Genomic DNA, 72,089 nt, shown 5'->3' with positions numbered 1-72,089 from the left:
TGACCATTTACCATTATAATTAAATACAATGTAATTTTCATTGAGAATAAGAAAACGAAAGAAATATTGCATAAATTCAGAAGAAGAAAATAATTTATAATAATGCTTTTGAGTTTACACCACTATGGTTTCTTTAAATAGATTCTAATGCTCCTTTTACAATATTACCTGTATATTTAGTTACTGATAATAACAAAGTGACCTGCATGCCAGTCTGCATCTTTGGTAAACAACTTAAGGTACAAAACCAATGTGTTTGCATTCCATTGATACACTTACAGCAGTTGAAATATCTTGAATGATAGGGCCTAGAGCATGTTTTTCTCTTAATATTGTTAATAAGCAACTTAAGAAGCTTTTACCTCAAACTCATTTAGTCTTCTCTTTTCTATTAGTGGCTTCACAGGATGAGTATCTACTATCTACTATCTACTAGACTACTAGATGCCACAATGCCGATCCACTTAAGTAGAAAATAAGTACAAAAATATTAATACATAAATAATAAAGTAAGCAGTAACATGGCTTTTCTTTTAAATGATGATGATATTGAGTTCATATATATCCAAAATAAAGAATGGAAATTACCGGTTCACCAAGGGAGTTGCTTAGAAACTGATGAATAGGTGGACTCATTCGAGCACCACCTAAAAGGCTCAAAAACTCCTCCTGAGGACATGAATCCAGCCCTATAGATAGAAAATGAAATAATTGAGTAACTAAATAATCACAAAGACAGTATGTTAAAGGAAAATACGATGTTTGTGGTATAAGAATTTTACCATGGTCGACAATCAAAGGAGATAGTGGGTCAAATTTCTCATGAAAAGTGTGCATGGCATCAGACCATTGTTTACACATAATGGAGAGTGAAGACCTGACAACCTCAATTAAATCTTCAATATTTGAAGCTTGTTGGGCCACCTGATGAAGCTCATTTTTCCTACACCAAGAATAAGATAGAAGAATGACCAAACTGCTAAATATTCTCCAATTAAAATGAAGAAAATCACTGGTTCTGTACATCTCCAAAATAAAAAATAACTTCAACTATTGCAAAAACGTTAGTCTTTAAAAAGAATGGAAGCATGATCAATTGAACACCAATACCTGAAAATCGTGGGCAGAGATAACTTTTTATTTTCATCTTTTAGTGAAGGTCATATTTTCTATTTTAGTACCCCAACATTTCAATTTACTATAATCTTGAATAATAGTTTAAATTTTACTGCTGAATAAACCCAAGATGGATCAAGCTGAAGAAAACTGAAACAAAAAGATGTCCATAAATGCCCTCACATCTAAGAAGTCCAAAAAAAGGAGAGGGGGGGATACGAACACAAGAAAAATCATAAATAAAATAATAAACTGACACAACGAAGAATATCAAGAGTGACAAGTGGCAACTGCCTATTATACAATCCACACAGAAGCAGGGTGAAAATTGAGCAGGTAGACTACATCATCTTCCAACATGTGAGATGGGAGCCACCTATCCTCCTTTGGCAAAGACGACGAGGAGTGACTTATTACAGAACTCACGGGCGATTGGGTAGTCTTTTAACTGCTAAAGAGGCCATGGGTGCAGATGGAGGTGAAATTGAAGTTGGAGAAACTTTTACGAACCAGATAGCTGGAGCTCCAAATGAAGCGGGACACATAGTAGGTCTAATTATTGAAGAAGAAAACACGAGCCCTTCCAGCATGGATGCTGATTTTCAGTCAAGTTGCTGAAGAACCCAAGCATAGTTCATGACTACGCAAGATATACGAGCGCTCAGCGCCCCAAAACAGATGGTCATACTCCAAAATGCCAAAACCAATATGGATTTCACTTTTGTCTAGGCTTGACATGATAAGCATGAGTACTGATTCCTATCAAGGGTATGAATAAACACAGTAGTTATAACCAGCTAGCAAACATGCACATGCATGTGTGACTGTGATTTCTTTTTTCCTTATGATCTGTAAAATGCTAAAATCAAAATATTTATTTTTAACTACCTACACGATATAAATATTGATTTCACACTCCCTAAAAGGTTTTAGCTAACTATTGTGCCACGCCTAGACTCTAACCGAGTTTTACTCCTGCCCACATATTTCTTTTTGTGTGCCTATTGAAACAAAATACTATGAAAATGCCATAAGTACCCATATCATATTATTATAATCCAAAACAAAAGTACTACAATTATTTATGTTTCATAAATGGTGAAAACAGAAACTAAAAAGCAAGCACCAAATTAAGTTTGTTTGTTGTTTATATATAAAGAAAGGGAAGAGATCAATAACGGTATCAGAGCAACCAAGGTTCAAGTCAAGATATTTGAACATAATGCTAAAAGTTCCAAATGCATATGCCAGTAGACCAGGTAAGAAAAAGATTGTGGGATATCCTACTATGGAAAGTGATATAACCAGTGTCAAGGTGGAGACAACTCATCCCTTCTACATATGCACCTGGACGTTAAAACGGTCCTAGGAAACCTCGTGCTGCTACGTCTTCTAGATAACCTCCTAAATTTCAAATAATATCTTAGATAATTATGTGCGCTTAGCACAAATCACCTGCTTTGTCATTTTCATAACTAAAAACCACTTTGTCTTTGTTCGCCCATGACTATATATTATGAGTATCTAGCAACTTCAAAGGCGTACAATCATTAACCAAAACAAGCAAAATCACAAATCATTCACCTCTTCTGGAAAATGGAAGTATCAAGACGCAAACCGTGCAATCCAGCTATGGAATGATGTTCAGACATTTGTTTGTCTTCCACCACTTGTCCAATGCTCATCACAATCAAATGACAAAGATCATTTGACAAAGCCACCTGTAACACCCATAGATCCAACTCAGCTGTTTACACGATATATTAGCTCATTGTATGTAAACATAAGTATTGAAGATAGATAAACATAATAAAAAATAGAATAATGCTTTCTTCAACAGATAACGGCTCAGCTTTTGTATGGAAACCATGTTGCCTTTTGAAGAGCAAAATTTGATTCATCAAACAATTCAACCGTTATATATAAACCTAACACTATATATTGGATCTTTAAACTTCTTGACATGAATGCTTTCTTCCACAGAATCCTTTTCTATGTTACAGAATGGAGCCCTAATATTCTCGAGCCTTTCGGAGTCACTAAGTTCTCTTTTTTCTAACTGTAGTAGAACATTTCCTTCGTCGTTTGGTATCAACGACAACAGAGGATAGTGTAATTAAAGGTTCCTAGAAGGGTACAATTGACTACCAAAATCCCTTGTGTTTAAATGATCTACTTTTCATAATAGGTGCATTTTCTTGCCCATCTTGTTGTTTCTTTGATCGGGACATAGTACGCGGACAATCCATACTTGTTCTTTAGGCTCAATTCAACTGCATCTCTGTCTATACGTTCAAACATCCCATCGGATTATTGCTTGTTCCTTGGGCTAATGCTGGGTTGACGGAGATCCTTACACTCCAAGACAATTCAACATAGACAATCCAAACATCTGAAAGACAAGATAATCGAACCCCAATTAGGTAGTGTTCCCAAATTTTGTGCTCACGTAGCTCCCTCTCATTTGTTAACAGAGTTTTCTTCACCCTAGTTAATGGCTCAATTCTAAACCAACTGCATCTCTGTCTATGCGTTCAAACATCCCATCAAATTATTGCTTGTTCCTTAGGCTAATGCTGGGTTGACGACTTGACGGAGATCCTGACACTCCAAGACAATTCAACACAGACGATCCGAACATTTGAAAGACAAGATAATCGAACCCCAATTAGTTAGTGTTCCCAAATTTTGTACTCATGTAGCTCCCTCTCATTTGTTAACAGAGTAGAGTTTTCTTCACTTCCACCGTAGCTAAAGGCTCAATTATGAACCAACTGCATCTCTATCTAATATCTATATATTCATCGTACCCCATCGGACGGACACTTTCGGACACATTAATTCTCAGATCTTGTTTTCACCCGTGGGCTAATATATTTCGATTATTACTTGTTTCTCAGGCTAATGTTGGGTTGACAGAGATCCTCACACTCCAAGACAATTCAACATAGACAATCCGAACATCTGAAAGACAGGATAATCGAACCCCAATTAGTTAGTGTTCACTAATTCTGTACTCATGTAAGCTCCCTCTCATTTGTTAACAGAGTTTCCTTCACTTCCACCCTAGCTAAAGGCTAAATTCTAAACCAACTGCATCTCTATCTATATATTCAAATGTCCCATCAGATTATTACGTGTTCCTTAGGCTAAAGCTGAGTTGACAGATGTAGTGACCCTAGATCTCTCTCTCTCACGCAATCTCTCTTTTTCTTCTTTCTCTCTCTCCTTCTCACTATTCTCTCCTCTTTTCTTACCCTAGCGGCCCCCTTCTTTCTCATCCCACCTCTTCTTTATATATACCTTTCCTCCCCTTCTAGGCCGTCCATCTATCGCATTATCGCATAGCTCTCCTTCATACCGTACGTATGCCACGTCGCGGTCTAGGGTTCCGCGGTACTGATCTCGTACTTTCTCTCTTTTCCCTCTTATGTTGTGTCCTATCCGCTGCACCGCTAACCTAGTCCAACTTCCAACACTATGCCACTACAAATGCCCCTTCTCGACTCCGCAGTCCTGTTAACGGATCCGGAGTCGAAAACTTTCCTGGATACTCTCTTTTCACTATGCACGTTTCCCTTTCCTCGATTTGTGTGTGTGATGGGATTGCACTCATCACGCGCGTTTTCAGCCTCCCCTTCCGTACCTCGCTTGGTGTCTCAATGTCTCGATTTGGTGGCGGTCTACCCGACTCCTCGAATTCCCCAATGTCCATAATTACCTCTTTGCCCTCCCTTTGTTTAAACTTCCTTCTTCTCCCTCTTTTTCATTTTATTCCGCCCCTTCATCTTCTCCTTTTCCACTACTCCATTTTTCCTCTCTTTCTATCTGTTTCCGGCTTGCGTGCGCTCCTTCAATCTTCCGGCGGTTCCTTCCCCTCACTGGCTCTCTACTCAAGCATAAACACTCTCTTCTTGGTTCTCTTAGGTATGTTTTCTAGGCCTTACTTATTTTTGTTCAAGCTAAATAGTAAATTCTTTCCATTCTCTGCATCTGTCTCTCTGTTTTCGTTTTTTTCCGGCTCTCTAATTCGGCGATTCTTCCACTTCCCGTTCACCCCAGTAAGCGTCTCTCGCCTCCGGGCCTCCCTCTACAGGCCCCTACCTCCGGCCGCCCTCCCGGTCGTTGTTTCCTCCACCCACGTTTCGCCGCCCCTAATTTAGGCGCCATTAGGGATGCTTATGGCATCCCACCCAACATAACTCTAGAGCCGCGTGCCATCCATCACACACTACCCGCGACCTAGTTCCCCGTCGCCTTGGCCACCTTGTGGTCCGCGATTGGTCAAATTGTTGCCGGTCTACGGCTACCCCTCACTCTCTTGGATGTCGAGGTGTGCAATCACTTCAACATCCCCCCCTACCAAGGCATAGGAAACTTTTGGAGGACTATGTATGCCGCGAATGCATACAATAGAACTGGCGAGCCCAAAATCACCAGCCGAGACATCTTCTCCCACTACTTCCTTAAGAAAAGCACTAAAGACGTCGGCGTGGGATACCGGTCTTTTTGTGTACGCCCCTCTTGCTCCGCATTACATCCTCAGACAAAGTGTGACACCATTACCCTTTATATGTATCAGGACAATTTCTGTCCGCGGACCTTCCTTATGATTTACATCTTAACCACCTTGCCTTCATCCCCCGTTGTAAGAAACCTTGTTTTTCTCTTCTTCCTTATTGCATTGTTACCATTATGCTCTAACTCACTGCTTTTCCCTAGGTTGTAGGTTGGCGGTCGGACTCCAAATCCTAATTCTACTCCGGCATATCTTGTCCCATTTTCCAAAGACTCCATAACCTCGGTCCCGCTCAAGCCAGTCACCTCAGCATTCACCCTACCACCGCCACCCCGCTGTTGCAAATTCCCTATCTACAAACCTTCCGTGGCTTCTTAGCTCCCTTTTACCGCCCTCCCCCTCCAAAAGAGCGAAAACCCAGAGCCTCCCCACCTACCCGAAAAAGATCTCACCTTTCGTCATCCCATCGCCGTCGTCCTTGCACCTACTCTCAATCCATAAGATCTCAGGACTCTCCCACCACCTCCGCGCCCGAAGACATCCCCTCATACCACTCCATTTCCAACTGGGACGACCAGTATACTTCTCCTCATTCCCCCACCGACGACATGGACGTCCATAAACAAAAACTTTTTGACAGTGACTCTGAGGACGATGAGGTGACTGAGATTTCCCCAACCGAGGCGGTGGCTTCTACCGAAATGCCCCCGTCCAAGCGACAACAGACCTTAGCCTCTGACGGGTCAGTCCCTGTAGTTCCGCGGACCTCCGAATCTGAAGCACCTGCCCCCCTCCCGTCGTCACTTCCACCCGAAGTCTCTTCTCCATGCGCCTGCCGACCTGGCAAAGAACCGATTCCACCGGCAGCTTCGGCTTCTAAATCGGCCCTGCGGAAGACTTCGCCTATCTTCACGCGGCGCGAACCGCCCAGTATCCACGGTGACGCGCTTTACACAATGCGGAAGTAGCCTCCTCCCTGTTTTACAACGCCCATCTGCTTAGGGACTTCGCCTACGCCGATGGGGTTTGTACACCCTTGACATGCTAACCACCACACCTCTTTCTATCTCTAACCGAACAAGTTGGCTGCCTTCTCTCTCTCTCTCTTCGGTCGAAGATCGCTCTCTGTTTTAGCCGCTACTAACTTAGCCTCAAGTCCTCTCTCGCATGAAATCTTCACACCAAAGACTACTATATGGATCATCGGCGACCGTCGAGGAGCCGCTTGAAATGCTCCTTGAACAACATCACTCACCTTTCTCGCTTTAGCCCAAAGAACACCAAGCTGCCCTCGACACCCTCTCAAGAACGTAAAGATGTTACCGCCGCCCTACTTCAAAGAACATCAAGATGACATGGCTATTCTTCGCGAACGGCTTCAAGCTTCGACAAAAAGGTAACCAAGAAAATCCGGGGAAGAGCTTGCCCGCTTCACCCGAAGGGCGGCTCTCGCCGGATAAGCCCCCAGACCCGGTACCGCGCCCCCCTCGGAGATGCCGAAGAAGTGGTTGCCACTGATAACTTTCCCCGCTCTCTAGTGTATGAAGAGATTTCCAACCCTACCGCGGCTACCGATGAGACCCTTGCCGAGAGACTGGAGAACGTTGCTGCCACACACACCACTGCACCTTATGAAGAAGCCTCTGATGTCCTACCTGCCGTCGACTCTCCCCCAGAAGCGCTAAAAATACTCTATGTTTTCCATACCTTTTGTAATAAGTCATTTTATCCCATCTAGGTCACTGATGGCAGTACAATTGTTGTGTTTATGTTTGAATATTAATCTCTTTCATGTGTGATGTTTGATTTTGCTTGGCATATCTATCATCTCTTCCCCTGTGGTTTGGTCTTTTTACCTTACTCCGATGTAACTCTTGCCCTGTCTTTTTCTCGATGTTTGGCTATTCCACCAACTTTAAGCCAGCCTCCATGCTCCTCGACTAGTTCCTTGCATTAGTGATGGGCTCATTCCTCTCGTTGTTTTTATGAAGGTTGAGTATATCTGCAAATGACTCCAACTCCCCTCTAACTCTCTCCATGTTTGGGCCTCATGCCCCCACGTGGTGCTAGTATCCCTACTCCGCGAAGGGCTCGCCCTGCTCCGCAGACTCTATCCTTGTATTAGCGAAGGGCTCCTCCACTCCGCTGTCTCTCTCCATACTGGGACTTCGTGTCTCCTATGCGATTTGCACCGCTCCCCCGCAGAGGGCCCATCCCACTCTGCGGTTCTGCAATCTTAGTAAGTCCCTTGAGGCAACTCATCTTGCCCCGGGTTCATCTCTAGCCTTGTATCAGCGAAAGGCTCATCCCCTCCGCTGTCTCTCTCCCTCCTTGGGCTCCATGCCCCACGTGCTATTTGCACCTTTATCCCGCTCTGCAGGTTTCATAGTTTTTGAAAAACCATTGGGGACCTTCTGCGGTCTCGTTGGTATTTCACGTCTCGTAGTTATTTTGGACTCCTACCTCTATAAATGATGATTTCTTCTCAAAAGTGTTGTTGCATTATATATTTACATACCGCCAAATTCAGGCAATAGATTTCCATTACATTCAATTGTGAATTTTTTTTAATATTCTCACATTCCACGGCTTCTCTATCAGTTTGCCTTCCTGTGTTTGCAACCTGTAAGTGCCCGCCCTTCCAATATCCACCACCATGTAAGGTCCCTCCCAGTTCGGACCTAACTTTTCATCTTTCTCTTTCCTAGTGCTAGGTGTCACTCGGCAGAGCACCAGGTCGCCTATGTGGAACTGCCTTGGCTTGACCCTCCTGTTGTACTATTTTTGCAACCTCCGGTGGTACTCCTCCAGCCTTATACGGGCAATGTCTCTTCTTTCCTCTGCTAGATTCAAATCTGCTGTTAAGATTCTCCAGTTTGAACCCTCCTCCACGACCTTTGTTCGCGTTGTAGCTGCCACCATCTCCGACGGGATCACGGCCTCCACCCCATAAGCCAATGAAAATAGGATCTCTTGGGTGGATGACCGAGGTGTGGTCCGGTAGGCCCATAATACATGACTAAGCTCGTTGGCCCACGCCCCCTTCTTATCCTCCAACTTCCTCTTTAGGTTGTTCATGATAGTCTTGTTGGAGGACTCTGCTTGTCCGTTGCCCTCGGAATTGTAAGGGGCCGAGAACCCCTGTGTCTTACTTTGTAGGTTTGCAAGACCTGGCCACCTTTGCTCTCGTAAACTGAGTTCCATTGTCTGCTATGATGGCGCACGACAACAAACCTGCGCAGATAATATTCTCCCATAAAACTTGATAACTTGGCGGCTTCCTTCACTTTCTTTGCAGGTGCGGCTTTAATCCATTTTGTGAAATAATCCGTAGCTGCGAGCATGAACCTCCTTTTAATACTGGCCATGGGCAGCGGTCCCACTATATCCATTGCCCACATAGCAAAAGACTACGGACTTGAGACATTGTGAAGGCGGGTCAGCCGGGGAGAATATCAACTATGCAAATCTCTGACATTTGTCACATATCTTAGCAAATTCCACATCATCCTTGTTCATGTGGGGCCAGAAATACCCCTGTGTCAATAGCCGATGTGTCGTCGTTCTCCCCATTTGAATGGCTCCATAATCCCCTCCGTGTAGTTACGCGCTTAACACTTTTGGGATAGCCGCGGACCTAAATATTTTAGAAGTGGTCCACTGAAGTTTTTCCGATATAACTCTCCTTCCAGTAGAACGTATCTCCGAGAAGTCTGCTCCCATCTCCTTCTTTCCTTTTTATCCGTGACTTCCTTTCCTGCCAAAACGTTTTTAATAGGCTCCATCTAACCCTCATTCTCTTCCGCGACCTGACAAATCTCCATCTCATCCTCAGTGCTCGGTTTCTCCAACCTTTCCACGTGTATTGTTTCTATCTTGGGACCGGGAATTGCGGTGCTATATATATAGGGCATCATCGGTAATCCGTTTTCTCCCGCCCCAAATGAAGGAAACAGAGTTTTGTGAATTTCTCTGCTCGTTTACGCACCACATCGAGCGGCGAACCCCCCATTAACTTGACACACCACTAAGTTTGAGTCAGAATAAACTGTCAGCTCCTTCACTCCCAAATCCTCGGCCATTTTCAAACCTGCAATTACCGCTTCGTACTCTACCTCATTGCTGGATGCCGCGAACCCGAGTTTCACGGTTTACTCTATTATGCTATTATCAGGTGTAACCAACACGACTCCTATGCCGCTACATGCGTCGGTAGCCGATCCATCCGCGAATACCCTCCACCCATTCCTCTTATCCCCGGGGTGCAGAAGGTCCGCTCACTCTCGTTCGGTTCCATAATCATTTCCCTCCCCCGTGGGATCCTCTGCAGAAACTCGCCGAAACTTCGGCCGCGCTGCGCCTTTTCCATGGTTCTTATCGATCATCAGATCTCATAGGAACTTCAACATCACCGCCCACTTCAACATTCTACCAGATTTTTACGTTTCCTCGCTTGTCTCGAGGCAAATTCGTTACCACCACCACCACATATGCTTCAAAGTAGGGTTTGCCTTTCAAGATTGAAAAACTAATGCCAAAGCATACCTCTCGATCCTACTATATCGGCGTCTCTGCAGATCTAACGAGTCTTGCTTTGAAAAATACACCGCTTCTCCGCTTTGTCGACCCACCGAACTAGAACCGGTATTTGCGATACTCGCGGGCCCCAAGTACAAATCAACTTCTCCCTGCCCGGCCGCTGAAAAAGAAAGACGCTTTGCCCAAATATTTTTTCAATTCCTGGAATGCCTCATCACACTCCGCAGTCCATACAAAATCCGGTGTGCTCCTCAACAGTCGGTACAATGGTCTGCACTTATCAGACGACTTGGAAATGAATCTATTTAGAGCCGCGACCCTTCCTGTTAACCACTGTACTTCCTTCACGCTCCGCGGAGATGGCATCTCTACCAGGGACCTTATCTGCTCGGGGTTAGCCTCGATTCCCCTATAAGTAACTATGTACCCCAAAAACTTTTCTGTAGTCACCCCGAAAATACACTTCTCAGGGTTCAGTTTCAAGTTGTACTTACGTAGTATCCCAAAGGTTTCTCACAACCCCTCGATATGTTCCTCTTCTGACATACTTTTCTCCACCATGTCGTCTATATAAATCTCAATTTCCTTCCGAATCTTGCTTTCAAACATTTTTCACCCAACCGTTGGAAGGTTGCCCTTGCATTTTTCAAACCAAACGACATCCTCGTATAGCAGTAAGTTCCGCCCTCCACCACAAACGAGGTTTTCTCCTGATCGGGCCCATACATCGCGACCTGATTATATCCCATTGACGCGTCCATGAAGGAAAAAATCTTGAACCCGGCCATCCTGTTCACCAACTCATCTACTCGCGGCATGGGATAGCTGTCCTTTGGACACTCTTGATTTACATCAGTAAAGTCTACGCATATACACACTTTCCCATTCTTTTTTGGTACCGCGACAATATTAGATAACCAGTCTGTGAACTTTACCTCTTGGATTATTCCCGCGACTCTACCGCGATTATATTAGATAACCTTTCAATCTTGCGACCTCTTCCCGGATCCCTTCAGCATATTTTGGTCTAATACTGCGCATCTTTTGCCTCACGGGTTTGATGTTCTCTTTCATATGCAAGTGATGACATGCGAACTCGGGATCCAACCCAGTAACATCCTCTATTGTCCAAGCAAAGACGTCTCTATTGTCTGACAAGAACTGTATCAACTTACCCCTCCACTCCTCGGGCAAACTAGATCCTATCGATGTGAACTTCTCTTCTTCCCCTATCCCAATATTCACCATCTCTATCTCGTCGAGCGTCTTTGGATCCACCATTTGTCTCATCATCCTCCCTCGCCGAGGTGCATCTGTAATTGCTAATGCCGGCCTCTTCCTAGGATTGGAAGCCTCTCCTTCCGATCCGTCGATCAACCGCTTCCACGGTTCCCGATGGTTTTTTGCGTAACGATCACCGTAGACACCATACATGCCCGGTAGGGGTGGGGAATCGTATTACCTGATAATACGTTGATTGGACCGCCTTCATCTTGTGAATCCACCGCCTTCCCAAGATTGTATTGTATTGCGAAGCCGAATCCACCACCATGAAACGAGCGAAAAATGTCACCGGCCCAGTTGTCACGGGCAGTAAGAGTTCCCCCATGGGCTCTGTCATACTTCCGTTAAATCCATACAAATTAGTTCGCGAAAGACGCAGCTGCTTAGGATCAACTCCCATTTCCTCCAAGGCACTTCTGAACAACAGATCTACCGCACTCCCACAATCAATCAACATTATTTTCACCATGTAATTCCCCATTGTCACTGTAATGACCAATGCGTCTTCATGTGGTGAGTCCACTGCTCATAGGTCCGCGTTGCTAAACACGATTCTATCTTTTTCGCATTTGCGCACCGCTTTGCCGCAAGGCCTATCCGTTCTCTCATTAATCTGGCGAAATGCTCGCGGTCCGCCAGTATCTTGTCTCTGATGGCGTTATGACTCATAACCTCCCATTTGTAAATCACGTTGATGGTTCCCAATATCCTTCCCTAGCGGCGGCATCGCGCTCCTCATTCGACCATCTCTCACAAATTCTCCCATCCCTCTTTTTCCACCATTCTCACGAACCAACCATTTTAGAAGTAGCGATTCGAATCGTCTCATGATTCCTTTATCGATGATATCGTAGAAGAGCTTCTCCCAGTATCTCCATTGGCGTGGTTCGCGATCCCTCATACCCCGGCAGATTCTTTATTACGGGTAAGATCTCATCGAGCGGTTTGTTCAATAGAGTCTGTTCCATCTCACGGTATGGCTTCCTCTCCCTATACTCTCTTCGATTCCTACCGGCTTCCTGCCTTCTTTCGCTCATTACCCAGCGATGATCTCCCACTTTCTTTTTCCGACGTCCCCACTTTCTGGCGTTCTCGATCCTTCTCCAAAGACAACACGGCCTTCCCCGTCCTCTTGGAATTCTTCTGCATAGAATCTTCATATCTAATATACTTCTCCACTCGTGGATACAGTTCATGTAGTGTCGCGATCTCATTTTTGGCCACGGATTGGTGCACCCCTGTCCCCGGGAGCAAGCTTCTCTCAAAAGCTATCACCGTTGTCCTCTCATCCAGATTTTCAACTTTCAATGTCTCTGCCTTGAACCGACACAGAAACTCCCTAACTGATTCCGTGGATCTTTGTCGCACATTGAATAGAGCCGCGATGTCCACCACCCGCTTTTTCTGATGTATGAAGTGATCTATGAACACCTGCTCCAACTCCTGGAAATTCTTGATACTTCCCGCTGACAGTCTGAAATACCAGTCCGACGCCCCTCCTTTAAGACTAGTCGGGAACATCATACATCGCAAACCGTCATACCGAGCCTCTTGCCAGAGTGGCATCTTGCAGAAAATGATGAATGTGGTCCGCTGGATCCCCTTTACCGTCAGACCTCTTGAACCTCGGCTGGGCAAACCGTTTTGGAACCTCTTAAGCCCATATGTCATCTGCAAGCGAGTTGCGATTCAACCCAGCCACCACTTGACTGGCCGCTCCCCTGCGCTCTTTCGTTTGTCGCCAGTTCGCCTCCCTATCATTGTCTATCATTTCTTGGACTTGCTCCATTGTCAACCCCGCTACCGGGTTTTCTACTATATTCGGTTCGGGCTCTTCCGCATCTTCAGATCCCTCATTTTCGGACCCCTCGCTTAACTTTTCTTCGACCTCCTCCTCCGTCTTCTCTCTCTCTCTTCGCAGCTCATCGTTCTCCCTCACCGATCTCAATCTCCTCTCGTGATCAAACGTGTTTCTTCATTTTTGCCGCTTAACTTCTTTTAGTTCTTCTCCTCCTCAATCACCGCTTAGGATCGACTCATGAACCCTAATCTTTTTTGGCCTACCCACTGCTCTCTTCAGTGCCATTTCTAAGTTGTTTTTCTCTAGTTCCCCACAGACGGCGCCAAATGTAGTGACCCTAGATCTCTCTCTCTCACGCAATCTCTCTTTTTCTTCTTTCTCTCTCTCCTTCTCACTCTCTCTCTCCTTCTCACTATTCTCTCCTCTTTTCTTACCCTAGCGGCCCCCTTCTTTCTTATCCCACCTCTTCTTTATATATACCTCTCCTCCCTTCTAGGCCGTCCGCCCATCTATCGTGATCATCGCGATGACTCTCCTTCATATCGTGACGTATGCCACGCCACGCGTCAGGGTTCCGCTGTAATCGATCTCAGACTTCCTTTTTTCCCTTCTTATGTTCGTCTATCCATAACGCAGACCGTGACCAAGTCCAAGTTCCAACACTATGCCACTACAACGGAGATCCTAACACTCCAAGACAATTCAACACAGACAATCCAAACATCTGAAAGACAAGATAATCGATCCCCAATTAGTTAGTGTTTCTTAATTATGTACTCATGCAGCTCCCTCTCATTTGTCAACAGAGTTTTCTTCACTTCCACCCTAGCTAAAGGCTCAATTCTTAACCAACTGCATCTCTGTCTACAAATTCGAACATCCAATCAACTTCTACCCATATTATCGTCCACAAATGCAATTTTTCTATGCTTTGATGTGGTCAGGTGTCCTATATCCATTTTCACCCCACCCCAATAATCCCCTCCTAGCTCATCAAGCTACGTAACCTCAGGTATAACAATTAGTATAGAGGAAAAGTCAAAGCAGTGGGTCAAGAATATTGATATTATTCCTAATTACGAGGGACAAACTTATACACCCAGCCACCTAGGTAATCTTAATTCAGAATCAGCATAATTGTGCAAATGCATCGGACCTATTGATATTTGATGCAGTTTTGCCAAAATTGAAAGTGAAACCAAGGAGAGGCTATGAGGGCCATGTGAAGCAGACAATGACTATTTCCATCATGTCATGTCATGAACATTACACATACCATGACGTTCTGAACTGGGTAGTAATTGGTAAGAGTACATAGGTGGTTTGTATCCTCAGGGTATGCTAGAGACGTGCATAGTCTAAATGGATGAATGTTGCACCAAGAGTTTAAGCCTACATCCTACGTCCCTAGAGCTCCATCCACGACTAGAGGTTCTTAAATGGCAATGTTACTCACTTTGCAGTCAGCACCTAAGTAACATGGGCGTGGCTTAAGTTGGCTTTTGGTAAACAGATGAAGGCAAATGTTATGATCATCTCTATACCATCAACATAAAATAGATGAGTTGCGATCACCAAGTACTTACAAAAATAATGAAAATTATTAGGGGAAAAAAAGGTCACTATGCGTGTCGGTGTTGGACACGGAAATGAAATGTCCAACACGGTGACCTATAAAGGACCTTATAAAGCGCATCCTTACAAATAAATAACTATGAAAGTGACATATCATGGAATTGTAAGTTGTAACTATGTTATAAGATTCTGTTCTTAGTTTTTTAGGGTTAGAAGAAACCCTAGTTTGAAATTGTAAGTACAACATGTTCCGTGTGTCCGACACTGATATTTTTTAAAAATACGAACTGTCCAAGTTACTTAGTAAAAAAAGAAGAACAATAAAGAGTTATAAAAAGATTAATTACTTCATTCTCTCTATTAATTTTTTTTTTCCTGCATACTTAATTGTCTACTTGAAAACATAACAATAATTATTAGTTAGCAGCAGTACCCATGTTGTTAGTTCTTGTATAGGTTGTCATGTTGGATGCCGACACAAGTATCCGCTTTGAGGCTACTTAACTTGGCACCGAGGACTTCTTAGTTCTGAGGAAAACCACACACCTCTAGTAAGGGGTGGTAAAGTGGCACAATATTGGAGCTAAGAGTATCATTACAGCAGATTAAAGTCGTGGAGTGGAACTCTATAAGCCCTACACAATTTTTTCAAAAATAAATAAGAACCACCATTTTTTCACTCATTCTTACTCATTACGTCCAGAAATCCGCTCTAAACATTTTTTCTAAAGCTTAATACTTCCATGCCTTGAAACACTTTTTCACCTGGATTTGAGGAATTCCAAGAGCCAAATCAAATTTCTAAAGTTTCTCTTTTTCTCCTCAACAACTTAATCTTCTTTCTTTTTCTCGTTTTTCCTGCTCGCTCATCAATTCTGGTTTAGTCTTTGCCTATCGAATAATAAATAAAGCGTTCCTACAAGACATTTTCTTAGCTTGGCAGGAGAAGGCTCCTTTGCCTCAGAAGTTCTTATCCCCTACCTACAGTAGTACCCTTTGACAAAAACAAAACCATTTAATTTTCTCATATCCAAGGACGAAAACTAGTTGAGAAGGTGATGAAGATTGAGATTTCACAATTTCCACCTTCCTCATCCACGTCAATAATTTATACAGTTCACTCACAAAACAATAGGGCTATGTAGTGCAAGATATAGAACCCATTAAGCCGACCCATTTCAATTGGATAAGGTTTTAATAATGATAGCAACAAAAACAATATGGTACTAGAATTAATAGTTAAGTCTGGAAAGTAATTCGGTCGTGTCACTTCATAAATCTTCTAAATAATCTAATCTCATGATGTTGCCTTCCCTTACAAGGACCCACTCACAAAAAATAAATTAATAGGAAAACTTTAGGACTACATAATGCATCTGAAAAATCTATTTATTTACTTTTATTATACTTTTATTTGGTCAATGCCTTTTTTTAGTTACTTTTTCAAACTTCACAATCAAATATGGGAGGGACAATTACACATATGGTGAGTTTATTCGAAAAATTTCCATGGCATAATTTAGGTTGGCATTAATCCTTTTAGCTCATACGAGGGTGTTGAGTTTTCCTTTTTTAAAAATATTTTTTAATTAATTTATTATTTATCTAAGTGATTAAAGCTTTTTACATATTTAACACCAACAAAAAAAGACATTGGGAAGAAGATGAGGCAAATATAGCATCAATAGAGTCGGATCTCTATCCAAGTACATTCATGTATGGGTGTACATAAAACCAGCCAAACCGACAAAACCGAACCGGTCGGTTTTGGATCGGTTATGCTTATTAGTCGGGTCAATTAGGTTAAGTATATATGAAAACCGATAGGGTCAGCTTAGTCCCAAACCCGAACCGAACCAATCCGCTATATATGATATATATTAGAATATACATATTTAATTTGATTTAATTTAAAAATATGTGAAAACCGGTCAGTTCAGATTGGTTAAACCATAACCCAGTCGGTTCGGTTTGGGTATCGGTTAGGCTGGAAATTGGCTCAGTTCAGTTACTGTAAAGTATAAACAAATAGGTTTAGTCCCAAACCCGACCTGAACTGACCCGTGCACACCCCTACATTTGTGTATCTAGATTCTAGACTTGCCTACACAATCAAACTGCAAAAGGATTTTTTTATGTTTTCACCCCCTGCTGCCCTGCATATAAGCTAAAAGAATAAACAGACCAATAAAAGTATAAAACAGATTAAGTTCTTAAGCCTCTTTGAATGTCAGGTTATAAGAAATATATCGTAGATTTGTTATAGCAAACAACAAATACCTTATATATTGAAGCATTTGCCAGTTGATAGGTAGCTTGATTGCCCAAAAGAGGAATATGAAAGAAGGATTCGTGTATACTCTGGTACAGGGCCCACAAACCAAAATTAATTAGTAACAAAAAAATAACTTGTCGAAGTTAAACACGACATCTAAAAATTACAGCAACAGCAAAAAAAGAGGGGGAGGGAAATTGTTAAAAAGAAAATTTCATAGAAGGGATTTTTTATAGGCAAGACATAATATATAATGAAAAATCCAAGTAGAACGCGACAAAACAACAGGGGGTAAACAGGCATAAGAATGGCAACTAAGACAACCAACAAGGCTGGCACCCCTTAGCCCACTCATCATCTGCATCCCATATCTTCTCCCTTAGCAAAGCACTAAGCTGAGGGATACAACCCACCCAGACAAAAAACAAATAGGAAAAGTAAAGGGTACATACATATACCAATAGGAAAACTAACCCTAGATGAGTTCTTATATCGATACACAACAAATTCTTGAATAAGTATGAAGGTCCCAAAGAGGATACTGCACAGTAAGGATAACCTACAGGAAATCTTGTAATGTCGTAAAATGAGAATATGGATTGAATTGAAAAATTAGGACAAAAAATAAACCATAAAACCTACACTCAGCGTACTCAGTGGTGACAAGTGGAAAGGTAAGGCGGCATAGTACTAGAGGAGTGATATTGATTCCTGATTTGAAGACAAGTCATTCCCAAATCACTCCCATGTGTTCCAAAGTAAAATATTTTTTTACTCACTCATGATAAAAACAGAACCCACTCAACCCAGCTATGTTGTCGGGGGCCTCAGGGGTGAGGCGAGGCGCTAGGCTTCCCAACCGGCACCTTGGGAACGCCTTTGATAAATGACAACAAGTTGCAATTTCACTAAAGTTGGCACCATGAGCGCCCGGCAGGACTGGCGCCTTTGACAGCATAAGAATCTAGAGCAACTGAGCAAGATTAATATGGTTCCTACACAAAATATCAAATATTACCCTAATAAAAGGTCATACTTTTTCAGGTCAGTAGCAGGGGAGGGGAGGGGGGAGAATTCTCAGAAAGAAATAACATAATGAAAATCTCAAGTAATCCCCCATTCTTTTAAATATCTCCTTAAATGTAAGTTGCAGAACAAATCTATACAATCCAACCCACTCCTAAACAACATGTTCCCATGAAACTACGGAAAAGGGGAAGAATCAAAACTTCCTAATGTAGTCAAAGACTTTCCCCACTTGAATTCCTTCCAAAACCCCACCCTCCCAAACTTTACTGAAGACCTGCTGAAAATTTTCAGTCCTTCAAGTATCATTTCAGAAAGGTCAACCATCTGGAGGCTGGAGCTTGGGATCACCATCAATGATTTTTCTTTTGTTTCATAGATGTAACTAAGGAAAATACATTTCAAGAAAAAACATAAACACAGTTTCAAATGTTTACATTTTCATGCATGTGGCTTCATCTTGGTCTCACTAGTGTATGACTGTTTCCTGTTGGTATCTGCAGTTCAGTCGTTCAGCCACTTTAATTCCTCATTTAGATGTGCTAGTGAGTGTTAATATTAACTTTTAGCACATGCATTGTTTGACCCATTTAAACGGAAAATAAATAAATAAAAAACTATTCTGAATTATCACTTACAACTTTTCCTATTGGAAAAATTCCAAAAATGCTAAAGCAAATGCTTCCATCTTTGTCGCCACTGCATAGGATGTTAAACCGTTGATGTGAAGAATTTGATAGTTCTTGAATGGATTCTTCATTATCATCCATGAGTCCAATATCTCCAGATACCAATCCAGGAACTCTAGGAACTCTTGGAGCTGAAGGAAAGAAACGCAAAGTCCGATCTTTGTAAGTCAATATGTTGCAATTTTCATCCTGAGAGCCAAAAACTATAAAAATAAATAGACAAATCCATTGCATTAGAAGAAACCATGGCCCAATATGGCCACGGTGAGGGTAAATTAAATAAATCCCAGGCTAACTTCATACCCCAAAAGGTTCTCCGTCCTCCTCCCAGTTTAGACACACAACTGCTGCCTCGTGGAACTTTCTGCTACTTAAAAGCTTTCCATTCTGCAATCAAAATATTTAAAAAACAAAAAACTTGAAAAATGCAAGTAATGGTTGAGTGGTAAAAGCATACCTCGACATCATGTAAAGAGATAGTGCCATCTTCAATGCCAACAGCTATTGCTTTACCATCGGGTCGCCAACATAAAGACGTTATGCATCTTCCTAAAACAAACAAATATAACTCATTAATTACAGCAAAAAACCTTAAATTACAAATGTAACCCTAAAATAATTAACCTGGAGAGATAGTCCATAATCTTTGCCAATTAAAACGATGGAGAAGAATCTTGGAATCTTCAGTAACCATTGCCAGTAAATCTTTCTCTGGGTTCCATTCCGCAATCTTTATCTATAGTAATAAATAAAACAATGAGTGGTTTATATAAAAAAAAAAAAATTAACAAATCTAACCTGGGCCGAGACTGGTTTATCGAATTGGAGTTGGAACGGAATGGTTCCATGGGGCCAATCAGTTTCCATTTGAGGTGAGGGCGGGAAACACTAGTAGTTCTAGGATTTAACCTAGTGGTCAGGACTCAGGAGTTGAAATTTCAAACTTTTAAATCTCGTTATTACGATATCTATCTGAAAGGCTTTATTATGGGCTTTCTTTGTTTGCCTATGGGCTTAAATGGACGGTTCGATATATATATATGTGATAAGTGATTGACTCGGACACCTGTTCGCTCAGTTTTGACATGAACAAATTCTTCCGTGTAGGATTGTTTAATTGAGATGTCATTATATGTTTAGAAAAATCAAACAATTGAGGAGTTTGAGAAAAAACATTATCACTGCAGATATGATTCCATGCTTTTCTAATAATAGCTAGTTAATGCAATCCAAGTACTGTATATATATACATCTTGGGAGGGTGATGTTTTATCTTATGAAAATGATTCTCGATAATTCCTGGTCGAATTAATGTAAATTAAAGAGAGAATGTCGTCATGCTTATATGATCCTAAGAACATTTCAGCAATCAGAAAGCGAAAACACACCTAATATCCTCAATCATTGCTTAGGAAAAGTAATCCGGGCTGGACCAGAATTCATATAAAAGTGCTAATCGGATTCTTATTTTGAAGGCGGTAAATGCAAACTTATTCAATTACCAACTATATATTTGACAACTACAAAATGAAGAATGGACCACAATAGTAGTTTGTGTGCATTTTGAATTATAACTTCATTTTCTTCATTTAGAAATGAATAGCGAAAGCAGAGAGGAGAATTGTACTTGCATGTATTGTTTAGGTGCGTTAGTGTGTTCACATCATTTATAGATAAACAACGCAGATTAAGATATTGTCTTAATTCATGTTACTAATGATCCAGCAGTATTGAAATGGTCATGTTGTCGCTATGTTAGTACAACTACTTCATTTTTTTTGTCATAAGTTCAAGGGGGCTACGCCCTATCTTGGCCTGCACGTACATAGCTCCGCCGTTGTGCCCACCCTATCCTAACCGAACCATTGGTTTGCGTAGAACTGTTGGAGGGGGCTTATGGATCTGATCATTAGCAGTACTGGATAGATGTCGTTCTCCCAGTCCCACCTAACAATAATTAGCATTAAGTAGACAAAATGCCTTAATATAACCAAGGACTTAAAGATTCACCCTGGTGATAATACTACACCATTTCCCCAATTTGAAACAAACTTGCGGTGTTCCTGTTTGCTGCATTCTAAAAGTAAGAGCACAATTGCTACACAAATTGGGTGTCTGTGCTCTTATTATAGGAACACTTCAAATCCGTTCCAAATTAGCAAAATGTTGAGAATTAAAGATCACACTAATCCCGACTAATAACAACAATTTATCTTCAAGATCTTGGAATCAATGACAAAACAAAAACCAATACAACTACAAACAATAATGAAACAACAAAAAATAAACAAACACAGTAATCTTATAGTTTGGCAATTGTCTACATCCACAAGCGCACCAAAATCCACTATAATCAAAGAGTTGTTTACAATGTCACGAGCCTCACACAAACACCAATCTCTCTCGATCTCACACACACACAATTTTGGCACTCACAAATTTATGTTATTGCACTATCACAATGCACTCACAAATTTGGCTATTATTGCATTACACTAATTATTGCTCCAATATATAATGTACTCGCTACGCGCCACGTACACTATGAGCTCTTTTAGTTGTGTCTTATGACTCTCATATACCATGTGGTATGTAAATACTAGATTTCGTAATTTAGTTTTACAAATATGACAATGAGAGTATATTATAGAATTGATTGAACTCAATTATGTCGAGCTGCGTACGTATCAAGTTCTCTAGCGAACTTGAATTAAGTCGGATGTAGTTCATGCTTTGAATTGTATTGTAGAATGAAGAGGATAGAGATTGGACAAGATGCCTAGAATTCTCTCTTTTGTTTTGTACCTCTTTGTGTTTTATTTATAACTTTCTTTAGTACTCCATTAATATCAATTGAATGAGATGAGATGACCTTTGGTGCTTGTGTAACCATTTAGTAACTCATTGGACAAGATGCCTAGAATTCTCTCTTTTGTTTTGTACCTCTTTGTGTTTTATTTATAACTTTCTTTAGTACTCCATTAATATCAATTGAATGAGATGAGATGACCTTTGGTGCTTGTGTAACCATTTAGTAACTCATGATTCTTGGAGATGTCCGGTTGCTATGATCTAATAGGTCAGTCATTAGTTAAGTTGATCAATGATAGAACATGTGTCATTAATATATTCAATATGAATATATGTCCCTCACATAGCCCCCTCTCATTAGATTGTGTTTTTAGAGAACGGTTTGACGAGTGTAAGTAATATGACACATGTATTGTGGGTTGCAACATATTTAATGTTAACTTGTACTGAATTGAATTGAAGTATTTGAATTGGTAGGTCAATCCTTGAATAAGGTACTCGACCTAGCAAGATATTGAATTGAATTGAATAATGGTAAACTACTATGTCTGAGTAGTACCAAATTGAAATTGGAGACTCCTCTGTAGCCCCTAGTTTGGAGTTTTATTGACTTGAATGAAATTGAATTGAATTAAAGTCTCGACAGGTCGATCCTTGGATAAGGTCTTTTACCTGGCAAGATATTGATCGAATTGAATTAAAGTCTTGGCAAGTTAACCCTTGGATAACATCCTCGACCTTGCAAGATATTGAATTGAATTGACTTGAATTGAATTGATATAGCTAGGTGGTGTCTGTTGTCACTTGAAGATCACAATTTGGAGATCGCAGTTGATAGCTAGCCTTGAATTAGCGTGACTATAGTTGATATATAGGGCGCGATACTATGTTTGTATTTGATTTGTATATGCAAAATTGGTTGGCTGATATTAAACCCCAGTTTTTGGAGTTTAATTTACCTAGTTGCAAAAATGTGAACTGGCACCAAGGAGTACGTAAGTACAAATTAATGGTAGTAACTAAATTGAGTTATGAAAAATGAATTGAACATGCTTAGATGGCAATAGCTAGCTCTAGTTCAGAGATCTAGCCTTGACCTATTCAGAGTGTAAGAGATCTGTCATGCAATAAGCGCCAATTCTTGTACACTTTAATTTGGTGTCTAATCAAACCTGCAAGGTATTTGGTATTGAAATTGTTGTATGACTATAAGAGTCAGTAATATGTGGATCATATTAATAGAGTTTGAGTTATGAAAACTGAAAGCCTAAGTAAATGGGTGAACTTATGTAAGAACTATGTAGTACTCATCCAGCATCCACGACCTGACAGGGGGCGAGCTTGTAAGAAGTCATCCTCATTTTGAAGTTTGATGATATAGTTGACAAGGGGCGAGCTTTGTGCATTGTGTGGTCAGTCTAGGATGACCTAGAATAATGATGTTCATTCAAGCTCCAGTGAACTAATGATGACCTGATAAGGAGCGCGCAAAATTTGAACAACGCTAGTTGGCGAGGTCACTGGTTCGTCAAAGTTTATAACTTCATCGAACATTTGCACGTGTGGTGGTGTGCATGCGTGACCTGCAAGGTGGTGAATGATTCATCTACAATATAATAGTGTCTCTTCGATGCGAAAACCACATGTTGCTGTTAGAAACAATTAGTTCTTGTCATCTTTTTAGAACTCAACGCCGTTAAGTTTGTGAGTTGGAACTCTGTCTATAGTATATACAAACTGATGATATGCGATTCCTCCAAAAGTAACCTGGAGTGACAGTGTTCAAGCTTCATTTGAATCCATGACTAGCATAAGATTGAATTATGTTTTTGTCCCGAAGCACATAATGAAATTGAATCGAACTGATGTAGCAAGCTCATGTTATTGCTAGGCACTAAGAATTTGGGGTAAAACACTGCAATCGCTTTATAAAATATGTGAACCAATGGACTCTGCAGGTTATTCTATCCCTGTAAATTTGCATGCTCTGAAATTGGAGGTCTTTAACGACCTGCGATAAGGAACTAGAAAGAAATTTCAAAATGAATAAATCTATCCATGTTGAAATATCAATACCCATTTCCAAGGGTAGTGATTTTAAGCCCCCAAGCTAGTGGAGGTTCCTCTTGTGATATGATTTCCTCCTAGTCCTTAAGCTTGATTCTTGTGTTTAGAAATGGAGTTTCAAACTGTGGTAAATATAATAGGCAATAATAAGGATAAAATGAAGTAATGTCCATGCCAAAGCAAGTCTAATAAATTCACTAATAAAAATTCACTAATAAAAATATGGTTGGAATAAAGTTACTTCACCATACGTCCTGTTTAAGATAGTTTGCTAGAATTAGAATGGTGCGACGTCACGACCATTCTCAGGTCGAGTACAGATTCTCCATGTACTGTTAGATGTAATGTGAGCTATGAGTAGCAACGTAACACTTTGGGTGCTCGAACCACCATTCACGTAAATGTAAACCAGTAGCAGTATAAGTACTCTTAATGATCTACTCAATAAGATCAAAAGTCAATATAAGTGGCTGCAAGCTGAGATTAATCAATGATCCCAATATTGTTTGTGATCAGGTCGCATAAAACGAGAAATGCTACAATAATTTGTTGTACTCATCCAATAGTGTGTGGAGTAAAGATGGTGACAACAACATAGGCGACTTTAGATCAGGGGGTATTATATTGATGCTACCAAATAAGTAATATAATGCATGATGGTAAGCAATTTATATTAATATGCAAATGACATTTAAATTGTTCTTCATGTGACTGAAGCAATATTGAATAGGCAGCAATTGTAACGAATCATGACTAAATTGGAGTTTATATTTGATCAGATCGAAACAAAGCCAGACAAATAAAAAAGTTGGTATAATGGAAAAACTTATATTCCATGTATTGATTAACTCCTTAGGCAAGCAAGCTTTTTGATTGATTTATTTGGAACAACCATCACCATGCTTCGTGGGCTTGGAAATTGAAAGTAATAGAAATATTGATTGTAGCAATAGAACTTTGATTGAGTAGATGAATTTCCAAGTAATTTGATCCATGGACGATGCCAATGTAAAGACTATATTTTGTAATTTAGTTTTATAAGGATGACAATGATAGTATATTATAGAATTGACTTAACTCAGTTATGTCGAGCTGCCTACGTATTGAGTTCTTTAGCGAACTCGAATCAAGTCGGACGTAATTCATATTTTGAATTATATTGTAGAATAAAAAAGATGGAGATTGGACAAGATGCCTAGAGTTCTATCCCTTGTTTTGTAACCTCTTTGTGCTTTATTTATAGCTTTCTTTAGTACTCCATTATATTAATATCAATTGAATGAGATCAGATGACCTTTGGTGCTTGTGTAACCATTTAGTAACTCATGACTCTTGCGATGTTCAGTTGCTATGATCTAATAAGTCGTTCATTAGTTAAGTTGATCAATAATAAGACACGTGTCATTAATATATTCAATATGAATATATGTCCCTCACATGGTATTTATAGAGAAACCAATTGCCCAAACCGTGAGACAATTTGGTTTCCAAAACCGACGACGTGCTATTGGAGAAGTAATTGGGTGGTGTCATGCTTCTAAATCTAATTAGAAACAAAACCCACATGTGATCAAGCTCCACATCTTAACAATCTCCCACTTAGAGACTAATAACCAATGTAGATTAACTCCATGTATTTCTAGTGAATCTCAGTGTGCTTCATCCACGATCTTCAAGCTAGAAGATCAACTGAAGCTAGGTCCTTTATACTTCCCAAGAGTATTCTCGATATTATCTCTAGTATTTGTGCCCATTTCATATGGAGTCGACCTGAATTGAAAGGGAAGATGCATCAGGCTAGTTGGAAACAAATGTGTTTAACAAAGGAAGCAAGTGGCCTGAACCTAAAGAATTTGCATAGATGGAACCAAGCATCTTATTGTGGACTTATACGTGTATAGTATTGCAGCAAAAGAACAATCTATTTGGGTACAATGGGTATATGAGCAACACCTCCATGGTAAGCATTTTTGGTCCATGCCTTGCCCTAAAGATTGCTCTTGGGTATGGAGGCAAGTTCTATCTACCAAATACATTGCAACCTAGTTCATAAGGAGCATAATTGCAAATGTCTCAAACACTCTTATATGACATAACTTATGGTGCTCGACAATACCATTGTTTCAAAATGTACATGCAAAAGCTGCTTGGGATGGGATTCTCTCACCAGATGCTAAAATAAGTGACTTTATTATGAATGGCTGATGGAATACCCAAATAGAACTTATTCAAGATGCAACCTTGAAACAACAAATTAGTAGTGTGCAAATACATTCAAATCTACATGAGGACTTAATGATTTGGACTCCATCATAATCAGGTCTATACACATCAAGTTCTGCCTATTCAACTCTTACAAGAGAATCTCTAGCAGTTCGATATGCGTCTTTGGTTTGGGGAATATGGGTGCACCCAAGACTTGCATTCTGTACTTGGCAACTTTTCTTAGGGAGTTTACAAACTCTAGATAGGTTAGTGTACCAGAAAGTTCTTCATCATTCTGAATGTTGCTTCTGCCATCAGTCAAAGGAGAACTCAAAACACTTGTTCTTTGAGTGTTCATACTCTCGGGAAGTCATGGATGGGATTAAGATGTTACTGAATTTGTAAACTTCAACTATTAATGCCAATAGAGAATGGTCCAACATATTTCGATTGTGTGAGAAAAAAAAATGACCTTGCAGATATATATCAGGCATTCATATATGCTACAGTTCATGAGATATGGACAAAAAGAAATAGGAGAAGATTTTAATCAGTTTAGCATACTCAAGCGAAGGAACTAATCGATCTCATTGTTAATCAAACTAGGATCTATCTGTAGGCCGAGATTAAAGACATTGTGGATACAAGAGACACCAGACAACTACTGCAAACTCTTAGGCTCCAAGTCAAACTCAAAGAGATTGTTGAAACCCCCTGCTTTTGGATCAAACCTGATGAAGGAATTGTGAAGTTAAATGCTGATGGAGCAGTTAATTCTCGAGGGGCTAGTTCTGGAGGTATAATCCGAGACAACAATGGAGACACTTTAATGGGCATACATGGGAAGTAGTTTAAATAACTTTGTCCTATACCAAGAGCTAACTGCCATACATCAAGGGCTAGATTTATGTATGCAACTTGAATTGGTCGGTATCCCAAAAGGTTTAGTGGTGTCTGATTCATTAAGAGCAGTTCATGTTATAACGAAGATAAAAGTTCCTCCATGGCAGATGGTAGACATGGTAGTATCCATTCAGAGAACGGGATTGTCTTTTTGAGTTTATAGAATTTAAACATGTATTTAGAGAAACTAATAGGGCAGCGAATCACTTGGCATCCTTGGATGACCCTTTGGAGCACAGTACATGCTGGATGACTCTTGTATTGTCTTCACTTCTCCACTGTCTTAAATGTTGCAGACTATTGTAAAGAAAGATATGGAGGGAAAGACGTATATGAGGATTAATTAATGCAGGTTACGGGTAGGCCAAAACCTCAGCTTATTGTTAAAAGAAAAAGCTCAGCTTCTCAATAGTCATTGTCTTTGTCCATTGTAAGTCCCAACCCACTGTAAAGACATAACCAGTAGTGCATTTCTTGTGATCAACTTTGCCTACAAAGTCTGTATCAACATACCCTTGCAAGTACACATCACCCCTCACATAACATATGCATTCATCAATAGTATGGTACCTTGCTCTTAGATACTACAGTATCCACTTCATTGCTTCCTAGTATTGTTTGCCATGATTGGATATCAACCTGCTAACAGCTCCTACTGCATGGGAAATATCTGGGGGTGTGCAAACCATGTACCACTACTTAGGGGATTATGTCAAACTATACAAGCTCTTTCTTAGCTTGCATACTATATTCTCTTTACCCAATTTAATACAACATTCATGTTGCTGCATATACATCTTTTCCTCTTGGTCATCATGGAGGAAGACAATTTGCACATCTAATTGCTCAAGGTGTGAATCTTCTGCTGCAACAATACTTGACACTAGCATCGTAGTAATCAGTTTCACAACTAGAGAGAATATCTCTATGTAATTAGAGATGAGGGACTTCATCTCATTAGTGTAACTATGTAAGCTCCCACTCGCTCGCATCATCTACCTCCAATGTTTTATCATAGTACTGGGGCACACCGCTGATAATATAAAATTTAAATGGATTAGAGAATAGTAGATATGGAGATGGAGAAATAATAATTTATCAAGATATGAAACTCTCTAAATCATGTGATATAGGGAGGAGTAGTCATGTTCGCCAAACTCTTGTCATACACTACTTGAATGCAAGTTTAGATTATCAATATGCTTCACTAGTGAGAGTCAAAACAGTATATTTGAGGGTGAAAACAGTGAATTTAAATGATAAATAAAAATATTATAAAGGGTTTAATCCACCATGCGATTCGATTGAGTATTAGTTAGTATTGAATCGCTTGTATTGATCCTTAGTGAAGACTAAGTCCTCTCGGATCGAGGTTTCACTAGCATGAGAGTGTAACTTCACCATAAATCTCTTTGGTGGTGGCTCTATACTCTAGTTCTCCGTTATAGCTTTATCTCTAGTTACTCATAACGAAGAACTTGACGTTCTTTTATGCAAAACAATAAGACTACTAGCTACTCATCCTCACATGGCTTCATAAACCTTCTCTAATGGAGGTTTAGTATTGTGTCATAGGAATCATTACACTAAAGCAATAATAAGGAGACATAATTGAAAAGATAATTGAATTGAAAATTAACTAAAGCTTTTGATTGATGGGAATTAATGGTGGCTACAAACTAAATTATTCTAACCTTAAAGAAAGTAAAACTAATTAAAACTAAACTAAACTAATTATTAACTAAGGAGGGGAAGGTAGAAGAGGATAGAATAAATTTTGCCTTAAACCTTTTTATATAGGAGAGGGTTAGGGTTACATTTTCATTCATGGGCCAAAAGGGGGCACTTTGGGCCTCTAAAGTGAGCCCTAAGTCCATTAGGTTAAGTCTAAGGAGGCCACAGCTACTGGATATTACTTCCATACCCTTTTTGTCCATTTTTACAGCTCTGATTGGGGCAAGGCTAGGTCTATTAGAAATCTTATTCCGAGCTGGTCGTTTTGACATAAAGTAAATAGCAAATCATATTCTTCTAAAAACAAACTCGTTAGAACCAGTTGTTATAACGTTACTATCTATAACTTTCTGAAGTCTCTTGAGAAGCTCAACAGATTGTTGTTCTAAGAAACCGAAAGTGTTGAAACTAAATGGAATGAAACAATATTGGTTAGCCATGCAAGCTTCCTCATGCTTCTCCATCTTCCCTGTAACTAACTATTATTTTTTTATTATTATTTTTTTCTGAAGTAACTAACTAATTTTGGTTTTTCACAGGTCTTTCTTTTTATTTTTCCTTACTCATCCTATTCTCAGACTCATTCAAAGATGGATAGGTTTATTTTTACTTTTTATTAGTTTAAAAGATGGGTAAAAGATTTGTGGTTGTGAAAAGGCTAATTGAAAGGCTCAGTGGGGCGACTAGCGGATAATTACTTATAAGTATGAATTTTTAGCTATATTGATCCAAAGAGGGCCTAAATTCTCGCTTAAGATATGGTATGGTGATCAAGCAAGTGGATGTGTGATTTCTCTACTTATATTATATGTCTCTTTTGTGTCATCACTCAGATACTCACTCATATGGAGCTTTTAGGCTAGAATCTCACAGGATATATAAAATTAAGTAGTCTAACCTAGGTCTCAAAAAAATACTGTCAAATACACTCATACATGCTTATACAAGATGTTAATGAAAAGATGCAATAACTATTATCTACATATTAGCCTAAATTTCTAAGAACTACCGCTACTTGAGATTTCTAGACTAATATCATCATGGAAAAGAAAATAATACCATTATCCTAAGTGCATAGTATAAACTATTTTTATACTTTTTCTATTTTTATACGACAATTAATAAGTAATATATAACATAATGTGTGCTGAAACATTTATAGCGTGTTTCTATACCACCCCCAAACAGAATCATACTTTGTCTCCAAAATATGAAGTGAAAATAAAGGATAGGAGTATCATAGAAATGTAATACCTCTACTTTTATTTTTGTCCAAAATTAATTATTTCGCAAAATTTAATATATTATTGACTATGTCTTAAGTTGATTATTAAATTGAAGTGAATATGTATGTACGTTTGACTTTTTGGAAAAAAAAAGAGGGAAAATAGTTTGTTTGGTTTGAAAATGATTTAATAGAAAAGTTTTTAAGTTTTAAAATAATGTGCAAAGATTTTATTAATAAGGAAATATGGAGATAATAATTTCGTAATCTATGATAGAAAATATGGAAAGACTTTGATTAGAAAGAAAATGACTATAATTTGTGGAGAGAGAAGTGTTTTTATTTGAAAGAGAAAATGGGTAGAGAATTTGTAAATATGGAAATGTCTTGAGTTGTTTTATACCTTAAAAAAAAAAAAAAACAAAAGAAGATTAAAAATAATAAGAATAAAGAATAAAGAAATTGAGTATTTCTATGCTTAAAGTTTTTCGTTACTTAGTATTTCTAAGGGTTTTCTTGGATCTATGTGGGATATTTTTATTGCTTGAATCTTACATGGAGTGGCGTTCTTTTTCTTATTGTTGAAGAAAAGGTGAGTAGACCTCACTAATTAGTCATTTTCAATTATTTGGTGTTGATTCCTATATATTACATTCAATTAATTAGAAAACAAAAAAATATATGTTGCGTATCTTGGAATGTTAAATATTAGTGTATGATTAATAGTCTTGAAATGGTTGTTGTAATCATAAGGGTTCACATTTTATTTGCATGAATTAAATTTAATATTGCAAAGTACTTATTAAGGTTTAATAACGTAAAATAAATCAAAGAAAATGATTAAAATTGTATTAGTGATTAGACCTCGCTTATAAATGATTATTCTAATTATTTTGGTTGTTGTCTTTCTATGGTATTCAATTAATTAAAATAAAATATGAATATAGCGGGTTGATATTTACGAAATGAATTGGTACTTGGAATGTAAAATATTAGTGTATGTATAGTAGTTATGAAATTATAGATATCAATATCGTTTTACATATATTTGTATGAATTTAATTAGTTCGTAGTACTTGCTAACGTTGTATAATGAAAAAGAGATAAAAAAAAAAAAATGCATGCCTAGTGATTAGTCGTTATTTTTAAGTTATATATATTAGAAGTTCTAACATTCAATTTTTTGTGGTTGTTTCGTTTGAATAGTGACATGAATAAATTAAAGATTTTCGGATGAATTATAATATATGTATTAAGTGTTGGTTTCGTATGAGTATAATTACTTATAGATTTTGTTAGCATGTAATATACGTAACAAATTGGAAATGCTGTAATGGAAAATTTATTTATTGTTAAGACGTGTTTGATGTTTAAATAATGTTTGGATGGATTAATTAGAAATCATTGTAATGTGAATCAAAGTGTACGTATGATTTTGGGGTGACATGACATTCCTAAAATGCTATAAAAATATTATGCAATATGTTTGGAGCAATTGTGACATTATGTGGTATATTGTAATTGTTGTTCTGTTAAATGATATGATATGTTAGGATATCTATTAAATGCGATATTTTTGAGAAATAAATGTAAACACTCTATTATTATATTTGTGAGATGCTACTATGAGGTATTATAGTATTTGTTGATATTTCTAAAGGGATTGTGGTTTAGTGCAATATATTTTATTTGGCACGTGAAATAATTAAAATAAGATGTATCACTACTAAAAAAATGGCTTGTAATGACGGCTAAAAGCCGTCATGAAACAGGTTTAATGACGTTTTTTAACTAAAGAAACAACCGTCATTATAGAGCCCGTCATAAAAGTTAACAAAAACTGTCATAAAGCCCATGACAGTTTTAGTAAAACTGTCAACAAAATTCCTTTCTTAATGTCAAAAAATAGGTTAGAAGCGTCATATGATGGACAATATTTATGACGGTTTCAATTAAATTATCAACATTCAATGACAAAAAGCGTCAAGATATACCTTTGCTTAATGACATTCAAACAACAAACGTCATAAATATTTTTTGATTTTTCAAAAAAAAAAATCAATAAATATATATATTTTTTTTTGTAATTTCCATTGTCTGCCTGTGGTGGATATCATTTAACATGTAAGCATTCCAATATTTCAAACCATAACAAGAAAAGTATACAACTTTGAACTTTCCATTAACTTATCAAGAGATCGAATAAGTGCATAACAATAATGAACTAGTATATACAACAGTGCTAGAACTATGAAATGACCAATGACTAACATTGTAACACTCCATTCGATTCAGCATGACTAACAAAATATTAATCAGCTAGCTAGACCTAAACAAATCGTGTCATGCTCAACTGGCTATTCATCCATCAGATGTATCTTCCAATTTACATGTTGAAGATTATCCCATTCTTGCATGCCAATTACAAGCAATGTAGCTAGGGAACTTGAACAATGCCCCCAAATAATAATTTGCAAAAACCTGCACAAGTTCCCAAGATAATCTAAGTTTTAGTTAATACTTAATAGTTCAAGAAAACCATGCATATAATTCATCAACAGACAATCAGCGAAAATTGTATTTCAAGAACACAACATAACCAGTAACAACAAAATAATAAGAATAATAACAACAAACAATGAAGTAGGGAAAAAATGAAAAGAATTTAATGTTGAATGGTTTCAATTATTACCTTGGGATATCAAGATCAGAAAAGTTCCGGTATCTATCCTCAAATACCTGAATGTGAATCAAATATGAGGCGATTTATTTGCACAAGTATGTCCTTAGGTTAACTAGGGAAAATAAGATATCAAGCCAACAATATAACATACCTCATATCGCTTTGAATCCAAAGCCCCAACAGGTTTAGAAAGATCTCAAAAGGTTGATGACTTATTAAAGTCAAGTTTCTCAGACAAATAATCGGCTAAGACCCATGGAAAGACAGGATACTGAGTCAAATCATTATAGGATCTGCCCGCAAGCGTGTTGAGTACCATCAGATACTCAAAGTTGGTCATATCCTTTCTTTTCCAGCACTCTTGTGCAGTTTCTGCTATCTCCAATGCTACACGTCCATCAACAAAAGAGGTAATTCCACTCCGATCTTTGGAACTACCTTACGGAAACAAAGAATCATTTCTTGTGGAAACTATCAACATTCCAACATCTTTGGCAACCAGTTGTGACGTGAAATTTAAAAACACAGGGGCAACTGAATCATTGAAGAAAACCTCGATTGCAGTGTACCTTAGCAAATATCGCGTCCAAAGAGCAACACTATATATTGAGGGGTTAAACCGCTGCTGCTCCAGTTGTTCTAGTTGAACCCTTTCCTCTTGCAAATACACTAACAATAATAGAGATTATAAATTTTATGATCAGTAATTCTAAATTAAAGTGGGGAAATAAATCAGAAAAATTATCAGATTTGGTAAAGTAAATTTCAGTGAAAATCTTCATGATCAAATGTTGAAGCTCTGGGATTTGGATGATCTGTTGCAAGGTTCTGGTGATGTTCCAAGGAGCCAAAAAGAAAGTTAAACGTGATAGTATGATGATGAGATGGATATGGACACTAATCCTTCAACCTCTTTTAAAGGAACCAAGGGTTCAAAGTCAAGTAAAGGTCAACAAGCTCTTGATGCTTCCAACAATTTCTTTGCCGATCTATGATACTTATGTACCTCTGTACAAGAAAATATGTCTGGTAGAAAGGTCCTATATGTTGTGATTAACCTTGAAAAAGATAATTGAGCTGTTTGTTTCCTCAATTGCCTGTTGCCCTTGGTTTTTCTTTAAGAGGTGTCTAGGAAATCTATGCAATGGTTTATTGTATTCTGATCGTCAATCTCTTTCTGAAGGCATATGAGTTGAGATTTTGAATAACTATGGAATGGTTGATTTGATCGGATTGGATAAAAAAAAAATCAAAACAGTACCTAGATTCTAAATTCAAACAAATTAGCTAATAAAGAAACACCCTCAAACCAAGCAAAAATCAATACAGTATATAGATACTAATAAATTCACAAAAAATAAGCAAATAAAAAGCGTACCTTGAAGCAACCAAAATCAAACGAAGCAGTATCAACCCAACATTGGAATCGCTATCAGCTCAATTAAGTAGTGGAAACCAAGAACAATTAATTGACAGAGACTGAGTGATGGTTGAAGAACAATTCCACAGTTGTTGCAACGAAAGGAAAATGGCAAATAACATACCTCAAATTCTAAAGATACCTCCTTTTAGCTAGGAGTCAGATACCCTAAACCCCAAATTGAAAACCCAAAAAGAAAAACAATTGATTAGGTCGTGCAAACAATTAGAGGAGATAGAAATCAACTTAAGAGGGAGTTTACCTGGTTCGTCTTCCTCCTTCAAGGTCTCTTTGACCGGCCGGTTTGTCTGCTACTGAGTTGTTGTTCATTTGCTACTGATTTGTTGTCTTTCTCCTACAATCTGGTTAGACAGAGATGGAATTGAAAGGGTTGGACTTTAACTCTGATATCGGTTGGACAGAGAGAGAGAATTGAAAGGGGAGAGACAAAAATTCATTGATTCATTTATTTCCGCTCGAGAGATCGAGAACAAATTTTGTACTTTTTCTTAACTTTGTTAATGGAAACGAACTACACAAAAGCTTCAGATAGGATTCACGAATTGAAGAAAAATGGTTATGGTGGAGTTCATAGAAAATTTGCTAGGTCTTCAGTTAGAGTTTGAGAGGAATATTGTCGAGTGTAAGAAGATGAAGATGGACTGAAACAATAAAGCTTTTCAGGAAGGAAGCCAGGGAATTAAGCCGATAAGCTGAGAGGTGTTTTTGAAATTTCACCTTAAGATTTGTTCGATATTCTGAATTAGAGAAAAACGATTTGCTCTTTTGCCCTTTAGCCTAGTGCTAGGTCTCATTAATGTTGACGGTTCACTTTTTGTACTCACAATGGTTTTTCTTTTGCCCAAATTCTTGACGGTTGAATATGGTCCGAGAACTTGCACCAAAAAAATTGGAACGGTTTAATATACAGCTAACTTGAGTGTTTTAGGAAACCCGTCTTAAAATCATAATATTTTCTTGACGCCTGTGTCATACACGACATAATATTCCAACAGCCGTCATAAAATCATTATATTTTTTTGACGCCTATATCATACACAACATAATGTTGCAACAGCCGTCATAAAATCATAATATATTCTTGACACCTATGTCATACATGACATAATGTTCCAAGAGCCGTCATAAAAATATCATTAAGACACCTATCTTGACGGTTTTCAACAAAGCCGTCAAGATAGATAAAAAACAAGCGTCATCATATATCTTTTTTTTAGTAGTGTATTGTGATATTTCCAAATGTTGTGGCTTAATGCAATAATTTATTTGGCACGTGATAGAGTGAAATGGTTATGAGATACAAATGTATGATACATGAATAAATTATGTAACGAAAATCTTAGAACCTAGCTACCACAACTCATGTGATTGGCCCTTGTGTAGGGCATATGTGCTATGATTGGCCCCTGTGTCGGGCGTATGAGATGTTGATTGACCCTTGTGTAGGGCAGTCGTAGCCGAATAGTAGCTTGATTATCTCGTTCGCAAAATTTAGAACAAGATGTATGATATTTTATGCCGAATAGTGGCAGTACTCACCTAATAGCGTTCGTGTGAGGGTTACTTGGTATGTGATTTCCCATTTAGGGTAATTATGCACATAGTGATTCATTACGTGAAGGAAGGCATGTGGATATACATGTTCGGCGTTGGGAAGCGATTGTGATAGCCAGGAAAATTAGGTAAAATATATAGATGACGTGATTCTAGAGACATTTGAAGAAACTCTAAACAATAATTGTGATGATATATCAAAGTGTACGTTAAATCTATAATAAATGATTTATTGTGCTTATGAAATTGGTCATTGAAATTGTTCTTGTTGGTTCAATGAGATTATTGGAATTATGTATATGATATGTTTGTTTTATTGTAATTTATTTTGCATTTACAATGGTTTTGCAAAAAGGTGGGTGAATTGATTATTTATGCAGGTGTGACCCACTCTGTGATTAGGCCTACACTAATATAACTATAGAGTAAGTTTTAGTTTTATTATTTTATTATTAGATGCAGTTGATCTAGTACGGTTTGGAGCTAAGGCGCCTCGATGTAGGAACTAAATGCTTTATTATTATTGAATTGAAAGCTAAGGCGCCTCAGTGGAGGAACTACCTGCCTTAATTATTGTATTTAAGAATGTTGTATTATTCGTTGGAAGTTAAGGCACCTCGGTGGAGGAACTAACTGCCTTATTGATTGTATATATATATATATATATATATATATATATATATATATATATGTATAAGTATGATTTGTATTTTATGGCTACTATACTCATACTAGCATTGTTTATAATGCTGACCTGATTTGTATGTTTGCTTATCGGGTGTGTTTATAAAATAAACATCGTCGATAAGTCTTGACAGGATTAGTGTTGAAGAAGGTTGATTGCTGCTTGTGGTTTGCGTTAGCGTCTCATTATAGAATATGTTTTGTTTTCCCTTGAGGTGCAATATATTTTCAATTGAGACAATGTTTTTGTATTTTCAGTTGTAATTATAATTGAAACGATGTTTAAGGGGAAGTTTGTAACTTAATCATATTTGAGAATTTTTGTAATGTAGAGGACTTTTGTTTTTAAATTTTTTTTATTGGTTTCAAATTATTGGAATAATTAAACGGATAATGGGTTTTTGGAAGTTGAGAGTGCATCACTCCTCGAAAATCGAAGAGTCGGAAACAAATATTGATTTTCCGATTTTGTCGAAATTCGTGGTGTGACAAGAAACGTGCTTGTAAATAGGAGCACCTGTAAAAAAAGTTAAACGATAAAAATATAAAGGAATATATTGCAGACGCAACTCCTATATGAATTCCATCAATTATGGAGATAACAGGAAATAAAAAGTTGCTTGGGACGTAAGCGGACTCTAACAAGAAAATTATATATATTACCATATATAGTTGTTTCTAATCATGCATTTTCCTCCGGTTGCTCCTCACTTGTGAAATGAGACTCCTTTAAGTCTTGCATATCTATGACTACTTTCCATGCCTTCATCTTGTTTTCATCTACCCTAGCCAACCTATTTAGTGCAATTTGGCCAGACGGGGTGTATGGGGCTACTAGGTGAGGATGTAGGTGCCAACCAGGCCAAACCATAACATGTAAAGAACGGCCTATAGCATTGATCATGCGCATTGTATCAACCTTGACCCAATCAATGAAACGTGTACAGAATTCCGGAAAAAAGAATCGCATTATGCGGCAAACCATAATAGGCATAAGAAGGTACTCATGCCTTATTGTATGGGCTCGTGCTAAACTAGACACTATGGTCTTGGGAATATCAAAGTGCATACGTCCCTCAGCTAAAGCAAGGAAAACGTTACATGTGGCGCTATTCACTGTTGAAAAACGTCATTCCCCTAATATATTGAGCATAATGAAAAACATAGTAGAGCCTATGTTAAGGGACAAGCTTTTAAGGTTATGTTATGTTGGCCTTGGTCTTATAAACGGAAGATACCTGCCCCATAAGAGCATTCCCAATGCAAGTCAAAATAATCCCCCCCTTATCACCTCCACGTAGGCACTTATTCTCCCTGTTTTCACCAAAACGGTGAAAAGCAAGGTGAAGCTGTGTAATGCAAAGGTGAAAAAAAATATAGGACGGGATGTTGGATTCCGTCTAGAGGCATTTTGATTGAGACGGAATGTAACATCCCGTCCGTATTTTGTCTGAAGTTAAAAAAAACCGAAAAAACACTCGAGACGGAATGAAAAAAACATTCCGTCTAAAAAAAAAAAAAAAAAACACACGAGATGGAATCCAACATCCCATCCGAAGTTAACAAGTCAGCCACTATCTCGGTGGAAGGTTTCACCTTGAAATCAACTGGGTAAAATAGTCACCAGTTTTTCACCTCTGCATTGAACACCCATTTTTCCAAAAACTGGTGACTATAGTCATAAACCCCTCATAATCCCCTGCATTGGGAATGCTCTAAGTCCCATGGAAGTATACATAGTTGTAATAGAAGGTATTATCCGACATGTAATCCCATGTGTCTTAGCCAGGAGGCATAGAAAGTCCTAGTGCCAATGCTAACAAAAATTTGCTTAAATCCATGATTTAATTGTTTATGTTGACAGAGAACACTTGTTCTCAATCTTGGTTATTAAAAAATTTACAATTATCATAGAAATAAGCAGTAAGTTGATGTGAATAAGTATCACATGGATATACCAATAGAGGGTGCCAACCTCATTAGTTAATCATGTTGTCGAAATAAAAGCCATAAGTGTCACTATCAAGCAAGTCATAAAGAGACTGTTTCGGTATAATTTTTGGAGTAGTCATAACAACCGAGTAATGAATTAAAGTACTACAAGTTATGAAAAGTGGAACCTAGAAGTCCGAGCCTGGATGCTTTTGGTGAGGGCGCACGCGCGCTTGGAATAACCCTTTAGAGAGTGTGGTATGGGTGCGCGAGTAGGAATGCTGATACCAAATTAATACGAGTGCGGTGCGCGCTAAGTTTGTTCGTGTGTGAAGCGCATGTGTGCTCTGAGATGCAGTGATGTGTTTAGGGTTTTCAGTTATGAAACTACATGCTTAGAGATTGTTTTTATAGTGTTTGGTTGCTAAGTATAAGACTGGATTGTTGCTAAAATAAAAAGATGTGAAAAAACATATTTTAAGAATAGTTTTCTACACATGAATTCTATTTCAATTTTTGAAATTTCTATATATAATTAGCCTCTGAAATTTCCTGAAAATTTGACATTCCACGAAATTTTAGGTTCCTAATTACATTATGGATCCCAATTGAATGAAAGAAGGCTCATGGGTTGCATATAATGGGTTTTCTCTATTAGATTAGCTTCTAAAATTCCACAAAACTTTGAAATTCCTCGAAATATCAGGTACCTAATCACATTGTGGATCCCAATTAAATTAAACAAGACCCAAGGGTTCTTATATTTTGGCCCAAAACTTATAAAAATGTGATTAAGGCATGCAATTTCATACGTTCACATATATTAAAATATACCACCCCCAAATAATTTGAGAGGGTTCATGACATTGATCAATTAAATTACCTAAACATGCTGAATATCAACTTATAAACTATATGGTAAAATTAAAATATGTGATTAATCATGTATTAAATTTAACAATACGTGCATAGATGAATAATCACATAAACAAATAAATACTAACTACTTAATTAACAATTAATTAAACTAAAGTACTGAAATTAAAACAAGTATGGAAATTAAATAGTTATTAAAAAACAGAAATAAATCTAAATCAAATTCATCACAACAAATGTAAAATAAATAAGTTATCCCTGAGAAGAATAAGGTCCTGAACCTCCTGGCTGGGGTAGACATCTCAAGACCTCAGCCTGAAAAGCTGCTTACACGTATCTCTTCTATATTCTCTATAGAATTAAGCATGTCGGCGTGGTTATCAGCTATGGTTCGAATGTTATGCTCTAAGCTGTGGTGATCACGTTAAATGGAACCCTGACACTTCTGTATCGATTCACAGAGTGTAGATAGGGTTCGTTGATGATCATAAAGCGTACGTATCCCGCTATGGAGTAATGAAAAACTTGCAAAATCAGAAGTAGCACGATCCACAACATTCTTAGCAAAACAAACAGGATATTCATCTTCATCCTCATCCTGATCCTGATCCATCAGCTCTCTCTTCAAGCAATGTCCAATGCCTTTGAACATAGTCACTATACGCTTTTGCGTTTGAGTGAAGCTTAATATGCGTCCTAGGTGACACAGGCACACAACCCCAAGATAACATAATCTTAGTAACTAAAACAGGTAGGGGTGCAGTGCTCAGGCCTACATCCATAAGTTCTTCACGCAGAAAATCAAGGAGGCAAAAACCATACCGGCCTCTTGTTTTGCAAAACCCAAAGAACGTGCAGGAATGACAAGCTGATGTCACTCGACTTCGAAGTGCTACAAAGGTTATTTCCTAGCCATTACGTCACAACCAGCTGGTTAATCCTAAGCGACTGCTGCCTGGCATAGTGTGAACGATCATTGTATCAACCCTCAAGCAGCGTCTCTAGCAACAACTGATCCACTCCATCAAACTGGGATCTCTGTAAGGTCAAGGTGACCTATTTAACGGGTATCCCAGTGATGGTAGCGAGCAAATCATGAGTCACATCCATGTGAACTCTATCCAAATCCACAAACATTCTCTATAAAGGAAGTATCCTCTTATTCTGATAAAACATTAACACCAAATCCTCATGGTAGTACTCCTCAGTAGAGTACCACATTCTATCCCATCCTCTAGCACGCATCTTCGTACCATAGAATGGCTGGAATATCTCCGCATTAAATGCGAATTTCGACATGATTTTTACTAGTCGGGACATTGGTAGGTGATCAGCTCCCAAATGTGTGTTTTATTACCCGTATATTGCTGTATTACAGTCCCTCTTACACTTAACAAAAATACAACTCATAGCTTTTACTGCATTTTTCAGGTTAAGAAGTATTTCAGACCACTTATCATAAAAGCTGCATCTTAGCACTAAAATGAGCCTTAATCACGTTTATTAGGAAGACCAGTAGCTGCTATGGAAAAGTGCTTAAAAAGTCAAAGTCAACAGGTCAAAGTCCTCAAATCAGAAGACCAATGATGGAGGCCCTTATATTAAATTATGGAGACTTTATCCCTAAACCTATCTTGGTCATGAAGAAACCAAAAAGTAAAAGCAAAAGTAAAAGCAAAAGTGAAAGGGTGAGGTGTCTAGTTTGTAATGGATGAAAGGCAAATTTGTAAATGGCAAAAGTAGGGGTATATAAACAAAAAACAAGGGAGAGAGAACTTATCCATTGTCTTAGGATCCAAACCATTTGGTTTGTTTATTTTCTTGTTTTGTTTTTATTTTCTTATTATTTCATTTCCTTTATTTCAATCAACTTGTTCTTTGTTTCAATCTTCATCTTGTTTGCTTGTTTCATTTCAATGTTTTAATCAATCTTCATTTTAATGTTTTCATCAATCTTCCTTTCATGTTTTCAAGTCATTTTAATCAACAATCAAAGCTTTCAAGTTCTTTAGCTTAGAACCATTCTAATATTCAAGAGTCTACCTTTCTTCTTCTATCTCTCTCACTCAAACTCTAAATAATTTAGGATAAACACCAACTTCTAAACTCTTTTGAAGTATACTTCCACCAATACTAAAGCTTCAGTAGGTTGGATTTTGAATACGGGTAGGGCTTTAAGTAGGAGATGATTAGGGGAAGGTGCTGTAAAAATTTGGAGAAGGCCTGTTTTGATAAAGGAGCGTGGCGCGTTTGGATTCAGTTTCTGATAGGTGCGGTGATAGGTGCGGTGCGCGCTAGGATCGATTTAGGTCAGGTTTAATTTCGTTTGAGAAGATGAAGTGAATGGGCGGTGCGCGAGTTTAAATGGGATGGTCAGTGGGGGTGTAAATATCGTGAGTTGGGTGGAAAAATGAATTTTGGCCCAAGCCCAAATCTTTTATAAAATACCCATCCTATCCTGCTGCCTCGTAAAACTTAAAACTAAGATTTCCGATTCATTAGCGGTCCGATTTTTGCGAATGAGCTATGAAAATGATCAGCATGAAAAATGCTATATAATAATCTAGAAAAAAAACTCAAATCTAACCACGGGTGATATATGAAATAGTGGAAGAACGCCTCAAAATGCGTAAATGGCATAAATTATGAGGGCGAAGGAAAATCTAGAAGACTAGATTATGTCACATGAATCTATACGACTTAAAGCCATAAACAAAGATAGGAAATTGAAAGAACAAGGTGGGGTGATTACCCACCCCCAAACAAAATTTTAGAATAGGATGAATTTTTTTTGTTGTGGTGAAAAAGAATGTCTTTTAAAGTCAGATACCTTAAACTTTCTAATCTATCTAATATTTATGGGTTTTATATTTTCTAATTTATATGAAAAGGATTTTTGAAAAATACAAGAATAAAGCAAGTAAAAATGTAAATCACTCCATAGGAAAACACTACTAAAAAAAATGAGAAAAAGTGCAAGAAAGGAATACGTGAATTACATTAACATGGACTAAGAATCCGACACTTATAACCACACACTCCGTAAGGGGGGTCCGGTTACCTTAATGGAGCACTTCCAAAATATAGATTATGGATAGGAAGCACACCAAATCCTTATAAACAAGGTCTTGTAGAAGGGTTTCTTCTACCGCAGGTGAACGTAATTCGTGGAAATGTTTTAAGTGTTGGTTATTTATTTAAAAGGTACTGTTGTCTTTGGGATTTACCAAAGTGATTACCCCTTGAGGAGTGACATCAATAACCAGAAATGGTTCGGACCAACGTGTTTTTAATTTACTAGGAAAAATATGCAAACGTGAGTTATATAGCAAAACTTTTTGACCAAGGTAAAACTTTTTATGAAAAATATGTTTATCATGAATACGTTTCATGTTAGCTTTATAATCCTTCGCTAAATCGTAAGAATTGCTACGGATTTCTTCAAGCTTATTTAATTGTAATTTGCGCTTGACACCAGCGGCGTTAATGTTGAAATTAAAACTTTTAATAGCCCACAGGGCACAATATTCCAACTCAACAGACAAGTGACAGGGTTTACCAAAAACTAAGCGGTAAGGGGACATACCAATAGGTGTTTTAAAAGCCATTCTATATGCCCATAAAGCATCTGTTAGGCGTCTAGACCAGTATTTCCTATCAGGATGAGCTATCGTTTCTAAAATCTTTTTAATTTATCTATTGGACACCTCTATTTGACCACTAGTTTGAGGATGATACGGAGTCGCCACCTTATGGGTAACTTTATATTTATTGACTAAAGCTTCAATAACTCCATTACAAAAATGTTTTCCTCAATCGCTAATGATGGCCTTAGGTACGCCAAAACGTGAGAAGATATACTCATTCATAAGCAATACTATAGTTTTATGGTCATTATTACGACAGGTTATGGCTTCAATCAATTTAGAAACGTAGTCTATAGCTACAAGAATATAAATGAAACCATGCGAAAGAGGAAACGGACTCATGAAATCAATACCCTAGACATTAAAAATCTCCACTATAAGAATGGGATTTAAGGGCATTATATTACGTTGAGTAATACGTACAAATTGTTGACATCGAATACACGTTTCGTAGTGTGCATGAGCATCTTGAAACAGGGTCGGCCAATCACTCTAGTAGAAAAAAGAGTTTTTGTGATTGTTTTAAAATGTTATTTCAGAATTCAAGTTTTCACATTTTTGAAATTGTTTTGGGTCACAAATGATATAAAATGGTTTTTGTAACTGTTTTAAAATGTTTTTTTTGTGACAATCGTTTTCGAAACAGTCACAAATGTTTTTTTTTATAAGAAAGGGCCTATAAATGTGTGGCATATTATTTGTGACTAGTTTACAAAAACAATTACATATTACCCGATTATTGACAGTCATTGAAGACCAAGTATTTCTCGGCCACTAAATAATACTACTTAGAAACACAAACCACGTTCCAACAGTTCCAGAAAAAAAAAAAACGTTCGATCTTCCACGACTCTCTCTCTTCACTTGGGCTGTTAGGGTTTCCAATAACCGTTGAACTCGATTCCTTAATCAGTGTTCATTAGCACTTCCAAAGTTAGTTCTCGTCTCTCTCTTTTGATTTTGAACTTGTTCGTACTAAAAAATATCGTTTTTTGAGTTCTAAGCAATTTTTCTTTCAAAAGCAGGGGAATTTCAATTGATTTGACAGTGGAGTTTTATGCTTTTTAGTTGAACTGGTGACTTGGGTGTCTTTCAAATTATTGGATTTGGAGACAAATTTGACAGATTAATTGATTAGTAGTGCTTACTAGCTTGTGTTTTTGTACCAAGATCTACCGTTTTGTCTAATTCATGATTATGATCATTGGTTTGTGGGAAGTAATATTGGTGAATTGAAGGAAAGAGAGGGGGATAAGTATGGCTAATACTGCTACAGCTTGTGTCGAGAAGGCAACTAGCCTAGTGATATGCTGATTGGCTCAGATTGGGGGTTAAACATTGAGGTGTGTTTCTACATTTTGCATGATTCAAGTTTTTTTTATTGATCACAACTCTAAATATGACTGTTGATGATCGTATTGTGATAATTAGTGTAAATGGTTGTTAGTGGGTGGAAAAAGATAATTAACCAGAAGAAATGAAGCCATCATCTCTTTTTCCATTAACATTAGTCTTTGCTAAACCAGCTCATCAAGTCCTTCACCATTTTTTATGAGATGAACATCATTTGAATTAGAATTACTCTTTAGCAAAAACAAAAAACCAGAATTATTGAATGAAGAAATGCGAGACTTTGAAGAATAGTCTTGCTTGCTTCCGAGTGTGTTTTTTTTTTGGCTTATGGGTTTCTTTAATTTCATGTTCTGTTGCCTGGATTTTTTATCTTTAAATGATGGAATGATTATCAGTTGCCTTAGGGATGGTTAAGCAGGGGTGTGATTGTTCAACCCCAATCCCTTTTTTATTTATTTTTCTCAACACCATTCGTAATAGTGCTTATATAAAGTAGTATCCATTATTAATTCCATGTACAAATACCTTAGTCTTAAGCTATGTCTTTTTGTACAAGTTCTTGTCAATCTGTGTTTTCTAAGAAGGTGCACCTCAACTGTTTCAGTCTACTTTTTTTTTTGTTCTTTGAAGGTATGCATTAATAAGGATTTAATATCAATGTCTTGTGATTGGCTAGTTCTTCTCTTTTAGGCAGTGTTGAAGAAACAATGCTGACAAAAATTACCTATTATAAAGGTGTTGGATTTCTCGTTGTAGGGTGTAGCATGCACAATTCATATGTATGTGTATGATGGTTGTTGTCCTCTTAGTTGTCAATTATCTGTTTGTTGGTATTGGGGGTTTTGAGGATTTCCTACAATATATTGTTTCAGCTCTTTGGAGGTATTATATATTGTCGCTTATACTTAGGAACTGTATATGTGTCATATATGTTATGGGTTCCGTATTTCGTTGTGAAAGAGTGGATTTATGTGTTGTGCATGCTTGTAGACCTTGGAATTGATGTTGCTGATCATTGATTTTATATGTTGTTTGCGGATCTTTGGTCTTATATGGCATGTCATCATGGACTAATTGTCTAAACAATAGGGCAGTATGCATAAGAACATTAGCACGTAACTGAAATTTACTGCATCCCACGTTATACTCACCCACCCATCAATGTGTGTTCACTTTTATTTTTTTCTATAAACAAACCATATTAACATTTCCTTGTTTGGTGGTATTTTGAGTGTGACCATAGTTTTGTTTTGTGATTCTATCATTTGTGTGTGTAAGATGTCTTAAGTTCATGCAAATGCAATAACGGAAGCAAGGGTGTGCTTTGTTAACTAGGTGATATCATGTGTGCTTTATTAGTTGCCATATCTTTGTGTATATGGCATAAGCTTATCGCAAGGTGGTAATGGCAGGGAATCAGTAGAGTGTTTATTTGACATGCCTTCATGCAACAATTCAAGATAGTTGGGTTTAGCTTTATATTGAAGTCAAACACCGATCTAGCTGTTTTCTAAAGGAGTGAAGCTTGCTTCAGGTAAGTAGAACTCTTATATAAACCTTAAACTATATTTTCATTAGAATTAAATGTAAGCTAGTTAGCTTTTTTTACGAACAAGTTTGAATGGATTACACTAGTAACACCGATTTTGACTATGTATGGTTTAGCTGTTCACACAAGGTTATGAAAAAAGTTTGAATGGATTATACTAGTAACTCCCAGTTCACACTTCAGATGATTCCGGACTCGTTTTAGAGTTAAAAGTATGGTTATACTGAACTTGAATATGGGAATGTTGGTTTATCTCTAGCTATGACTAGAATAAGTATTCCAGATGCATAAGAATTTCATGTTCTTTCTGTGTGTGGATATAATTTCTTCATTATTATTCTAAATATAGTTTTAGTTAACTTACATGTTGAACACGTGTGGACTGCGTTTGGCTAGTGCTGAACAGACTTAACCATTTGACCAAGGAATAGGCTTTGGTTATATAAAGGTACTTGATATTGGCCTTTACGATGAAAAGGTGGGAAGTACGTGACTAAAAGGATGCTATGTTTTTATTCATAGGTTGCTAATGAGCTTAAGTTTTGGTATTGTTATATTTAATTTTACTTGAATTTCATGAAGTGGATATACACACCCATATCATGTTAATTAGCTATTCTTCGACCATGTACTCTTTCTCTCTTCAAATCATTATACTTTCTATAGAAATTGTTAATATCAATTTATTTTAAATTTATATTTTTTGCTACCAGTTCTAGTGAATTTCAATTCTAGCTGTTTTAGAGATTCATTCTCGTTTGTCTCTCTCTAGCTCCATCATCCAATTAACAGGTAAATTTTATTTCATATCTGTTACTATGGATATTCCTATTTGTACAATTAATGTCATTTTTTCTCAGAAGTTATTGGGATCGTTATGTTTCTTTGTGATAAATCGATGGGTTTTTTTCTGCAAGAACTGAAATTATGAAACTTATTGGATGCAACGTGTTACTCTCACAGCTTATTGGATGGAGTCGAGGATCTATCAACTGCAAGAATGACACCCCTTGCTTCTGACTTGGTTGAGCTTAAGATAAAGCTAGAGGCCCCAGAGCTCAATGTAAGTGGATACATTTGATGCAAGTAGTTATCATCTTTTGGGTTCTTTAAAAGGCCAGTTCATGATCTATAACACCTCTAATCATATGTGCTAGTTTAAAGAACTAATAAGTAGAGAACAAAAGTATGTGCATACAATGAACTATTTTGCATCGAGCAACTGTTCTAGAAATACTTATATCGACTTCTAGCAACCATTATTTTTTAATTCTCTTAGCATGTGCTAGTCTATTTCTGATTTTTTCCTTATGTACATGTGTCTAGGAAAACTTTGAGCTAAATAAGACAATTACATAGGCAGGAAAGAGTAGGGTTTGAATTCCCCCAATCCTTTATTGCAACTCACAGTGTTTTTTGATATGGCATCTGAAAGTACACGTGTCTTTGGTTTCTGTACTCAAAACAGTTTTATATTTGTGCTTTGTACTCAAAACATTATAACAATCATATGGGTATTTTGATATACAGATGTATTAGGTATGATTATCCATTGTTGAATATTCTTCTATGTGTTAATAGCATGGTATAAATAAATTGCTAAGTCGTTGGTTAACTTGGTAGTTGCAACATACTGTGTTCAAAGGTAAAGTCGGCCACGAATTTGTTTTTCCTGGTCCATGTAAGCAGTCTAATCTATGCTGCACTATTGCCTGGGTCCTTTTTAACCATTCACACTAGTAGCACTATTACTTGGCTAGGCTAGTTCACACTACACCAAAACAGGATATTAGTAATGCACACTTTTCTTAGTTCCTAACGTTTTTTAGGTGTAACTACGTTCCTAACGTTTTTTGGGCGTTAAAATTGCAAATAATGTGTTATTTTAATTTTCCCGGATTTGAGAATTAATTTGTAACGTATTTTAAAAGTTTTGTTTTGACTATAAACCGTAAAGGCCAAAGTTAAGATAATAAAAAATAAAAAAAAATAAAGACAAAAATTAGACTTTTGGGCGAGTGGAAAAATGGAAAGGTTGCGCTCTTCTCTTCTCCCATCTCCCATCTAAAACTAAAACTGACTAATATCTCACTCATATTTTTCCATAGCCCTCTCTCTCGCTCAACCTAGTCAACACTTCTACTGCCACCGCGCAGCTGCCATCCGGTAGTTTTCCCTTCCTTCTTCTATGGTTTGATAATCTTCATCATCTAATTATTTCTATTTTTTTTCACACTGCTAGGTGTTTAATCAACAACTAAAAGTAATTTCGGTGCTAGTTGCTTCATTTATAACCAAATTAGGTATGATTTTTATTTTGATATCTTATATTCATCAATGTAAAAATTTGATATTTTCATATATCGCATGTTCTATATGTGTAATTCTGGTAGGTGTTGAAGTTAATGATTTAAGTGGTGATATTTTTTCTTTTCCTAGTTTTTGGATTGTTCCTCGCTTATAGATTTTTCTTAAGTCTTCACTCGTGCTCTCTCACTACTACTCGTTACTATACTAAGATGCGAAATTTTCAATATCTTCTTGTCTTGGTTCATTGTTATATTGCGATTTGCTGTAAAGGTATGATTTTTCATTTTTTTTGCATTATGTTTTTTTAATTAACTCTAGACATTGATCCTATTACAATTATTTGCTCTTTGTGTTTACCTACTGTCTTACTTGCATAATGTTTCAACCAATTCCAAAAAATGGATGACTACAGACTTGGGAGTGTGTATAGGAAGGGGGTCTCCCATTTTATTCAATTTGCTAGACACTAAGACTATCATATGATATTGATGACGAATCTATGCTGCATGTCTTGTTTTCCGTCTTGTTGTCAGGAGAGTACAAGTGTAATATCACCATTCCTTGGAAGGTGGATGGGTCATTCCATAACCAAAAGAAGTGGAGTTTATGGAATAACAATTCCATGGTGAGAATCAATTGATTCAGGGTTGATTTTGCCCTCTGTAAATATTTTGGTGCTTGTAGTCTGCCCCTTGTATCTGGAAGGGTATGGTTTAACCCCAACCTCAATGTTGGTTACTTAAAATAAGCCTGCATTTTTAAGACCTAGCCATTCCCAAGTGTGCTAGAGATCATATCTTTGGTCTGACTTAATGGTTACAATCATCCATTGAATTTTAATTAGTGTATGGATTTGGCATGTATCAATGAACTATCATTTTCTTTTGCTACGTATCTGCTTGCCATGTGAGATGCTAATTCATTTATTGTATACATTCTGTATATCATTTTTGTAGATGTCCATTGCCATTAATCATTGGTCTTAGAGCATTGAGAACCAATTGATTTCTGATTGGTACATATGTATGCACAACATTGACATGGCTTTTATCCATCATTTAAGTTAGATGAAGTGTCTAATTTGATTGTGTTCTTCACACTGGTAGGTACATGAAGGAATATGAGGACTAGTGATGCATGACAGTCATCTTATACTATTCTTCAATTGGTTAATAGCTACTTCTTGTTCTGAAAACAGATGACACAACATAAGAAGTGTAATGTTTTCCCCTTCCACCCATGGGATCCAAAGGAGGAGCAAAAACGGAGTCGTGTTATTGGTGCCACACACCACAGAATTGCTCATCAAAATGGGAGCAGAAAAGCTCAACTGCCCAGGTTTGCACTGACTTGGGTTTTCATTCTTAGTTGGTTCACGAGCTGTCCCCTTAATTTCATGGTTAAAATGTAGGGCGCCCATAGCTTGTTCACCAAGATAATTCAGTATTTACATAATATAGTGCTAAAGTTGGGTAAGTTGGAATATATATGCCCCCCCCCCCAAATATTTTTAAGACATTGAACGTATTACAATTTGTGTACGGGCAGGGGGCTTCTGATTTTATTCAATTTACTAGTGACAAAGACTATCATCTGATATTGACAAAATATTAACTATATACAAGTTGATATCTATCTATGTTGCATGTCTTGTTTTCAGGATAGTACAAGTGGGATATCCCCTTGGATGGTCGATTGGTCACTCCATAGCCAAAAGAAGCGGATTTTATGGAATAACAATTTGATGGTGAGAATCAACTAATTCAGGTTTGTAAATATTCCCAAGTTTTAGTTGTTGATGACCCTCGGGTAGTTACGTTAATTTAGACTTATATTATTTTTAAGGGTTTCAATAAAAAGGTTAAAGGCTTTCATTATTCATATCTCAAATAATATATATAATTATATACCGAGAAGTAGTTCAATGTTATTTAATATGTGAGCATCAAGCACTACACCATAAGGGTGATTTTGTAATGCACTCGTTTTTCACCCTTCGAAGATCTGGTTTCGATCTCTTAGTTTGACGGAAAAAATTATGAAAACGGGGGAATTTAGTAATTATGTTGTTAGCTTTACTGTTGATTCTCCTTAAAAAGAATTTTCTTATTGAATTTTAGGTCTGATCTCTTTTTAAGTGTAGACGTACTTGTTGTATAGTGTTAAATATTTTATTTCTTCTTTGTATTGGACATTGGGTTTTGATTGTGATTAACTTAACATCGTATCTTGATCTTTTTAGATGACAAATTTTGCCCTTAAAGGAACATATAAACAAGATGAGCTCGATGTTGTTCAACTTCATATTATCAAGACGGTTCGAGCCGGCTGAGGACGACGATGCATCTTAGCGGCTATGTTTGAATGACCAGATTATTAGCGTAACCAATTAGATTACTAGTCACTAGTCGCTAAGTATTCGATGAATATGGTCTAGTACTGTACTATTGTGTGGACGTGTGGTAGTTGCCAAAACTTTGTTTTGATCTTTTAGTTCCTTGTTTTTCGTTTTTCATTTCTTTTATTTTTAACTTTTTCAGATCAGGAAACTTTCTGACCAGCAAGAAGACTTCCACCTTGGTTGGATGTCAAGCTCGTATTGCGTTTGTTCGGTTTCTTTAAGAATGTCTTTAGAACAATGTGAATGTGACTTGGTCATAATTCTTTCGTAAGACTTTTATTTGTATATTTTGTAGTACTTATTGATTACCCAAGTCTTACGTGTATTTTTGCTGCTAGAATGTTTCAATAGAGTTGGTGAATGCTATTTTAATTTTAATGGATTTCATATCAGGTGTTGCAGGTCCATTTCAATGTGAAAAACAAATATAACATTTATCACGGTTTTCCAATAACCGCAGTGAAAAATGTCTATTATATGATGGTTCTAAATTTAATATATAACTCTTTTGCCATAACTGTCGCAAAAAAAATGTTTTTTGGTGATTTTTTTGGCATTTGTTACCATTTTTTTATGGTTTTATGACCGTTAAAAAAGATGAATGCATAACCGTTTATTTAAAATCGTCACAAATGATATGATTTGTTGTGGCGGTTTTTGAGCAGTTGTTACTGTTTTTTATGGTAAAGAGAGGCTAGTATGGAACAAAATGGAAAAAAAAAAATGACTCACTCCGTCACGGTTTTGGAAAAAAAAAAACAGTGACAAAAGACATTTTGTCATTGTTATTAACAGTGATATAAAACCTTTTTTCTTGTAGTGAATAAAAACCGTAATGAAGAACTTTGGCGGTAGTTTTCTTTCTACTAAAATAACCCCCATATGATTGTTCATGGCAGAAGGATAAGACTTCACTGTGTTCCCACTGGTAAATGCAACGACGAATTATCTGATCCGCACAATATTTAAAAAGGTAGGGTTCATCCTAGTAGTAAAACTTAACTTTGGCAAAAAATTTCTTGCATTCATTCCTAGTCTATATCTCAGGAATGATCTCAAACACTAAAAAGTTAACAATGTCTGCATACCAAGATGTAGAAAAAATTGAATAAAGATGCTCATCCGGAAAAGAGTCAGATATCGATTCGGAATCACTGTCATCCTCATTAGTTAACCTAGATAAGTTATCTGCAACTACATTTTCATCTCCTTTTTTATTCTTAATTTCTAAGGTAAATTCAGTTAGGAGAAAAATCCAATGGATCAATCTCTGCTTAGCATCTTTCTTTGCGAGAAGGTACCTAAGCGTGACATGGTCTGTATAGATGATGGTCGTGGAACCAACCAAGTAGGGACATAACTTATCTAAGGCATAGACAATGGCTAGAAATTCCTTTTCAGTAGTAGTGTAATTATGTTGAGCATTATTTAAGGTTTTGCTAGCATAAAAAATAACTGTGGATTTATTATCTAACTTTTGTCCTAGCACAGTACTAACGACATAATCACTAGCATCACACATAAGTTCAAAAGGTTTTGATCAGTCTGGTGGTTGTATGATAGGTGCAGAGGTTAAAGCGGGGTTCAAAGTTTCAAAAGGCTGTTTGCAATCATGATTAAAATAAAAAATTACATCTTTTAAAAGTAATTGTGTTAAAGGCTTAGCTATTTTTGAAAAATCTTTTATGAAATGTCTGTAGAAACCTGCATGGCCTAGAAAGACTCTTATATCACGGACAATCTGTGGTATAGGCAAAGATGCTATTTTATATATTTTAGCTTCATCCACTTCTATTCTATTTTTAGAAATAATATGACCTAAAACTATGCCTTTAGTGACCATAAAATGACATTTTTCCCAGTTTAAGACTAAGTTCTTTTCCTGACACCGTTTCAAAACTTTAAAAAGATTTGAAAGAAAAACTTCAAAGAAATGACCATGAATGGAAAATCATCCATAAACACTTCCATGAATTTCTCCACCATGTAACTAAAAATATACAGCATATAACGCTGGAAAGTATCAAGTGCATTACAAAGGCCAAAATGCATTCTTTTATAGGCATATGTACCGAAAAACATGTGAATGTAGTCTTCTCTTGGTCATCAAGGTCAATAATAATCTGGAAATAGCCAGAATAGCTATCTAAAAAACAATAGTAAGCATGGCCGGCTAAACGTTCAAGTATTTGGTCGACAAAGGGTAAAGGAAAGTGATCCTTACGTGTCATAGTATTAAGCTTCCTATAATCAATACAAATTTGCCACGTTATAGGAATTCGGGTGGAAACTAACTCTCCATCGACATTAAAAATGATTGTAACACCTGATTTCTTAGGGACTACATGAACTGGGCTCACCCATTCACTATCTGAAATGGGGTATATAATGCCATTGCCAGCATCGAGTAATCTCAAAACTTCCACTCTAACTACCTCTTTCATGGTAGGGTTCAAACAACGTTGTGGCTCACGGTAGGTTTTCGCATTATCCTCCAAATATATGCGATGTTTGCATACGCTAGGGTTAATACCTTTATTGTCGTCTAAAGACCAACCAATCGCAGAATGATATTAACGAATAACCCTACTCAAATTTGCCTCTTCAGCAGCAGATAAATGAGATGAGATAATAATTGGATGAGTGCCATCCTGATCAAGATGAATGTATTTTAACTCAGCGGGAAGAGGTTTAAGCTCAAGGGTGGGAGGAGTGGGAATGAGGGATCCAGGAGGGTTTTTCTCCTCTACAACGCAGATTTGTTCAGAATGAGTTCTTCAAACTTAGGAGCTAGATCTATTGAGGAGTCATGGATAGGAGTAGATTCTAAGAGGGCATGTACTTCTTGGATGTAAGAATCCTCAGTACTGCCAAAGAAAAAAAATTGGTGCATCTGATTATCGAGAAATGTTTTGTTAAAATAATCTTGAGCGAGGCTCTATCATCATGCTAATTTCGCCATCTATAGTTGTGTATGGTGTATGTTGCATCATCTTAAAAACATTTACTTTAACAACAAGGTTTACAAAGGAAATGGACATTAAACCATTGTGACAATTAATAAGGGCATTGGCAGTTGCCAATAAATGATGCCCTAAGATGATAGGAATAGAGTCATGAGTGATTTCTGTGTCTAGAATGACAAAATCGGCTGGGTAATAGAAGTTTTGTACTTTAACAAGAATATTTTCAACTACGCCCTTAAGATACTTAATCGAACGATCGACTAACTGCAAAGTCATTTTAGTCAGTTTTAGACTGTGTATAGTTGTTGTGAAAGTATTGCCTAAGGTGCATTGTACAGTAGGACGACCAGGGTCCTTGTATTTAACGATTCTGTTGTGCTCAGTTAAAAAGGAAAATTGTTATGTTAAGAAGGCTCCTTTAGGTATATTTGTTTTCCTCTTTGTGGTGCACAAATCTTTAAGAAACTTAACGTATTTTGGAAGACGTTTTATGGCTTCGAGGAAAGATAGGTTTATAGTTAAATTTTTGAAAACTTTCTTAATCTCGTCAAAATTATCATCTTTCTTTAACATAGCTAGTTTCTAGAAAATGGTGGTTTTTCTCTATATTTAGCATAAGTGTCAATAGGATTATTGTCTTTTTCTTTAGTTTTTGTCAATTTCCCCTTCGGTTGAGGTTTAACTAGTACTTCTACCGTGGTAGGATCTTCAGTTTCAACTATGGTATCTAGTAAGTTTTCTTTATCTTGTTGTGGGGAATTCTCAGGCATTATTAATTACTTTGTTGTCAACCACTTTCCCTGAACGGAGAGTAGTTACGGCCTTTAGTTCTCCTTGTATTATATTTTCATTACTAGAATTACCATTTAATTCAAAGGTTGTGTTTGTTGATTTTGGATTAGGTACGGGTTGACTTGGAAAAACGCCTTTTTATTATGTTTTTTCTTGGGATAATTGTTAAATGGATTGTTGGATAGCTAGTAATATCTGTTGTTTAGTTTGCATGCATGCATCGAATCTATCAGTTTGGGAAGGTTGAGTTGCCAAGGGTTGTATAACAGGAACTATCTCACGTTGATTATTAACGGGTGGATTTTGATAGTTGTTGTCTATTGGGACTAAACTTCTATTATTATGATTATAATTACCTTGCCCTTGTCCTTGCCTTGGTTGATATTGATTATAGTTATTGGTAGACCTAACATTTTGATTATTAAAACCTGTAAGTGCTCCTTGATGGTGATTACTATGCCAACTAAAATTAGGATTTTGCCTACAAGGTGCGTTAGGTATATAATTAAAAGCACAGACATCTTCTGGCTGTGATTATGGTTGTTCATAAGCAAGAGGACAATAATGATCGGAATGGTCAAGACTATAACAGAAATTACAGCGAATATTGTTTATATTCATGACGGGAGTTGGTTTTTCTTCTTGTTTATTAACAGAAAGGGCATCTACCTTATGAGTGAGGGATTCAATTAAAGTTTTAAGTTTAGGATGTTGTTTAATCTCAAACATATTGGCTGCCTTAGCTGTAGAAGAAGGAATGGAGCGGGAGTAATCGTTACCTCCCCAGTTGTTACTTTTCTTGGATTGATTATCTAGAAAGTTTTAAGCATCTTTGGCTCCTTTACCTAGGAAATTACCTCCGTTCATGATATCTAAAGTTTCTTTATGATGTTGGGATAGACCTTTGAAGAAGGCACGAACTAGTGTGTCTTTACTAAAATTATGATGTGGACATTCTACTAGAAGATCAGTGAAATGATTCCAAGCCTCAGAAAAGGATTCTTGAGGCTTTTGGCGAAAGAAATGAATATGTGATAGCATTTCATCAGTCTTCTGTGGTGGGTAAAATTGTTCCATAAATAATTCTATTAGTTTTTCCCATGTATCGACAGAGTTCGGCTTTTGTGCTATTAGCCAAGCAGCCGCTTTGTCAGCTAGGGTGAAAGGAAACACCCTGAGCTTTATTTGTTCAGGTCTTACGTTACACCCTGAGCTTTATTTGTTCAGGTCTTATGTTAGGATGATGAAATGTAGTAAGAACTTGTTGTATCCTATGTAAGTGTTGATAAGGCTTCTCATGGTCTAATCCATAGAAAACAGGTAGCAGATTAAATATATTGGGGGGGGGGGGGATTCTAAAATCTCCCGTAGTATCTACAAGAATTATACAGGACTTAGGTCCATCGTTTAAAGCCTTATAGAAATCAGAGAGGGGTCTTTCTGCTATTTCTTCACCCATTACTATAAATGTAATGTTGGTGGGTGTAGGTGGTGTGTGTGTGGTGATTGGTGAATTTCTAGATAGGCGATTATTTCTGCGTCTATGATAAACTAATATGGCAGGTTTATGCATACCATATCTTAATCTCATGCAAGTTTTAAGTCTAATATGCAATTCCTAACGAGCATGCAAAAATAGCCTGATTATTACTAGAAATAGAATCCTCTTACAATAGATTCGAGGATGTGTAGAGGTGTTACCTAGAGCGTCCTTGCTATGCGTATAAATAACGTCTTCAACAGCCTTGAAGCACGTCTACGTTATTTGAACAATTATACGAGTACTGGTCCGGGTACACGGTGTAGATTGTGAAGTCCTGTAAAAAGATTAACCTTATTAGTTTTAAAGTTTTAAGAATTAGGAAAAGGGTTTTTACTAAGGGCTTCGTGTTGGGCCTTGATGTCAGGCCTATGAAACGGGCTTTGGTAATGGGTGGGTTTACTTACTAAACTAATATTCAATTAATAAATTTTTTTTGTATTTTTTATTAAACCAACGGACAGGTCACTAAAGAATTTGAGGGAGGTTGTCCGTGACGTCCGTTCATAATTAGAGAACCCCCTGTCAATTAATTAGAGAACCGTTTAAAATGAAGAAAAATAATTTTTTAAAATTTTGTAGTTAATAGCATACGAATACTGTACTGTACTCGTGAGATAAGATTTCAAATAATATTAAAAAATTAATTTAATCTAACTAACCTAGGGCGCGTGCGTGAGTAGAATTAGGGCAAATTGGGCACGGGTCGCGGTTAAGATGTGAAAGCGGGTCGCGCTCAGTGAAGGCAATTTAAGGGCGCGCGCGCGCTTGTGAAAACTAGGGTTTCAAATTTTTAGAGTCAGGTCACGGGAGGGCAGTGAGTTGGCTGAACAACTCGTATGCTCTCGAACAGTAGTAGAAAAATTTGAAGAAATTACGAACAGTGTTTTAGTGTGTTTTGTGAATAATGAAAACATTGTTTTGTAATCTTAACACGCATAATGTAAGCAAACTAGATGGCAAGCGGCGCCATTGATAATATAAAATTTAAATGGATGAGAGAACAGTAGATATGGACATGGAGAAACAGTAATTTATCAAGATATGAAACTCTCTAAATAATATGAGATAGGGAAGAGTAGTCGTGTTCGCCAAACTCTAGTCGTACACTACTTGAATGTAAGTTTAGATTATCAATATGTTTTACTAGTGAGAGTCAAAACAGTAGATTTGAGGGTAAAAACAATGAATTTAAATGTTGAATAAAGATATTATAAGGGGTTTAATCCACCACACGATTCAATTGATTATTAGTTAGTATCGAATTGCTTGTATTGATCCCTAGTGAAGACCAAGTCATCTCGAATTGAGGTTTCACTAGCATGAGAGTATACCTCTGATAAAATGCTAAATGTACGTTTATTTGGTTTTATTTCTTTTACTTAAGTCCGAAGTCCGAAGACCAAAGTCCAAAGTCCAAAGTCCGTATAGTCGTCCGTTTAGTCAAGTTACCTTACTCACGTGGGTTTGGTAAGATAGGTCGAGTAAGGGAAACCTTAGGGCTCGGCAAGGTTCACAACTGGAATTACAACTTTTAGTGAGTAGGATTTTAGGTTTTTTAGTTGGTTTAATTAATTTAACGAAAATGTAAAGTACTAACGGTGATTTCGATGTAAATAAACAAAGATGGAGAAACAGGGAGAGGGTTAATCATGCTTATGCAATAATTATTTTTTAACAGTTTATATTATTACATCACTACAGCTCTAATTCGTCTTGAGTTCATAGACAAATCCGAGACGACGTCGAAGTATTGATCTTTAGCGAAATGCCCACATCTCTGAGCCGCATCGCACTAGCATAAGAAGTTGAACTAATATTTCATCTCTGGAATATCATTTCAGCTCCTGGTTCGATTCTACATCAGCTGGACAAATTAGAGAGTTGCCCGACACTGCAGAGTCGCTGGAGACATTTTGGGTCTCTCATTGAGGTTTCGAGCATCGACTCTCAAATTTATGCGATCTCGATCATTTTGGGACCGGATGTCTAATCTACACCTAATTCCTAAGTAGTGATTCTAGAATATCAAAGAGTTAATCTGGATTTTCACACGAGCAACATAACCCTCCCCCTGAGCATACGAGTTGCTCAGTGAAGGCAATTTAAGGGCGCGCGCGCGCTCGTGAGTTAAAACCAGGGTTTCAAATTTTTAGGGTCAGGTCATGGGAGGGCAGCGAGTTAGCTGAACAACTCGTATGCTCTCGAACAGTAGCAGAAAAATTTGAAGAAATTACGAACAGTGTTTTAGTGTGTGTTTTGTGAATAATGAAAACATTGTTTTGTAATCTTAACACGCATAATGTAAGCGAACTAGATGGCAAGCGGCGCCATTGATAATATAAAATTTAAATGGATTAGAGAACAGTAGATATGGAGATGGAGAAACAGTAATTTATCAAGATATGAAACTCTCTAAATAATATGAGATAGGGAAGAGTAGTCGTGTTCGCCAAACTCTAGTCGTACACTACTTGAATGTAAGTTTAGATTATCAATATGTTTTACTAGTGAAAGTCAAAACAGTAGATTTGAGGGTAAAAACAATGAATTTAAATGTTGAATAAAGATATTATAAGGGATTTAATCCACCACACGATTCAATTGATTATTAGTTAGTATCGAATTGCTTGTATTGATCCCTAGTGAAGACCAAGTCATCTCGAATTGAGGTTTCACTAGCATGAGAGTATACCTCTGATAAAATGCTAAATGTACGTTTATTTGGTTTTATTTCTTTTACTTAAGTCCGAAGTCCGAAGACCAAAGTCCAAAGTCCTTATAGTCGTCCGTTTAGTCAAGTTACCTTACTCACGTGGGTTTGGTAAGATAGGTCGAGTAAGGGATCGTCCAAACCTTAGGGCTTGGCAAGGTTCACAACTGGAATTACAACTTTTAGTGAGTAGGATTTTAGGTTTTTTAGTTGGTTTAATTAATTTAACGGAAATGTAAATAATGTAAATTACTAACGGTGATTTCGATGTAAATAAACAAAGATGGAGAAACAGGAAGAGGGTTAATCATGCTCTTGCAATAATTATTTTTTAACAATTTATATTATTACATCACTACAGTTCTAATTCGTCTCGAGTTCATAGACAAATCCGAGACGACGTCAAGTATTGATCCTTAGCGAAATGCCCACATCTCTGAGCCGCATCGCACTAGCATAAGAAGTTGAACTAATATTTCATCTCTCGGAATATCATTTCAGCTCTGGTTCGATTCTACATCATTTGGACAAATTGGAGAGTTTGTTTGACACTGCAGAGTCGCTACGAGACATTTGGGTCTCTCATGAGATCGTATTCGAGCATCAAAGACTCAAAATTTGTACAGTCTCAGTCATTTTGGGACCGGATGTCTAATCTACACCTAATTCCTAAGTAGTGATTCTAGGATATCAAAGAGTCAATCCGGATTTTCACACGAGCAACATAACCCTCCCCCTGAATGGGGGATTAGTTCATGGTCATTGGAAGAATAATTAAACTTGCTGTATACATTAAATAAATAAATGCAGGATAGAAATTTAAACTTGAAAAGAAATGACTTTTATTAAGAAGAAAATTACTTACAGTATTTAAGCTGCTGGAATAAAAAGGACAGAATGTAAGTGCTGGAATGAAAACTAACTAAGGCATAAGCTAAAGCATAATTGTTGAAGGAGAATATCTGAAGAGCCCCCCTCATATATATAGGCTGGATGGCTAGAGAAGGATTTAATTGAGTTTTGGCCGTTTCTCAAATTGAGATGTTGTCTGCATGTGAATTTCTTTTATCCAAAGTTTTGTTTACGAAACAAAACTTCATTTAATGTTTCGTCCTTTTATGTTTTGCTTTTGTCCTTTTGCTTAATTCCATTTCAATCTTTGAACAAGTACGTGTTTTCTCACATTGCAAGGTGGCACAAATTTGTGACCATCTCTTGCCACCTGCCTATGCTGACTCGTCATGCCTTTTGGGCTCGCCGAGTGGGTCCACTTAGTGTGTCCAATGGCGGCATTGATTTTGGCAGTTTTTACAATTTTCTATCTTTGCGTAGGGTTCGTTGCCCTGGTCGCTCTGGCAGTTCACTAGCCAACGTCGGCATCTAGATTTATCAGATATGAGCTTCGGAAGTTTGCTGCTTCTTTATATGTGGACCCGTTCTGCACTGGTTTTGTTATTTTGGAAACTTCGGCTCTAGTCAGGCTTTGTTGGGCTTCACTGGGGTTAAGTGGGAAACTTCAAATATCCCGGTATCCCCGTACTTCGATGCATGTTTTATCATTATATTTATGTTAACTGCGGAAACCTGCAAAAGTACGAAATTATAATTATTACATGATTATTAAACACATAATTGATCAAAATGCTATGTTTCTCGGGGTTTAATATTATAGTTTTGGGTGCTTATCAACCTCCACCACAAATCTCTTTGGTGGTGACTCTATACTCTAGTTCTCTGTTATAAGCTCTTTCTCTAGTTACTCATAATGAAGAACTTGACGTTCTTTTATGCAAAACAATAAAACTCTACTCATCCTCACATCGCTTCATAAACCTCCTCTAATGGAGGTTTAGTCTTGTGTCATAGGAATCATTACACTAAAATAATAATAAGGAGACATAATTGAAAAGACTATTGAATTGAAAATTAACTAAAGCTTTTGATTAATGAGAATTAATGGTGGCTACAAACTAAATTGTTCTAACCCTAAAGAAAGTAAAACTAATGAAAACTAAACTAAATTAAACTAATTATTAACTAAGGAGGGGAAGGTAGAAGAGGAGAGAATAAGTTTTGCCTTAACCCTCTTTATATAGGAGTATAGGTGTTTAGCAAAAACCGAATACCGAACCAACCGAACCGAACCGATTCGGGTTTTTTGGTTTTTTAAAGACCCAATTCAGTTCTCGGTTCCTAAAAGTAAAAACCGTGGAGGTTGGTGTGGTTTTCGGTTTCATGCCTCGGTTAACCGGTACCAACCGAACCGAACTGAAATTTATGCTTAACCTAAAATATATGGCTTGATCTTAGAATTTTATCTTGGAATTTATTGTGACCATTGACCTTAAAAGTATAAAATAACCAAACCTACTATCACCAACTCCAATCTTATCTCTCCGGCCGCCATCTCTTTTCCACTCTCTCATTATCATCTCTTTCCCACTCTCTCTCAAACAATTAAACCAACCACCTCTAAATAACTAAGAACAAAAATATGTGCTTGTTTGTCTCTTTGGGAATCTTTTTTTTTTTTTTTTTATCTATTTTCTATGGGTCGTCCTCCTCATTCCACGCTTGGGAAAGAAGAATCACAAAGTGGTTTAGATTGAAACAAGTAAAATGAAGAAACAAAAAGCTAGATCTACAATTTTAACTTACAAAATTGGTGGTCTTACCTTTGTTTTTTTTTCCTAATCTAATCTCTTATTTTTTTTTTTTGTGTGAATTATATGATAAAATCAAGAGTTTAAATCTATTTAGTTGTAAACAATTGATAAAGATTCAAATTTGGATAACTTTTCTTTCTGATTTTTGGATCCATTGGTTTGACAAATTTAACTTTCAATACAAAGGTGCAAATCGATAAGCCGAACCGAACTGTAAAACCGGTTCTGTTTAAATTCAGTTTCTCAACTAGCATGGTTCGGTTTAGGTTCTAATTGTTGAAAACCGACCATCTCAGCTCGGCTCGTAATTTGACCATGAACCGGATCGTAAACACCCTTATATAGAAGAGAATTAAGGTTACATTTTCGTGCATGGGCAAAAAAAGGGAGACTTTGGGCCTCTAAAGTGAGCCCAAAGTCCATTAGGTTAAGTCGATCTAAGGAGGCCACAACTGTTAGAAATTACTTCTGTACCCTTTTTGTCTACTTTTACAGCTCTTATTAGGGCAAGGCCAGGTCCATTGGAAAGTTTATTCTGAGTTGGTCATTTGGACATAAAGTAGGCCCAATTCTGAGGCTAGAGTCCAAAGATACGACTTATTGAAGTTCTATTGACTTTTCTGTCATTTTTCTACCCGGATTGACTTTGACTTCCCAGCTTTGACTGTGATTGAAAAGGATTTTCTCCATGATTCTTGGGCTTTAAATGTAAAACTTCCTTGGCAATCATCTTGACTCATTTTCCATGCAAAAGTGGTGCCTTTAGTCACATAATCAACTTCAAGTCTTGAAATGCACAAAAAACACGTAAACAGTACTAACTATCATTTATTATAAACATAATTGCCCTAAGTAGAATACTATTAAGGGGTTTAAAATACACTTTTGGGTGTTTATCAACCGCCATCAATATGTGACAAGGATATTGGCGGTCCTCTGTTGATCAGGTAAGTTGTTGTGCTAATGGAGTCTACCCAGAAGTGGTTGGGCATCCATGCTAGCATACACATACACTTTTTTTTGTCAGTGTTATGTGTAGGAACCATTATTTCAGAATGAATATTTCTACAAACCGTGAAAACCACGTGCAGCGGAATTAATGATTCTCACGATTTTGGATTGGAAAACATACCTGTAAATCCGGTGTGATAACTCTGAGAATCTAATAGCTATGAAATCAGCAATCACCTCTTGATCTTTTGTTGTATTCCTTTCAATAGATTGGACGTTGTGTGGGCAACGATCTACCAACTAGGGGTGTAATACGGGGCGGGCCGGGTCAACCGTGGGTCAAATAATGATGGGTTGGGGTGGGGTGGGTCTAGGTTGGTCAACCCCAGTGGTCACCAACGGGGCGGGGCGGGGCGGATTGAAGTGTCATGTCTTAGTACCATCACCCGACCTGTTGGGTAAGCTTACGGGACGGGCTTTGGGCGGGTCATCCGGGTCGGATGGAGTGGAAATTATCATTTTAACCCAATTTCACCGAGAAAAAAACTTTCTAATTCTACAAGTAATATATTTCTAATTCACAACATAGAGAAAAAAAAATATAATCAATCAATTAAAAATAAACAAAAATAAAAAAAACTTGAACTAAAACCCAAAACAATATCTGTAAATTTGAAACTTTTTTCTTGTGATTTATCATTTGTAAATTGATTATTTTCCAGAGCGTGATAAAATGAAGATGTGAGTGAGGATCTATGGTACAAAATAATAAAATATAAACTAAAAGAGTTCGAAATTAATACAAAGATGAATGATTAATCTTCTCCAAAATTCGAAAGTTGAATTTAAACTTTTGATATTTGCCAATGTTCAAACTTGAATATTCGAAATTGATGTTGAACTCATAAGTTTGTGTTCATATCTCCCAAATTTCTACAAAAGTTAAAAGAAAATATAAACAAAATACAAAAATATTAGAATTAGAGTCTTTAAATTGTGCGGGTCAACGAAGTTCGGGTCAACGAGGTTGTGTCGGGTTTAAGCATACCCATAGTCCAACCGCGTAAAAACGGTGGCGGGGGTGGGTCTATTTTCGGTCGAGTACTGGTTTGGGTGGCGGGTGAAGACTGGATACCCTACCGGATGATGGGTCAACGGTTTTTTTTACACTCTTACTACCAACCCCTTTCTTTCTCACAAAACTAGAACCGATTTGGATCTATCTTTTCTTGCCTATCTTTTCAATCAAGATGAATAGTAAATTTTGGCCAAGAAGAAAGGTTTCGATTTATAGGCTACAACAGGGACCATGAGGAGAAATTAGGGTTGGGCCTCCTGACAGGCTTGGGCTTCCCATGTTCGCCCAGAACACACGGCCCAAGTCTGTCAACAAATAAATGACTTATTCCACTAAAGGCCATTGTTGTACTACCGCCCTAATCCCAAATTACGTGTCAGCGTTTATGGGATCCATATTATATGCTCGTTGATCTCTCCCGTATTTAAGATATCGAATGCCCGTTGATTAAGTCAAATTACTGACAACTACATTAATCAACTTCTTGTGTCCTTGAGCAGTACCACTCAACCTCATTGTTATGTTAGAATAAATCCACCTGCAGGGTTTACATGAGAATCTTTTTGAGGTCCTCAAGGGGACATCATCAACCCGACTTCCTGCGGGTCACGAATTCCTTTTATAATCAACAGCACACCTTACATACAATATCATTACCCAATCCATCGAGTTTGTTAATTCACAAATGAATCTCACTCATTGATGATTTAAAGCAATGTACAATGCACATAAATGCTCGTTATTATATCCGGATTAAGAGGACAAGCATCCATAATACACAGAGGTGTTTGTTCTCTTATATAGTCAGTATAAAGAGAAACAACCTCACTTCGTCCTGTTCAATACACACAAAGTGTACTAGTATAATCCTATAGTCAAGATAGACTAATACCAGATTATACTACAACCGTACCAATAGTTTGTCTAAATCCATCTAGGTTGTGAACGATTACTTATACTTTATAAGGTACTGATGATATAATCTTCTGTGTGTTCACACCATATCATCTACAACATAAAGTATTAGACACATGCATATAACTAATAACATATATAATATGCATAACATTTGCCCATATGTCTCATTTAAAATATAAATAATTAAAGTTATTACAAAAGTAATGCTTTTAGTATATAACCCTATCATTATGTCCATACACTTTGCTGTCCTTTCTAGTTGAGGTGTCCCTGGCAAGGTGTATTCCATATTCATTCCATTATCTACACAATAATTCTTCAAACTTGTATCAACGTACTCTCTTCTATTATTGAAACTCAACTTTTTCACTTTCAAATATGTCTCATTCTCAACCTTGGCATTCCACTTCTTTTATTTTATTTTTGAAGAAGTTAGAGGTTAGGCAGACCTCGACTTGTATTAATATAAATCATGTTCTCAAGTACAGTTTCCCTTGTGCATCCTCTTTTACAATATCTGATAGTGTATAAGAGGCAGGAAATACAAAATAGAATCCTCATGTTCCTTACTCAGCTTAGAGAAGTAGTCGGCGACTCGATTTGCTTCCCTGAACACATGCTTGAAATCTACCCATTCAAACTGATGTTTTAAACAGTCGATAGCAACCACTATGTTAAGGTAGTACCAAGGTGGCTCCTCTATACCAGTAATAGCTCCTACTGCACCCTTAGAGTCTGAGCATACACTAATTCATCTCGCTCCTATCTGAAGTGCTCCCTTCATTCCAGCCTCAACTGCGAACAACTCCTGGGTGATTACCGATCTTTTAGTCGAACTCCCTGTAAAAGCAAGCTTGATGGCACCAAACTCATCTCTGATAGCACCGCCAAATCCATTAGAATCTTCTGATACAGACCCATCAGTGTTGACTATTAATTCACCTGGCTACGGCTTAGACCATTTGCACCATATTGGGGCGCGTGAAGTGAATTGAACTTGAATACCAATCTTGTCAAGTAGAACCTTGGCAGCCACTGTTTCAGGCACTTCTGTCAGCATAGTTTGAAGATATGTCTTCATCTCTTTCTTGATTTTCGCACATACCTGCGCCTCATAGTGTCTTTTCTGCTGGAATCTCCTCAAATTCCTCTCAATCCAAATGGCATATATAGTGGCAGAGGTTACTGCTCTAGTAATTTCAGATTCGAGAGAGGCATTTCGACATATCCTTAGGATGCTATACCACTCGGCAATTGATGCTTTCACCTGAGTGTTCAATCCTAGCCATCCTTTCACCCTCGACCAAACATCTTTTGTATATGGGCAATCAAAGAAGAGGTGTTTGGAATGCTCCCTGGAAGCATTGCAGAAGCAACATATCAAGTGGTGAATAATATTCTTCTTAACCAGTCGATCCTGGGTGGGTAAGCAATTCACAAATAGCTGCCAACCAGTAAAAGAGTGTTTCGGTATAACCAACTTACCCCAAACCACTCGATACCATTTAACTCTTGGTCTGAGCTGCTTTAGTGCCATGTACGTTGATTTGACCGTGAATCTGCCTGTAGCAGTCAGTGTCCAGATGACTTGGTCCTGCTGAAGCATATGGTTGATTTCGGTGCCTTCTATCTTCTTTTTCAGAGCACTATCTGGCAGACTAGAGATAAGGTGGTTCCATCTACCATCAGAAATGAGATCGCTGACCAAGGCAGTGTGAGGGACCTGTAGCAGTTGAACTGCTTTAGCCCATTTGATGAGAGAAGTGTCATGGCACCAAGGGTCATGCCATACATATATTTGCGCGCCTCTCGCTATCTCGTGCCAAACAAGCTTCTGTGCAGCTTTGTGATTCTTTAAGACATTCCTCCAGACCCAAGAACAGTCAGTTGGGATTTCCATAGTCCAGAAGTGTTGCTTCTTGACATGATGTTCAACTGTCCATTTGACCCATAAAGAGTCCTCGTAGCTGGCAATCTTGAACACAAGGCCACAGTAGATAGCCTTATTCCACATGATGGGGTCCATAATTCCTAATCCTCCCTGTTCTTTATCCATTCTAATGAGTGAGTGACTAGCATGGTGCATCTTCGGTGTCATGTCTGGTCCTGCCCATAGGAATCGATTACAAATCTTAGCAATATCCCTCAAAGTCTTTTTGGGTAAGATAAACGTTCGAGCCCAGTAAACATGAAGAGAGGATAAGACTGATTGAATCAATTGTAGCCTTCCCGCATGAGTGAGAGATTTATTCTTCCAATTAGATATCTTCTTGGTGATCATTTCTATCAGAGGCAGGCATTCTTTAATACCCATTCTTGCTGCAGTGAGTGGTAATCCTAGATACGTTATAGGGGGCTGTACCAGCTGCACTTCTATAATATCTGTCAATTCCTGAGCTTCATGATTACTCATGCTTCCAGCAAGGAAGGTAGTCTTCTGTCTACTTAACTTCATACCAGTGCACTCAAAGAAATTATCAATAGTCTTCGTCACTGCCCTCACTGTCATATCATCCCCTATACAGAACACCAAGACATCATTGGCAAAACACAGATGTGTAATGTCCAGTTTCTTACATTTAGAGTGGTAAGAAATTTCTTTTGCCATAACACTCCTATTCAGCATTCCACCAAGTACCTCCATGACAAGGACAAATAAGTAAGGTGATATGGGATCCCCTTGTCTGAGCCCCCTACATCCAGCAAAGTAGCCCTGCGGTGTACCATTAACTATAATAGAATAGTATGGTGAGGAATAGCACATCTTTGTCCACTCAATGAACTTCTCATGGAATCTGAATCTTGCCATTACTTTCTCAATAGTCTGCCAACTGACTGTGTCATATGCTTTGGTAATGTCAATCTTGATGGAGCGTCTTTTAGACCCATGTGCTCGATTATAACTTCTAATAAGCTCATGAGCCAGCAGGAGGTTGTCTTGGATCGATCTGCCAGGGATGAACGCAGATTGTTGCATGGAAATGATGTCAGGCATATACTCCATAATCCTCATATTTATGTCTCAAGAAATATGCACACACCTTTCTCATGTAATCATCAATGAAAGTCATAACATATGACTTTTTGCCATGGGAAAAGACTGTAGCTGGCCGCTAGACATCTGTATGGACTAACTTAAGTTTTTCTACTTTCAGAGTTCTACCCACATTTTGAAAACTCACCCGCTTCTGTCCTCCAATGCAGTTCTCACAAAAGCCGAATTCAATTGACTGTAACATGAGTAGTTTTTCAACTTAGTGAAGGACTTGCATTCCTTTTCCACTCATGTGACCAAGTTTGCGGTGCTACACATCCAAATCCTCTTTGCTATGCGCAATAGCAACCAAACCACATCCATCTATGGTTCTATAGAGAGTACCATTCTTCTTTCATTTTGCCACTATCATAGAACCCCTAAAGATTTTCTAAGCATCACTAGTAAAAGTTGTCACATAACCTTCATTAGCTAACTGCCCCACAGAAATCAAGTTCTTCCTCAAATCAGGGACATGTCTCACATCTCTCAATTTCCATGCAAACCCTTTCAACTTGATATGCACATTACCTTGCCAACAACATTTCAAGGTTGATCATCACCAAGTAATACCTTGCCTAAGTCACCTTTAGTGTAGTTCTCAAATAACTTTGATTTGAAGTACCATGGAACGATGCGCCGAAATCTATCACCCAAGACTCCCAATTGTTCTTTTCCATAGAACATATCAATGTGTCATCATCCACTTCAACAACATTAACATCTTGATTCTTGTTCTTGCTGTTATTTCTTGGAGCTTTACATTCATAATTGTAATGGCCTAGCATGCCACAATTGTAACACAAATCATCACTTGTATCTCTAGGTTCCCGTTCAACATTATCCAGGATTACAGACTATGATTTCCATCTCCCCCTTCTATGTTCTGATCGTTGTCGACCTTTGTATGAACTTCTTCCTGTACTCTCTGTGATTAATGCAGACTCTGAAGTGGATGCACTATCCGACTTCCTTCGGATCTCCTCAGTTAGTATCATACTAACAACTTCATCATATTTCAACTTAGATTTATCAGAAGAACCACTAATTGCAGAAATCGTGGCTTTCCAACTCGGTGGTATCTGCCCAAGAATTGCGCAAGCCATCACCTCATCACTAAAAGTGATTTCAACATACTCAAGTTGGTCTTTGGTCTTATTGAACAAATTATTGAGATGTTCTTTCAAAGAATCTTCCTAAGACATTCTCAATGTAAATAGCTTCATTATAAGATGCACCTTATTCGCAGAGGGTTGATCGTACGTATTTGAGAGAGCTTTCATGAGAGACGTTGTCGTCTTCTCGTTCTTGTTCTTGATGTTGAAGGCTACATACTTTGTCAAACTTAATCGGATTGTCGTTAATGCTTTTCTATCAAGCAAATCTCATGCTCCTTATTCCATCAATGCAGGTTTCTTTCCTATCAATGGTTCATAGAGATTTTTTTGATAAAGATAATTTTCTATTTGCATCTTCAAAAAGCGAAGTTTGTACCATCACACCTCTCAATCATATATGGTTGTATTCTTCTAGGTTGTCATTGCTCCCACTTGAACCAAACTACGGTGAAGTAATTTTTAGTCAAGAAATTTCTTTAAACACCTTGTCCCAAACAACGACGGAGTTAGTTCACCACTCAAGAATTTCTTCAAACATTTTTAATAATTTTGATTCACAAACCACAGCTCCAATACCAGTTGTTGAGAAGTAGAGATCACACTAATCCCGACTAATTAATGACAATTTATCCTCAAGATTCTTGGAATCAATGACAAAACAAGAACACCAATACAACCACAAACAATAATGAAAGAGCAAAGAATAAACGAACACAAGGAACTTACGTGGTTTGGCAATTGCCTACGTCCACAAGTGCGCCAAAATCCACTATAATCAAAGAGTTGTTTACAATGTCACGAGCCTCTCTCTCTCTCTCACACACACACACACACAATTTTGGCACTCACAAATTTATGCTATTGCACTATCATAATGCACTCACAAATATGGCTATTGCCTTACACTAATTATTGCTCTAATAATATACTTGCTATGTGCCCCGTACACTATGAGCTCTCTTAGTTGTGCCTTATGACTCTCCTATACCATGCCGTATTTATAAAGATATATCGGTTTTTGGAGCTGTCGGAATTCCAGCAATTCCAAAATCCTGAACTATGGAATCAATAGGGAGTACATCCAGACCCTGTATACCTTGTATGCCCCTAGGGTTTGCAATATATGTTTTCAACACTCGTCATATAAATACCAGAAGGCCTAGGCCAGAAGCAGACCATGAAAAGAGTTTAACCAGAACCAAAATAGAAAAAGAGAAGCCTTGAAAAGAGTTGCAGAAATGCTACGTGCAGTAAAATGTAATGCAGCGCCTATTACCAAAGATCATGGTATTTCTAATCTATCCCTATTTAGTTTGTGTTCTTGAGAAATGCTGCGTTTTGATGTAATTAAATGTTTGCTAACAGAGTAACAGCCAGCAGCAAATTATGGTCAATGGCCGAGAAGAATATTGCTAGCATCAAACTAAAGGCACCACCATTTTATCTATATATTCAACCCCTGCTGTAAACTTCATCTTAAATCTACATCTAGTTCAATATGATGACGAATAATTGGTTGTAAAATGTAGAATATGGAAGGTCCACCAGATGTGAACACGAATGCCAGTTTTTTACCACAATCATCTAAGAGCATAAATTGTGAATCCTTTGATCATATCGTGGTTAGTTATACCAAAGAACATAGTAATGTTGGCATCCATATATCCATGTTCTACAGAAATTGCCGGATCTATTCCCGGTCCACGTTACTGTAGTCTCATTGTCTCAATACTGTCCCTCGGAACATTAGGGCAGTGTGATTTGAACGAACATAATTGGATATAAATATACATATTTATATTTATATTAATCTTACAGACTTTACAGTCGCAAGATCATATATGGTAAGTGTTTAATTCGTAAATGCATGCAATGTGCAGTGGGGGTGGACACTCGCACAGGGTTTGTTTAGTTTAACATAGCTTCTAACTTTCTAAGGCTGCATTTGGCATTGCCAGAACACAAGTAAATTTTTTTCAGCATATATTTGAAAATACAATATACAATTCCATTAGATCATTACTACTTCATCTTTGCTGTACGCGTGTGTGTCGAAAATCATCAGTAGAAGCATCTAAAATAAGAGTTTTATGAATGACTAGCTAGGATGTTCTATTTGTTAACACTTTAAGAGCTTAAATCTTAAAAACAAGATTTACTTTTAAAGACCTAATAAGAGGTCTGATTGGTAACCACATCTAAAATAAGTTGCTGAATTTTGCACTTGTTACTAATCTCAAAATGGTCATTATTCAAATTATCCAAGTGAAAACAAAAGAAAGAAACTAATTTCAAAGCTTAAGAGACAAATCAAGCTGGTTGAAATCCTCCTTATTAACATTATCTGATCGATAATTTGTTCCCCACAAATTTTCTCTTTCACCCAATCCATAACTCATTTCTCTTCTCCCGTAATTTACTTCACTCCCAAAGTCTCCAGCATGCCTATGATAGATCGGTGGTTGGACTTGCTCACTGTGGTTTGAGACGTCGTCTGTACTAGACCGTGACCTATGATTGTTGGAACCACCATGCGGTCGCAGAGCTGAACTCAATTCACGATTTCTCTTTGCTAAGGTACGCTCGAGCTTATGAGCATTCTGATGACCACCTAGAGCTTGTGAACTATGAAACTTCCTTTGGCAGTAGTTACAAGAGAATACCCGAGGCTCAGATGGACTTAGAGATGATGAAGAAGACGACGATGATGGTTCAAGTAATAGCTCGAGGTTGAGCTCTTGACTCGACAAGTTGAGGTCAAGAGAGGTGTTAGGTTGAAAATCCATTGGGAAATTTAGAGAGTAGTATAACTAGAAGAGAAATAATGTATCTATAGTAATTAAGGGCAAGTAGAAAGACAAGAAATAAAGTATTAGGAATGCAAATTGATGGAAAAAAAAAAGGAAAAGAAATAGAGATGAGTCTTGGTGAAAATCAAGGAGGAGTGAGGGAACTAGCTAGAACATTGGTTGAGAAAATATGGGTGCGGAATTCTAAGAAAATATGTGCTTGGTTGCTTGTGGTAAGCATACAGATATTTATGTGCTTACTAAAGGAAGAACAAGTTATATAATATAAGGAAAAAGGAGCAAGTGATGAAGAGATACGTATGAAATTCAGAGAAACAAAGATTTACCTTATTTGTTGGACTTGGAGGAAGAGTTGGTACTTGATAAAGGAACAAGAAGAGATGGTGAGGTAAAAGCAAATAATGACCACATGCAAATTCAAAGAAACTAAAAGAATGAGTACTTCTTGGTAGAATTTTAAAGAGAGTGAGGTGCTAAATAAAGGTAGAGCAAAAAAAAGTTTGGTCTAAAGGAAGCAAGAGAGATATAGCAAGGAAAAGCAAGTGATGAGCAAAGATAAGAAGTGGATATCTTTAAAGAAAAATAAGAAAGTACACAAAAATTATCAATGATAATAATTAAAGAAGAAGAGGTAAGAAAAAAGATATATAAGAGATTGTTGTCACTAGCTAGTATGAGAGTTGTAACGAATTAGCAGTGTTCCTGCAACCACAGAGGGAAGAAAGAAATAGATGATTCTGTTAGTGCGTAAAAGAGAGACATGGACCTGCAAAAATCACTAAGGAATCCAAGTGTTGTCGCCTTCATTTATGGCACCATTTTTGCCCTTTGTCGGTCAATTTTTAATGTAAAAATGGCTTCTCTGTAAATCTACTTTGAGTTTAATAATTTAACCTGTTAAGAATTTAAGATCCATTTGTATTAGGAATCTGTCCCTATCTACTTGTCCTTCCAAATATTCAATCAGAATAGGTTTTGGACTTAGGTCTGTCTTCTATTTATACTCTTCTTTTCCACACAAGGTAATCATGAAGAGATGATTTCCTAGAAGAAGTTCCAATATGATAACTTCACCATTTTGGCCTAGCTAGTTGTATACTTGTATCTAAAACATCAGTTTATCAAGTAGAACTATCAATTCTAGTATAACTATGAATAAGACACTTCCCAAATTCTGTAATCTCATCCTCTCTTTTTCATTATTTTTTCCTTTAGTTTTTCATGAAATTTTGATTACTTGAAACAAATACAAGTCTAATAATTAAATTGCGGTTAGTAAGAAATAATTTCAATAACTTCAGTTT

The 72,089-nt window shown here is 37.4% G+C and overlaps 4 protein-coding genes and 1 long non-coding RNA gene across 39 annotated transcripts in view; 1 reads left to right on the top strand and 4 right to left on the bottom strand.

The window, feature by feature from the left end:
• APC4 (Transducin/WD40 repeat-like superfamily protein) overlaps window positions 1-19,780 on the bottom strand; it is a 27,498-nt gene extending 7,718 nt beyond the window's left edge. For all 4 annotated transcript variants that reach the window (XR_015218206.1, XR_015218205.1, XR_015218207.1 and 1 more), the window contains exons 1-9: window positions 19,623-19,780; window positions 19,449-19,560; window positions 19,282-19,373; window positions 19,128-19,211; window positions 18,774-19,013; window positions 17,115-17,195; window positions 2,701-2,837; window positions 783-943; window positions 589-689 (exon numbers count right to left, since the gene is read on the bottom strand). Coding sequence is in view for 1 of the 4 variants with exons in the window: in XM_086601144.1 (XP_086457270.1) it covers window positions 589-689; window positions 783-943; window positions 2,701-2,837; window positions 17,115-17,195; window positions 18,774-19,013; window positions 19,128-19,211; window positions 19,282-19,373; window positions 19,449-19,560; window positions 19,623-19,691 (1,077 nt within the window). In the remaining 3 variants the exon portion in view is untranslated. The remainder of the gene's footprint in view (window positions 1-588; window positions 690-782; window positions 944-2,700; window positions 2,838-17,114; window positions 17,196-18,773; window positions 19,014-19,127; window positions 19,212-19,281; window positions 19,374-19,448; window positions 19,561-19,622) is intronic.
• A 12,150-nt stretch (window positions 19,781-31,930) lies between these two features.
• Window positions 31,931-34,707, bottom strand: LOC147508754 (uncharacterized). 2 transcript variants are annotated; one of them, XR_015216436.1, is made up of 6 exons: window positions 34,135-34,707; window positions 33,997-34,040; window positions 33,831-33,888; window positions 32,604-33,121; window positions 32,462-32,508; window positions 31,931-32,250 (listed from the first exon to the last, which is right to left on the bottom strand). It is a non-coding gene; the product is annotated as an uncharacterized LOC147508754 (long non-coding RNA). The 2 variants fall into 2 exon arrangements; XR_015216435.1 differs by having other exon boundaries at window positions 33,831-34,040; window positions 34,135-34,704.
• Window positions 34,708-43,340: 8,633 nt separating this feature from the next.
• Window positions 43,341-50,606, top strand: LOC147508753 (uncharacterized). 31 transcript variants are annotated; one of them, XR_015218186.1, is made up of 11 exons: window positions 43,342-43,519; window positions 43,612-43,929; window positions 45,352-45,473; window positions 46,202-46,280; window positions 46,452-46,551; window positions 47,597-47,654; window positions 47,731-47,791; window positions 48,332-48,423; window positions 48,905-49,136; window positions 49,459-49,565; window positions 50,041-50,606. XR_015218186.1 is itself a non-coding variant. In XM_086601142.1 (10 exons), exons 5-9 carry the CDS (start codon window positions 46,489-46,491, stop codon window positions 49,541-49,543), a joined length of 441 nt encoding a protein of 146 aa, XP_086457268.1. In that variant the 5' UTR covers window positions 43,341-43,519; window positions 43,612-43,929; window positions 45,352-45,473; window positions 46,202-46,280; window positions 46,452-46,488; the 3' UTR covers window positions 49,544-49,545; window positions 50,339-50,606. The 31 variants fall into 31 exon arrangements, 9 of the variants coding, with proteins under 9 accessions (XP_086457268.1, XP_086457267.1, XP_086457262.1 ...); XR_015218183.1 differs by lacking the exon at window positions 47,597-47,654 and having other exon boundaries at window positions 43,343-43,519; window positions 48,997-49,136; window positions 50,041-50,260; window positions 50,339-50,606; XR_015218200.1 differs by lacking the exon at window positions 48,332-48,423 and having other exon boundaries at window positions 43,343-43,519; window positions 48,997-49,136; window positions 50,041-50,260; window positions 50,339-50,606.
• Window positions 50,607-64,574: 13,968 nt separating this feature from the next.
• LOC147508752 (uncharacterized) lies at window positions 64,575-66,836 on the bottom strand. Its single transcript, XM_086597605.1, has 2 exons — window positions 64,829-66,836; window positions 64,575-64,729 (listed from the first exon to the last, which is right to left on the bottom strand). Exons 1-2 carry the CDS (start codon window positions 66,834-66,836, stop codon window positions 64,575-64,577), a joined length of 2,163 nt encoding a protein of 720 aa, XP_086453731.1.
• Window positions 66,837-70,266: 3,430 nt separating this feature from the next.
• Window positions 70,267-70,761, bottom strand: LOC147508751 (zinc finger protein 3-like). The gene has a single exon (XM_086597602.1). The coding sequence runs from the start codon at window positions 70,759-70,761 to the stop codon at window positions 70,267-70,269; it is 495 nt and encodes a 164-aa protein (XP_086453728.1).
• Between the last annotated feature and the right edge of the window lie 1,328 nt (window positions 70,762-72,089).

This window comes from Coptis chinensis, chromosome 3 (assembly GCF_015680905.1).
Source record: "Coptis chinensis isolate HL-2020 chromosome 3, ASM1568090v1, whole genome shotgun sequence".
In the NCBI taxonomy this organism is placed as follows: Eukaryota; Viridiplantae; Streptophyta; class Magnoliopsida; order Ranunculales; family Ranunculaceae; genus Coptis; species Coptis chinensis.
The sequence above is the reverse complement of the archived record's forward strand: the minus strand, read 5'-3'. Positions and strand labels throughout refer to the sequence as shown.

Excerpts from the sequence above, each read along its gene's own strand:
- LOC147508753 (XM_086601142.1), top strand. The coding sequence starts at position 46,489 with ATGACACCCCTTGCTTCTGACTTGGTTGAGCTTAAGATAAAGCTAGAG. Across the intron at positions 46,552-47,730 it reads TAGAGGCCCCAGAGCTCAAT|GTGTTTAATCAACAACTAAA; the intron begins GTAAGTGGATAC and ends TCACACTGCTAG. Across the intron at positions 48,424-48,996 it reads TATGGAATAACAATTCCATG|ATGACACAACATAAGAAGTG; the intron begins GTGAGAATCAAT and ends TTCTGAAAACAG.
- LOC147508752 (XM_086597605.1), bottom strand. The coding sequence starts at position 66,836 with ATGAGGATTATGGAGTATATGCCTGACATCATTTCCATGCAACAATCT. Across the intron at positions 64,730-64,828 it reads GGTTCTACTTGACAAGATTG|AAGATTCTAATGGATTTGGC; the intron begins GTATTCAAGTTC and ends GGTCTGTATCAG.
- LOC147508751 (XM_086597602.1), bottom strand. The coding sequence starts at position 70,761 with ATGGATTTTCAACCTAACACCTCTCTTGACCTCAACTTGTCGAGTCAA.